Source organism: Natator depressus, chromosome 2 (assembly GCF_965152275.1).
Source record: "Natator depressus isolate rNatDep1 chromosome 2, rNatDep2.hap1, whole genome shotgun sequence".
Classification (NCBI taxonomy): Eukaryota; Metazoa; Chordata; order Testudines; family Cheloniidae; genus Natator; species Natator depressus.
Genome location: NC_134235.1, coordinates 155872387 through 155944475, shown reverse-complemented (window position 1 = coordinate 155944475; position 72089 = coordinate 155872387). Strand labels below are relative to the sequence as shown.

At 43.9% G+C, this 72089-nt stretch overlaps 1 long non-coding RNA gene across 1 annotated transcript; it reads left to right on the top strand.

The window, feature by feature from the left end:
• Positions 1-42887: 42887 nt before the first annotated feature.
• Positions 42888-67100, top strand: LOC141981588 (uncharacterized). Its single transcript, XR_012637843.1, has 3 exons — positions 42888-42903; positions 65713-65809; positions 66926-67100. It is a non-coding gene; the product is annotated as an uncharacterized LOC141981588 (long non-coding RNA).
• The last annotated feature ends 4989 nt before the right edge of the window (positions 67101-72089 follow it).

Below are 72089 nucleotides of genomic sequence, written 5' to 3'. Positions count from 1 at the left end.
CTCAGCCAGGCGTGGAGTGCTCTCAGCAAATCTTTCCAGGTGACCATGCCTCCATGCGCCAGGCGATCCCCAGTACGGAGCAATGGCGAGGTGCTGGACCTCATTAGTGTTTGGTGGGAGGAATCTGTCCAGTCCCAGCTGTGCTCCAGCCATAGGAATTACGATATCTTCGAGCACATATCAAGGGCCATGCTGGAAAGGGGTCATGACCGGGACACACTGCAATGCAGGGTTAAAGTGAAGGAGCTGCAGAATGCCTACCACAAAGCCTGCGAGGCAAACCGCCGCTCCAGTGCTGCCCCCACGACCTGCCGTTTCTACAAAGAGCTGGACGCAATACTTGGGGGTGACCCCACCTCCATGCTGAGTACCACCATGGACACTTCAGAGCTCAATTAAACAAGGCAGAAGGAGGAGGAGCAGCAAAGCGGCAGTGAGGGTGCTCCGGTGGAGCAAGACACCCTGGAATCCCTAGATGCATGCGGCCAGGAGCTGTTCTCAAGTGAGGAGGAAGGTAGCCAGTCACGGCGGCCAATGCTTGGGGAAGGACAAACACCAGAGGAGATTCTTGGTAAGCGGCTTTTATTTTGGGAAGGAAGTTATTCGGTGTGGGCTCTTGGGGCAAGGAAGGTTAGGGCTGCATGCATGCCTAGATGTGGAATAGGGTGTTGACGTGCTCTCTCACATTGCGGTAATCGGCCTCAGTGATCCCTTCAAAGGTCTCATCCAGAACTTGGGCAATGCACTTGCGCAGGTTTTTTGGGAGAGTCACTGTTGTCCTCATCCCAGTAAGGCTAACATGTCCGCGCCACTGTGCCATGAGGGGCGGGGGGACCCTTGCTGCACACAGGCAAGATGCATATGGGTCAGGGCGGAAGCCGCATTGGAGTAGAAGACCCTGATCTTGCTTCCCTGGTCACCCTCAGCAGCAAGATATCTTCTAGAACTCCTGTGGAAAATGTGGGGACAGTGTTCAGTATAGGGGCCCCTTGCAGCTGTTGGCTCTCCCCAAGGCACAGAAACCCAGAGGATAGTACAGCCGTGAAACAATCAGTCACGCTTGTCCCTGTGCTTACTCACCATTTTGGGGCTCCCGTGAGTTATGTGCGCTTGCTTTGGGACAGGCAAATTATGCTATTGTGTAAACTGTGCTTGCCCTTCAGTATGGGGGAATCACTGTTCTGTCTGGTGTGAACAATGCTGCCTCTGTTAAGTGTTGCATTTTGCCTTTACAGATGCAAACTTGAGATCTCAGCCGTCCGTGTTATGAACGGCCGAGAGGCTGCAAAGAATCAGGAAGAGGCCGCGTAGAAGCAAAGAGGACATGCTGCATGAAGTCATGCAGCATTCAAGTAATGAAAATCAAAAAGTGCAGGAGTGGCGGGAGAGTGAAAGGAGGGTCCGCCAGCAGAATGTGGATCACTGGCACCAAAGCACAGAGTAGCTGATAAGTATCATAGAGTGCCAAGCGGACTTGATCCAGGCGCTTGTAGCCATGCAGGGGAGCACTACTGCGCCTGCCCCCCACACCCCCCGCAACCCTTGTCCCAAAACTCTTTCCCTTGTGCCCCCGTGTCACCTCCAAACCACCTTCCCCAACATCCAGGTTCCTACCGCCACCCGCTGCCTCCAACACCTGTAGCTTCACCACCCAGCCCTGAAAACTACGACCCTTACCCACTGCACTCAACCCCCATCACCATGCAGTACAGCCACCCTGAAGTGCAGCACGCATTGCACAACACTCCTGACAGGACATACGCAAATCTTTGATTGTACCGTTCACCACCCCACCCCCTTGCCCTTTGTGTTTCCAAAGCTGTTGTGTTGTATTTCTTTACAATAAATTGATTTTTTTTGCTTTGAAAACATTCTTTATTATTGCATAATGTAAAAGAAACCTTAGCCCAGGAAAGCAACAGGCACCGCAAGTCAGTGTATCATATGTAGCAAACACAGATTCCTACCACACTTCACACCCATGCAGGGCACCACACCACACATTACTGGTGGCTTTCAGCCTCAAATTGCTCCCTCAAGACATCCCTAATCCTTGCAGCCCCACGCTGGGCCCCTTTAATAGCCCTGCTTTCTGGCTGTTCAAATTCAGCCTCAAGGTGTTGAACCTCCGAGTTCCATGCCTGAGTGAATCTTTCACCCTTCCCTTCACAAATGTTATGGAGGTTACAGCACACGGATATAACCGTGGGGATGCTGTTATCGGCCACATCCAGCTTCCCATACAGAGAGCGCCAGCGGCCCTTTAAACAGCCAAAAGCACACTCCACAGTCATTCTGCACCGGCTCAGCCTGTTGTTGAACCGCTCCTTACCGCTGTCAAGGCTCCCTGTATAGGGTTCCATGAGTCATGGCATCAAAGAGTAAGCGGGGCCTCCAAGGATCACAATGGGCATTTTGACTTCCCCTACAGTGATCTTCTGGTCTGGTAAAAATGTCCCGGCTTGCAGCTTTCTGAACAGGCCAGCGTTCCGAAAGATGCGTGCGTCATGCACCTTTCTGGGCCAGCTTGCGTTAATATCAATGAAATGCCCACGGTGATCCACGAGCGCCTGGAGAACCATAGAGAAATACCCATTCCGATTAACGTACTCGGAGGCTAGGTGGGCTGGTGCCAGATTTGAAATATGCGTCCCATCTATGCACCCCTCTGCAGTTAGGGAAACCCATTTGTGCAAAGCTAGCCACAATGTCATGCACGTTACCTAGAGTCACGGTTCTTCTGAGCAGGATGAGATTAATGGCACTACAAACTTGCATCAAAACGATTCCAGTGGTCAACTTTCCCACTCCAAACTGGTTAGCGACCGATCAGTAGCTGTCTGGAGTTGCCAGCTTCCAGACTGCAATAGCCACCTGCTTCTCCTCCATCAGGGCAGCTCTCAATCTCATGTCCTTGTGCCGCAGGGTGGGGGCGAGCTCCTCACACAGTCCCATGAAAGTGGCTTTTCTCATCTGAAAGTTCTGCAGCCACGGCTCGTCATCCCAGACTTGCATGTCGAGGTGATCCCACCACTCAGTGCTTGTTTCCCGAGCCCAAAAGTGGCGTTCCATGGTGGTGAGCATGTCCGTGAATGCCACAAGCAATCTCGTGTCGTATGCGTTACTCGAGTTGATATCATCATCGGAGTCCTCATTGTCACTTTGGATCTTAAGGAATAACTCGACTGCCAAACTTGATGTGCTGGCGAGACCCATCAGCATATTCCTCAGCAGTTCGGGCTCCATTCCTGCAGACCGAAAGGGAAGACAGCGTGCACAGTGCAAAAACTATTGAAAGGTGGCGCCAAATGTGGATGGAAGCACAAGGAATGCTGGGATGTGAACCAATACATCACGGGCATTGGGACAGGACCCAGAATGCTCCGCACTCCCCGCCCCCTTCCCACAAGTCACAGCGCCAGAATGGGAAGAGGGGCTCTGTGGGATAGCTGCCCATAATGCACTGCTCCCAATGCCACTGCAAGTGCCGCAAATGTGGTCACGCCAGTGCGCTGTCAGCTGTCAGTGTGGACAGACTGCAGCGCTTTCCCTACTGCGCTGTACGAAGGCGGGTTTAACTCACAGCACTCTACATCTGCAAGTGTATTCATGCCCTAAGAGAGCCACTTCCCCTAAGGGTATGTGTACATTGCAAAAAACCCTGAGGCAGCAAGTCTCAGAACCATGATCAACAGACTCGGGCTTGCTAAACAGAGCTTAAAATAGCAGTGTAGACATTCCTGCTTGTGCTGGAGCTCTGGTTCTGAAACCACTCCTCCTGTTGGGTTTCAGAGCCTGAGCTCTAGCCCAAAGAGGAATGTCTACACTGCATTTTTAGCCCTGTAGTGCAAGCCTGAGTCTGTAGATCCAGGCTCTAAGACCTGCTGCTTTGGGGTTTTTGTATTGTTGTTTTTTGCAATGTACACATACCCTAAGAGACCATGCTGTCAAAGTCAATCCCTTGAGCGGTTGCTTAGTACAGTTTTCACTGTACTATAAAGTATGGAAGAATGCAGCTCACTCAAAGTTTATTTTCTGTTACTGTCTTTCTTGCTTTACCAATTTGGTGCTTCTTAATATCCTCCCAATGCCTATCATTTGTGTCCTTTTGGATTTACCAGGGCAAAAGTGGTGTTTGAATGGCTGGTGTTATTGAACTTGGGAATACTCCAAGCTGCAGATGACTTGCAGCAGGTTATCAAAAGATACTTCTCCAACTGCACTGCTTTTTTTCAGCCACAGAAAATAAAGAAATCTTGCTAGTGACGGTAAATCTTTGCTTACTGTTTTTCAGGCAGAATTCCTATTGGTACTGAGCTGAAATGAAATACTCTGCATCAGGCAGCTCTGAAGTCCATACATCAAATGTACAATCCCTCAAAAAACAAAACAATAAAATAGCCACTATAACACTGACATTTTCAAAATCACCCACTATATTAAAATAATACTCATCATTCACTCATTGATTCTCTCAAGATATCCACCAAAGCTTTCTATGGTAATGCCAGACAGATTGTACCCAGTCTGCAAAAACTTCCTACAGGGTGTGATGCTTTCTACTGTAAGTAATCCTATTAGCTGTAATGGGACAGGTCGTGGTAGTAAATGTTTGCAGAATTGGGCCCTATATTTTGATAAACTATGCAGATCATACATAGCAGAGTAAAATAGAAAGATTTGTTCAGCACTATCAAACATGGAAAGTTTTGCATATTTTACAGGGAACATATTTCTGTTTCATTTTAATTATACCGTCAGTAGCTTATTAATGCTGTGTCAGCTCCAGTTTACAATATTTATAGAAAAAATAGAAGTTTCATGAATGTATGACATTAGTGTAGATTTCATTTTATACTACTTGGTACTTGCCAAACCAATTTCTCTCAGCAGGCATTTAACAAACAAACAAAAACCACCACCACAAATATAGCACGGTTCAGCTAGAAAAAAATATTAACCCCCCAACTGAAACCCTCCAAAATCCAGACTTTTTCTCCCTTAAGCAGTGACATGCTGATAAGTGCATCATATGTTTTATATGGAACAAAAACGGTGCCAGGGACCTCTCATGCAAGCAACTGTGTAAGAAAATTAAGTTACCCCCAAATAAGGCAGAAGTACAGGGAAATATCAATCAAGTGAAACCAGTGTCCCATCACTTAGCTCCACATTTGTTTTGTATTCCCTCCTCACTCCCCAATATAAACTAGAGATGGGCTTAGGTAGCCGTGTTTGTTTTGGTGGTAGTTTCACCAATTAATACTTTTCCCCTGCTCACTTGTGAGAGACAAATTGAAATAATTCCCTTTTGCCCTTCCTGTGATGTTGATCACGTTCAAGTACCCACAACAGCATAAGATGGAAAATTCACAAACTCTGTCCCTCAAGTGGTTCAAATACACACATTAGGTAAAATCCAAACCCACAGTATAGTTATGCATGTACGGACGGAGCAAGCAAGAAACTAGACCCTGTTTAGCTCATATATCTATAAGTAATAACCCTTCTGCCAGGTGGAGTCGGCAGCAACAAGGGCCAGGTTCAATATCTAGGCATTCCTTTTTAACAATAAAACACAAAACCAGTTTGAGCCCCCACCCAGTAACATGGGAAAATTGAACATGACCCACTGGGCGCCTCTAAGAGGCAATACTTCCCCTCTCACAGCACTGAGTGAGTCTAGAAAAGAACTTTTAATAAAAAGGAGAAAGTAACCCGGCATTAACTTGGGAAAACAATGCAAGCAGGATTCATAAGCATAAGACCATGAGCAAAACACCCACCTTGGAGTAAGTTGGGCAGCGTCCTTCACCTCAGGTCCAACAAACCAAAGTTCCTTTTAACATGCCCCTCCCCTCTCCCTCTACTGCACCCCACTCACAGTTGTTGTCCTTAGTCAGTGAAGACCCAGAGTGCAGAGGTGTAGTCACATGAGTTCACCTCATGCCCTGAGAGGGGAGAGGGGGAAGGCACATTGCTCGCTCCACTGCTCGCCCCTCTGGTCAGCCGCTTGCTCCACCGCAGCCTCTGGGATGTTTTGAGATCCCATCACTTAACACAGCTCTCAGTGATTTCAGCTGTTCGGGGGGGAGCCTCACTGCTAGTGCAGGCTGGACAGTCTTGTTCACCAGAGACATTGTCTCACAGTAGGTCTAATACTTAGACCTGGTTATCAGTGATTTCAGCTCTACTGATCTGCAAAAAGACTCTGAATTGAGCCTTAATCAGCTTTGTCATTACATAGTGGAGAGGGGGAGAATCAAATGGTGTCTAAGGCCCTTAGGCAGAGTCCACACTACCGGGTACAAACACCTGTCCCCACCCTCTCTCATCTCCACTGGGCTTTGGCACCCCTGCCTAGTGAGTGCAGTTCCGCTGAGAGTGAGTACCTCAATAAGGGTATGCCAAGCACAGTTCTGCTGCCCTTGATTCACACAACAAGGATAACAACCCTCTATTACCCCTGGGCCCCCCATAACAAATGTGACTTGCGATCCAACGCCAGCCAAAAGTGATCACATGAGTACCTAGGCAGGGCGGGTGTGTCTGTGCAAACCAAGGTCAGTTCCTGAAGTCTTCTCCTCTAGCTCATTGCTAGACGTCAGGGGAGAACTCATTCAGACTCTGCTTACATCTAGACGCACAGAGGAGAAAGCTTTTTTCCCCCCAAATAATGTGATAGGTAATTACTTTGTTTCACTTAGCAGCATTAACTGCGTGGGGAGGGTTAAACACATTTTTGGGGTTTGAAATAGAAAAGATCCAGGGAAAGCGTAACCTCAGGCTTCGTCATCTCTGCCCAATGGAGGGAAGGGACTCCTCTGCCCTGGTTTGCTTATGAAGATAGGCTGCCTGCCTGCTCTGTGGTGGCCCCTCTAACAGGGATTTCTCAGAGGGTTGTGGAAGATGTCTGGTTGTGAGGGAATATTGGGCCATTAGCTACTCCCTACTCCTCTACCTCTTGCTTCTCTTCTGTTGGTTAACCTCTACTTATACCCTCTTATCTTTTACTTTCTTCCTCATGAGTTATCCCCACCCCACACACGTCCTAATATCCTGCTCCAATACTGATGGGGGCCCCAAGTTAGGGCTTCACCAAGAAAAGAAGTCATGGCAGGGGCTTTCACTTCCTAAATTAAGTCCATTAGAACCAGATCTAGAAATGGTGAAATCTCCAGTTTTGGAAACAAACCCACAAGGAATTGTCCCAGTCATCATCGCACACAATTTGGATGGGTTTGGATTAGGTGCTTTGTTTCAGGCCCATATCTTAAAAATAAAACAACAACAATAATGAAATCGCACTGACCATTCTGGAAGTGCTGCTCAATTTAGTGAATGGAAACATACCTCAGATGGGAAGAGCTGTCTGAATCCAAATCCCAATTTGTTACCAACTACAATTCCCCTGGCACCTGTTAGCATTTAGTTTATGTTAGCAATTGCAGGAGCCTCGACTGAGTCAGCCAGCAAGATCCAGCAGTAGACAGAGAAAGATGTTCCTCCAAAGCAGAAGTGCTACATAGTTTTTATTTAGGTTACAACAGTCCCTGATGGCCTGCTTTGATGATCAGCCATCTACTCACACAGTATTGCTTAATCTTTTTTCTTCTTCCTGTCTAGCAGTAAATCATATTTATAGCGCTTCCTGGGTAGAAGCACTTAGTTCCTGATTGCCCTCAGTCCAAAATTCTACCTCATTACCCTCAAGTCCAGTGTTTCTCAAACTGGAGGGTACCAACCCAAAAGTGGGCTGCAAGGCTAGTGTGTGTGTGTGTGTGTGTGTGTGTGTGTGTGTGCGCGCGCGCATGCACGCGCAGGATGTCATGAGTAAGTTTACCATATGTCTGGGTTTTCCCAGACATGACCTCTTTTTTGGTCCTCCAATCTCTGTTGAGGTGGATTTTTGAAATAGGAAAAAATGTCCGTGATTTTTCCTTGCCTTCTGAGCTGGGCAGCCATAAAGTAGAGGCTGCTGGCCAGGTGCTCAGCTCTGAAGTCAGCGCCACCACCAGCAGCAGCGCAGAAGGAAGGGTGGCCAGGTATGGTATTGCAATCCTTCCTTTTGCGCTGCTGCTGGTGGCAAAGCTGCTTTCTGAGCTGTGTGTCCAGCCAGCGGCTGCCTCTTTCCAGCTGCTCAGCTCTGAAGGCAGTGCCACCGTCAGAAGCAGCTCAGAAGGAAGGCTGTCCTGGTACAGTATTGCCGTCCTTCTTTCTGTGCTGCTGCTGGCAGTTGCACTGCCTTCCAAGCTGGGTAGCTAGAGAGAAGTGGCTACTGGCCAGGCGCACAGCTGTGAAGGCAGGACCTCTGCCAGCAGCAGTGCAAAAGGAAGGGTGGCATGGTATGGTATTGCCACCCTTCCTTCTGTGCTGCTTCTGGCAGTGGCACTGCCTTCTGAGCTAGGCAGCCAGAGAGCAGCCACCACTTTGCAGCTGCCCAGCTCTGAAGGCAAACAAAAACCATGAACATTTTTTCATATTTCAAAAATCTATACAGATGGTGATTGGAGGTCCAAAAAAGAGGTCATGTCTGGGAAAACCCAGACATATGGTCACCTTACTCATGACCCCCTATGCTAGCGTTGAAGCCCCTTTTCATGTTGGCACCCCAGTTTGGGAAACACTGCACTAGGGGCAGTGGTTCTCAACCGGGGGTACCTATACCCGCAGAGGTGCACAGAGGTCTTCTAGGGGGCACATCAACTCATCTAGAGACATTTGTCTAGTTTTGCAACAGGCTATATAAAAAGCACTAGAGAAGTCAGTACAAATTAAAATTCCAGAAAATGACTTGTTTATACTGCTTTATATAGTATACACTGAAATGCAAGCATAATATTTATATTCCAATTGATTTATTTTATAGTTACATGGTAAAAATGAGAAAGTAATCAATTTTTCAGTAACGGTGTGCTGTGACAATTTTATATTTTTATGTCTGATTTTGTAAACAAGTAGTTTTTAAGTGAGGTGAAACTTGGGGGAAGCAAGGCAAATCAGACTCCTGAAAAAAAGGGGTACAGTAGTCTGGAAAGTTTGAGAGCCACTTCATTAGGGGATTCCCCAACAACCCCTAGGTCCTACATGGCTAATAGTTCTTGGCAGACCATTTCCCACAACTTCCACGGAAGTGGTCATAAATTCTCATGACATTTTTTCATATTTCAAAAATCCGCCCGGGGTCCCTACACAATGAGATAGGTGCCTAAGTCAGCACCCTAGGCAGCTCCTAAGGCTGGATGTAGATGTTTCCCTCTGCTTAGGAGCCACAGCCCTAAGTGGTTTTGGTTTCGGGGTTTGTTTGTTTTTAAAGAAATACTGGAGGTGGTGGTGATGGCACCACCTCCCTTATAACCTTTAGCCCAGAGGTTAGAACAATCACCCAGGATCTGGGGGACTTGGATTCAATTTCTCCCCTCTACCTGATGTAGAGAAAGGATTTTACCAGGGTCTTCCACCTCTCAGGAGAGGGTTCTAACCACTGGGCTGGAGGGTACTGCGGTGTGGGTCTCTCTCGGTCTGTCCTGCTGAAGCTGTTCCACTTTGGATAATTAGTCACTGAAGCAAAGGTCTTTCATCTTCCAGATGGGTGTCCTAACCACCAAGTGATAGAGTCATTCTGACTCACTCTCTCTGGCCCAGTGACTATTTCCATAAACAACCTTTTGAAATATAAACAAACAGTTGTGTAAAAGAAGAAAGGCAGCTGCTCCTCCACTGCCCAGCCACCTTTCTCGTATGGTTCCTCACAGGCAGCAGACTGGCTTTCAAGATTACCAGTCTATCTATGTTGCTGGGACTTTATTGTATAAATGGAGAGTTATGGAGCCTAGAACCTTGGATAGGTGTCTTCTTATTTGAAATTGAAACACAGATAAATAAAATGTTAATGTAAGAATAATAATGAATGATACCACTTCTATAGCACTTCTCAGCCATAGATTCCCAATGCAAAGGAATGGTAAAAGGCAAACACTGGAAAGCCAGGACAGTTTCAATTTAGGTAGAAAACTTCTTTAAAAAAAAAACAAACAAAAAACCCCCATCTGCTGTAAAGTAAAAGAACCCCAGAGTTAAGGCCCCTCCAATGTAACTGTGTCATCAATGATAATTACAGCCTGAGTAGATAAATGTACAAGATGGAGCACAAAATGATACTCTCAAAGCCCAGCTAGCCACAGAACAATGAGAACATCAGGCCAGATGCAGCCTAGCAGCAATCACTCCCACTAGCTAAGAGGTGTTCCTGTAGTGTAATATGAAATAAGAGGCTTTTTGATGCCTACCACTTAAGAAAATGCTTTGCAGGTGTCAGGATGATTGGAAAACTCTCCCAGAGGGAGAAAGGGAAATGCTCTGGGGAGGATGGAGAAAATAAAATTAGGCAAGTCACATGTAAATGACTCGTGTGGTGGGCTATTTCTAGACCCAGCCCAGCCCACCTGTAGCCAGCTGTGATTGTACATGTCAGTCAGCATTAGGAGAACTTGTACAACAGGTTTCACAAGAATCCAGTGACAAATTGAGAACCACTGCACTACAACACCCTCAAAAGTCATTTTACCAGTTGCTGGGAGTGGTGCTTTCTCCCCCCTTTAACTCAACCCAAGGCGATGCCCTTTAAAAGCTGAAGTGGGCTAAGCCATTTTCTTGACAACAACTATTTATTTGAAATAAATACATAAAAATTAAATTCAAACACCAGGACATATGGCTTTGAATGAGTCACGTATGTAAACATAACTCTGTGATCTGACGTGGTAAGACACTTAAGACAAATTTAAACAGAACTTTATGTTCTCCCCCAGAATAGTGACAGTTCTGGGAAAAAGAAAGGACAGTGCACTGTTCTGTTCAGACCTACTGGCACATTTGGAGGGGTGAAAAGGTGGGCACCATGCCACCTATTTCTAGGTAGCATATACTAAAATGCTAGAGCTAACCTACCTATATTGTATTACATACATCCTGCAAACAAAAAAACCTACATAAAAAAACGTAAAGGTTGCAAAGTCAAGCACTGAATGTTTAGGAAATGCAGAATTAAGGTTGCCTGTACAACCCTAATTTGGGCCCCTTGTGCATATGCATTATGATACAGTCTTTAAGTACACAATCACATTCTATTTTTTCAACTGCATCCCTATCTCATTCAGTGCACAAGTTGGGCCTGCTCTGGGGATGCATAAGGACTGTGTACTGAAGGAGGCTAGTATCAGAGGGGTAGCCGTCTTAGTCTGTATCCACAAAAACAACAAGGAGTCCGGTGGCACCTTAAAGACTAACAGATTTATTTGGGGATAAGCTTTTGTGGGTAAAAAAACTCCATGGTGCATCTGAAGAAGTGGGTTTTTGTTGTTTTTGAAGGAGGCTGTCGTCTGTAGGATCTTTCCCTCATTTGTTGCAGAAGTTGAAAGGTGTGTAGCAACCGAGGCAGGAGAGTGCAGGAACGAAAAGGATGGTTTCATGGTTAACTCTGTGGCATGCTGCTGTGAGAATTAGATTCTATCCCAGCCGCTGCTATGGAGTTCCTATGTGGCAAGCCACTTGAATCAATCTTTTCACAGATGTCCGCCAAGTGAGTGTGTTCCTCATTTTCTTGGTGCCCAGCTTGAGAAGCTGGGGTCTGATCTTTAGAAGTGCAGAGCCTCACAGCTGGAACTGAATAAGAGCTGGCTTTGAACATACAAAGTGTTATATGATGCTAATTACTCTGAAAAATCAGGTGTCTCAAATCAGGCACCCAAAATGAGTGCTCGTTATGTACTATAATCTCTCTGTGCCACAGTTCCCCAAATGTAAGATGGTGATGATAATATCCCCTCATTTCATAGGGGTATTGTGAACATCATTTAATTTGTGACGCATTCAGATACTATAGAGGTGAGTGCCATGGAAGATCCCAAGAATAAATTCATAATTCTGTATTTAGATCAGGGTTTGAATAGTGGGCAGTAAAGAAGACAGGGGGCTACACACTGAATCATGGAACCAAGCAATAAGAGAAAAGTCCATGGAGAACTAACATATGTCTGATAGGGATACCTAAAGGTGCTGAAGAGCTTGACATCAATTCTTACTGTCTACAATTATCAAGCATTTACAGGAGGAGACAGAAGCCTTTCCCACTTGCTATGGAAACAGGAAAAAAACTATAGAGACCCCCTACTGAAACCAGCAACCTATGTACGACTCAGTCTCATCATATTCAAGTCTTTCAGAAAGAAGGACAGGGGAATGACTCTCAAATTTGGCAGAAAACACAATCAAGTTAGCTGGAAGAGGTGGAGCATTTTTATTTTTCCATTTCTCAGCTCAAACTCATCGAGGAAGCCCGAAGATTTCCAAAATATTTTGTTTGACCTTAGAAAGTTAGAAGCCACCATATTTCTGCAATATCCAGCTAAGGTGCACGCACCCTGGAATTGGAGCACTGATGTCGTTTTCTTATTTGATGACATATACCTAAAGTGCTGTTAGCCACATTAGGATCACAGTTTGAAACTTACAATTTTAAAAACCTCTAGGTTGAAAAAAATGGGGGTTGGGGTGGGAAATGAAACAACAAGCAGAAAGCAAGGATGGATTGAGCAGCAGAGCTGGGTTCCCGATCCACACTTCCCCTGTAGTCCAGGGAAGTTTGGATTTGAAATTTTGGCTTAGCCCTTTATAAACATGCAAAATTCAGTTCCAACTCCAAACTTCCCCAAGAAGAAAGTGAAACTACAGGTAACACCCCTGGTGGAAGGCGTGTGATCAACCCTGCCCCTAGTGGCCAGTCCAGTAATTACAACAGTCTGCCACTTGCAGCTGAAGGATTTCCCTCGGCTCAAGGGCTGGAAGCCCATGGTTTTGGTGCCAAAGGCACTCTACGTTGATCCTGAGGGTGACATTGGTGAAATGCAGATAGGCATCAAAGTTAGTTACTTAAAATGATCAGGAAATCAGCCAGACAATGCAGCCTGGTCCATTTCTCTTTTTGATTAGCATTCTTGAGAGAAAAGCATGGAGAGGGCAGCTGCAGATTGCAGGAAAATTCCCTTAATAAAGCCCCTGGGAGAGGAAAAGCCACCATTAATTCCCATCCACTCAGAGATGACATATAAATAGAAACAATGGGTGTTGTTATTTTGATTTTATTTGCGGGAGTTGAAACCACACCTGACTGGAGTAACATTGACACTTAAATGCTTTCCCTTACTTGAGGGAAAATCTTCAAAGCACAAATATACACAGGCCTGCTCTTTGCAGTAGTTCATTTAATCAACAGGGCTCTCCTTGCTTTAGCATGACTGTCTCTTTGACCTTTTTTGCAAATGCCAGTCTTCCTGGAGAGCAGATATTTCTCTAAGTTTTCTATTTGGTGTTCCCTTTGAGTCATTTAATCAATAGGGGCTGAGTATACATGGCAAGCGCTAGAAACAATATTTTCAACTGTGGGAGAATTAGCCTGCATAATGCAAACCCTGCATAATTTCAGAGCATCTTCCTAGTGCTTATTAACCTACTTTGCATGATCAATTCTTTTTCTACTCATGCCCATTACTCCAGGGACTGTGTGTAAATTCACTTGGAATAATGCAATATAGCTTGGCCTCAGGAAAGAGAAACCACAGAGAGAATAACCTGAAAACAGGGAATTCCCACTGCTGTTTTTTCATACACATGTAAAAAGAAAATCTGGGGTCACATTGACTTTCTGCAAGTGAAAAGAGCCTGTAACTTCCGTTCTGACTGCTCCTGGGAAGCAAGAACAGCCCCCAGATTGAGCAGTATCTGAAGGAGGGGGATGCCTAAGGCAGCTGGGGACTGCAGAACTTGCAGCCCTGGGGAAGGGGTCTTTAAGTCACGTTTGTGCCCTTCCACTTTTGGTCTGTTCCAGGGACCAGGGAGTCTACTGGCATAATTTACACAGCCTGAGGGTGTTGTCTATATTTGGCAGCCTCCCCTAAGGGCTGCAATATTGCCCAACACGTGTGCTAGTGTTCCATCCCCAACATGCCTCCTATACCAAAGCTTATCTTTACCCACCTAATGACTGATTGCCAGTTGGTTTACTCAGTGCATTTCACAAAGGACAACAATTTATATCACAAAAGAGACCAATATAATTTAGCACCAATTGATGCCTTTGCTCACAGTTTCAGCAGAGAGGAAAAGACTCAACAGCTATGCAGGCTCTTACACTTAGTCTGGGTTTACATACAAGATGCACCAGTTTTGGTGTGATTTCAAACCGGTTTAGTTAAATTGGTGCAACTTTGGGTGTGGACGCTCTAAATATCAATGTACACCTGGTTACATTGGTTTACCTTGCCCCTATAAACTGATGTGAGTGTCCACATGGGGGTTTGCACCGGTTTAACTGGTGCAGGTTTGTGTACAGACAATCCCTTTGAGGGTCCCTCTCGACACTGCATTTGAGGCACAGTGGTGGGTAATCGGAGGAAGTTTGCACTGCCTTTGCCATTGCTAATAATGCACCTGTTCTGTGGATGAAGAAAGCAGTTCAGTTTTTAGGGCTGTCAATGTGAGCCTGTTCTTGAATACTGGAGTCACTTTTAAAACATCTCATTTCCTGGTGTTATTCCACTTAAATGTGCCACTCATTAAAATATGCAGGGCAGGTTCCAGGGGCCAATAAGCAGGGCAGTCACCCTTGGCAGCAACTTCCAGGGGGCACCCACTGTGCTATCAAGCTGCTTGGCTTTTTTTTTTTTTTTGCCTTTTTGCTTTGCTGATTTTCTTGTTGTTCATTTTTGGCTCAGCTGCTTGGGTGGGTGGGGTTGCCAAAAATACTTTGATAAAATGGCTAGATCTGCTCCTGAAAATAGGTGTTATTCCCCTGTCCATCACTATTTCGTTAATATTTTCCTGGAGTTGTTCTAGTTTTACACTATTCCACAATTTGTACATTCCCTTACCGTTTTCTGTATAACATTACCAATATTTCTTAATCTCTTATATGTGTTTGCATCAGTTTTTTGGGAGTCCAATAAAATCATGAATAAAAAATATTGTACTTCACATTTTGTATTTATCACCCTCTTTTGTGTTAATTCATAAGAAATCTCCCATTCGTCTAATGTAATGTAGCTCTCCAGATATTTTCCCCATGTTTCTTTAATCTGTTACATGAAGAATTGTAACATGTAACAAATTTTGATATACCAGGAGCATTTAGTGTAAAATATTCTCTCCCATTAGTTAAGGGTGATGCATTGAGACCTCTGTGAATAGAAATAACACAATGCCATCTCTGTAGGTATCGATAAAATCTTGAATTTGGAAGAGAATACTGGGTCTTAGATTTCTTGAATTATATAAATAACTTAATTTAAAAAATATCCATGTCATAAGCACCATCTACCTTCTATTTCTTGAAATCAAACTTACCTCATACAAGATGGTCACGCTGACCTGCTTCTTGTCATTGTGAAGGTTTTCCAAATTATTAGAAAGTGCTTCAGCATGTATGGGCTGCTAGGACATCTTTTAAACCTATAACATGCAGGGTAATTTTTTCAAAAGTATCTAACAGTATGTCTATATCGCAGCTGGGAGTGTGCCACCCCGCCCAGGTAGACAGAGATTCACTCTCTCTGCACGAGCTCGCTCATTAATAATAGCAGCATGGTGGTTGTGGCACAGCCTAGATACCCAAGTCCAAGCCTGCACATCCCCTTGGTTCATATTCAGGTAGCTAGGCCATGATGCAACATCCATACTTATATTTTTAGCATGCTAGCCTGAGCAGAGCTAGCATGAGTCTGCCTGCCTGGACGGGAAGGCTTGCTCCCACCTGCAGTGTAGACATGCCTTAACTGAATTAGGAGAATAAGTCCCATTTTCAAAAGTGATTTAGGCACATAGGAACCTAAATCTCATTGAATATCAAATGGACTTACACTCCTGAATCAGTTTTGAAAATGGGTCTTAAGCGGTTTTGAAATTTTTGCCTTCAGTTCTTTTTGTAGGTTTTGAAATAGATCTAGCATACAAAGAAGCCTTTTGCCCCAATATTATTAGTCTGTCCTGGTTATTTCTGGTTGGTTGACTCCAGAGAAAGTGAATAACTATGGATTTAATTTAAAAAAAGAGCTAGTCAATTTATATGGGATGACTTAAAATAGGAAATGGAAATCTGGCAATATATTTATTTGTAACATATTATTTCTACCAAGAAAAGGTAAGTTGTTGCATTCTTTAATTTTATCTTCTGTTTTATCCATCAAAAATAATTAATATATAATAATATATATAAAATGAGAAATAGTCATACCTGAGTTTTAGGCTCATTGACTTCAATGGACTTTGACTCAAGCCCAAAAAGAGATGATGATTTTAAACTGTGCTTTCCCTTCAGTGGTCCCAGTTAAAGGTTAGCATTTCACTTTTCCCCATACTAACTTCTACCCATAAAGATCCATTTTTAAAAAATGTCTTGGGCTCACTCAAAACACAACTAAAAGTAGAGGATTCCCCGTGTATGTGATAGTCTCCCCTGTGCAAAGGGCCAGCACAAGTCTTATGCAACACAAATTCCACTTAAAGACTCCGACCCCAATCCTCCAATACATTGGGTATAGACGATCTCCTGCTCTGACTTCAACAGGGCTGCAAGGATCCACCAGTTCACAAAGGTCTTATCGGGACTTTAGGTTTTAAGAAGGACTTAAGTGTTGCATAGGGTCTTGGTTAGGGTGACCAGATAGTAAGTGTGAAAAATCGGGACAGGGGGTGGCTGGTAATAGGAGCCTATATAAGAAAAAGCCCCAAATATCAGGACTGTCCTTATAAAATCAGGACATCTGGTCACCCCAGGCCTTGTGCTGATGCCATCCACACAGGTATGAATTTCACCTATCCATTGTGAAATGTTGTGTTCCATCCCCCTATATAGCCAGGCAGACTTTCTGACTCAGAACCAGGGAATACTGAGAAATGCCAGAAGACTCAAAAGAGGCTACATTTTGTGCAATATTTGCCACCCAATTTGTAGACAAAGAAATTTACTTTGCATCTCTTGTAAGATCTCAATGGTTCAGATACGCTTAACAAATTAACTTTTGAGAGCCTGTCTGGCTTGAATTTCTGAACATTTTTGTGGTACATCTTTCACTAATTTTTATGATAAACTATTCATAACAAGAAGCTAAGTAGAAAATAAGGAAACAATATCCATTTTATTCCATTTGCAACTCAAACACTGACAGAATACCTCATTTTTTCCTCATTTTGGTCAATATTAGTCTTAACAGTCCCTTGAGGTAAATATTGATTGCAGCTTTGTCTCAGTCATTATTTACTCCCTGGATCAATAAATCTTGGTATTGCTCTCAACCTGCCAAAAATATATCTGATGTGATCTTTCAGTGTGCAAACCTATTACTTGATGAAAAGATCCTTTAACAGTACCCAAGTAAATATTGATGTACAATACCCATTCCCGCCAAACAATTTCCCCTCAAACAACAAATATACCTTTCAGCACTACAGAATTTCATAATAAACTAACAGGATATAGTACCCCATTACCAAGCTACTCTCCAATAGTACATCTGGAGGGGAAAAGTGTTTGACATACAAGGCAAATTGAATCAGCTGAAAAATTGCTGACTGGGAACGTGCTAAGACTATTGCTAAAAACTGCTCTGATTCTAAGGAAGACAGTGTTGCAATGTATTCCTAGGAAAGTCACTGTTTATAATAATCATCTCTGATAAAGTCTTGACTTTCTTAAAATCTTTATTCCAAAATGCTCTTGATAAACTGACTTATAAGGACCAAAGGGCCTTAGAAAACTAGGGAGCCATTAAAAAAAATGACATCTTCCTTTTAGGAAACTATAACAGTAACCATAGCATGTAGAAATCTGTATTCGTAGTTAGTAAACTAACTTATGCCAAACTACTGATGTAATTCCAAGCTACACAAATAACAGCTTATGTTAACCATAAGAAAAGAACACCTGAAACAAACAAACAAATCATGTTATTGAGTGTGGCTGGAACCAACCATCTTGTGATATTAATATCAGGCAGATAGGAATGTGAAGTAGAGAGAAAATACTCTATTTTAAATACAATTATTTCTGTAAATATAGCTATAGGCCACTGGTGTTACAGGTCCCCCTCTTTGCAGATGCACAGAGGATCTAAGTTGTTACAGCACCAGCTACAAAGCCTTGACTCTTTAGCACAAGCTGTAGCAGCTGATGCTGGAGGTCTCTAAGTCAGTCCTTGATGTGTCAGCCAAGAGTGTGGCTGATACCCCCCCATCCCAATTATGTATTTATGCACAAAAACACTACTTTGTGCATCAATTACGGTTGAGCTACCTGCAACATACCTAGCCCAAAAACAAGCACATGAAAAATTAAGCTTTCTAACAGTACACATTCTGGTTGTCTCCATCCAGACACTCACCTGTCCACTCGCACAGCATACCCCACAAACTGTGCACCACAATCTTAGCTCCGCCTCCAGGTGTATGGAATGGTAGCTTTCGAGGATCCCCTTCTTCAAAGACTGCCACTATCCCAAGCAGACCAGCTGCTTTCCCTCAAATGTCCCTTCTGCACAGTTCTGGGAAAACACACTCCCTCAAGTTTGGAGGAAGAGGTGTTGGAAGGCTAGCATCTTTATATATGGGCAAAGTGAAGGTTGTGGGGAGGCAAGGCATGTCAGAGCCAGGATTAGAATGCAGGATGCGCAAATAAATTAACTTAATATTAAAGATTTATTGAAAACTTTTTTCTTGTAATGCTTCCCATGTTCCGCATTGTAGGAATATTTTGGTGTAAATCTAAGTTTAACGTTATTTCGTATATGTCACCTTTTTAATTGCTCCAGTGTATCAGCAAGCTTTCAGGGCATGTGTGGTAGTGAATATCTGGATTTCATGGGTGGGTCTGCTTATTCTTCACTGCAGACCTCCATCATTCTTAATATCCATATTACAAAATAGCCACTCAGCTGTATACCATTGTTTACACAACTACAAAAAAGAAAAAAAAAAGAAAAGAGTCTAAAACTTGTCATCTCCTTTTTGGTTAACCTTGCCGTGTCTCTGCAATAAGACACACCATTACCTTTATTTTTCCCTGGCACAGAACCAAAGGTACCATTTACAAAGATAGCTCCACAGCACAGTATAAAGAGGCGCCCATCCAGAAAACAGCATTATTCCACATAGTGCTGATTCTGAGATTATCATGTGCAACATATGCGCAGTCCCCTTGGGTTGTGCAAGATGGAGTCTCTTAACTCCCTTCTGATTTAGTGTTTCCACCTCCTCAAGCAAAACCAAATATCTATTACCTCTTAAATGAAGCAGATGGGGATTTCTTGGCTTCAGAGATCTCAGAACATATACTCTATCCCTCCCATCAGGATGTTTGCTTTTTTTAAAATGAGCGTTCCTGTACTGGTTTATAGTTACAGCATATGGCCATGTAAATTTCAAACATAAACCTGTGTCAAGTGGGAAGCAGAAACATATAATTAAAAATATTGACTAATAAAGTGTTTGCATGTGCCCAGAGCCCTTCAGCAAAGGATTTCAAACATGCCTGACTTTCAGAGTCCCCCGCTCTCACCACTAGACTCCTTTACTGTTTGGAAACCTCAAAAGGTTCAGAGATTTGTTCTGAATTAGCATTCAAATCTTTGGATGCATATGCATATGTTTTCATAACTACGCCTGTCTGAACCTCTTTGGTTTACAAAATTGGGATGGGGATTTGCATCTGTCTCTGAGGTGAAACGGAGCAAGTGCTTAACAACAGATGGTCACTGTTTTCCTTTAAGCACACCTCTGCACAGGATGCAATTACGCTTGATATTGTTAGATGGGTGCTTGGGTACATTATGATGGCCAAGACCTTGTATTTTCCTATGAAATGTACAACACTCAAACATTGGGTTAACTTTTGGGGTGACATTATTAATCATAGTGTAAATATATCCTCGGCTCTTTTTTTCTTCAGATGTCATAATTTATCCAAGTAACATCAATTTCTCTTTTTCTTCAGACCGCGTTAGCAGGTAACTGCATTTTCCTCCTCATTTGTAGATTTTAGAGAACCACTGAAATTAAATTCTGCATAGTGCTTGAATTCTTCCATTCCTCAGGAAGATTCATGCTTTCCAGTTCACCTGGACTTCAGCAAACCCCATGGATCCATTAGTTGGCTTTTCTTAGGTTGTGTCTGCATATATCGGGCTTTTGACACCAGGGAATCTTTTGACACCATGGAAAGTTTTTGTTGGATCACATGGGTATTTCCTTGTAAGACTTGTAATTTAATAACACCACTAATGTGTCTCAATAATATTACGGGTGTTTTTACCAATAGTGTTTTGGAACTATAAATGGGAAAAATCCACTGTATGTTTATATATCCGCATACAAACACATACACACACACTTTAGAATTGTGTCATTAATATATACCAAAAATGTGACACGTATGCCTTTAGGGCACATTCCTGCAGTACATGGGCTAGTTGTCTTAGAGGCCCAAGTAGAAATTCTGACTGTCTCAGACAAAATTCCTCTCAGAACACCTGGACAGTACACACTGAAGCATCAGCTTCACCATCCCTTGCCAGGGTATAGTACGCACTCCCGTCTATGACCGTCAGTTGTGTTGACTGGAGTAGAAGTGGGGCTTTGTGCCATCAAGCAACACACAGACTCTTTCTAATGGCTGCACTAGTAGAACACAGTGTCTGTGCTTACAAGCCATACTGCATCTCCTCCTCTTGCACACCCTGTCCAAGGAAGATTGATATAAATATAAAACATACCTGCCCTTTATTACAATTTTACAGATTCAGGGCCTTGCACGTTTTATTACTGGCCCTCATAAGCAGCTGCAGTTCGGTAAGGTGCCAAAATAAGATGCATTTTCCTGAAGAGAAGCTGCTGCTTATTTGAAGCTTTTGAATGGTTTTTGCTAAGTTGCCACACTGAACTTCTTATAAAGCCTTTGTGTAGATTATTACCAACAAAAAGCACTTTGAATTAGCATATTAATTATTCCTCAATGAATTCTTAAATGTTAATCCTCTGCATGTTGCTAATTAAAGAGGAGCTATGAAACTAGGAAAAGATAACACTCTGAAGTGCTATGGAGATCACCGTTTACCTGAAAAATGAATCAGCTTTTATTGCCTTTATTTTTAGGATAAGTCTTCTTTTAGTGAGTTGCAGGGCTAGCTGCCTTACCTTGCATTCACACTATGGTTTAGTGTGGCAGCTACAGAATTATTTCCAATTCTTCCAAATTATCATGAATTGTTTGATGCCACCAGAGCCTGAAATCCACTTTTCCCCAGTAAGGGCATGATCCAAAGCCTAATGAAGCCAATGGAAAGGCTCCCAGTTGCCTTAATTAATTTTTGGATGCAACCATAAATGAATACCTGCACAGCTGACCCTTCATTTGGGCTAATTAAGCACTTTGCATCCAAAGAGAATGCTATCCTCTTCAAATGTGATTTTGCACTTTTGTGATGGGCTCTTGTCTCTCCAGAGATTAAGAATCTGATTTACTTACAGATATTTAATCTACGTCTTTGGATATGAACTGTTACAATTATGACCATGCCACTGACAGACAGGGACACATTGCTGGACCTGTCTGTGCTATGCTAGTAGACAATGAGCTAAATTCTACTCTCAGAGAAATCTCCTGGGTGGAGTTCCCAATAGTCTGCCAAACTCTGCCCACAATCAGGGAAATGCCTGAAACTGAGAATGTTCCAAGGTAAGAGTTGCAGATCTGTGTTGTTCAAACATAGTTAATGTTCAACCAATAGTTAGGCCTGCTGGGGCTTAATTCAGGTGTGTGGAATTGGTTCAAGGTGCCTTTTATACCATTGCCAAGCACAGAGCAGGTTTAGTTATACTGTATTCGGAATTTACAGAGCTGCTTTGTAGAAATCATGCCTGCTTCTTCTCTGATTTCCCATTTTTGCTAACTGTTATGGTATGTTTGGTTGAACGTGTCTTCCTAAGTATTTGGTGAGATACCATCTTCTATATCTGGCGGCTAATTTTATAATGCAAAACCAAAGCCATTGTGTTCAAAAGACTTTCTGCAACACACTGTGCAGTGGAAGAGAAGGCCATAGAGCCAAATCCATTGTAAAAAAATTCTGTCCAGCTTCTCAACTGAAGAAACTCTCAGAGGCTCATTAACAGGAAGGCAGAGAGAGAGAGAGAGAGAGACAGTGAGATGAACCATAGATCAGATGTTCTCCAGGAGATGACTTTCCTCAATGCACAAAAAATGGATCTTATTGGGACACAGCATTTTCCTCCCAAGCCTGCCTCTTATGGAAGCCAATATGAAACAGTACAAATGGCCCATGGGAGAGAGTGACTAGAGCAGGGGTTTGCAAGTCAGGACTCTTGCATTCTAGTCCCCATTTTGCTGTGTGACCTTGATCAAGTAACTAAACCTCTGTTTACTTCTGCTTTCCTACCTCTTCAACTCCTGATAATACTCGCCTACTTCCTGGGAGAGATGTAAGATTTCAATCTGTAATGTTTGCGAAGTGCATTGAGAGCATCAAATGAAAACTGCTGTAAGAACTCCAAAGCATTATTATTATAGTCACTAGGGAGTTAATGAAAGAAGATGAAGCTATTAAACAATTGTCACTGTTATGCTTGTTACTGTTTAAATGGTCTCTATGCTGCAGAAAAAAATAGCACTTTTGAGAACTTCAGAGGACGTAGAAACCGAAGGACATACAATAATACGTCTTTTGTCCTGTGAATACGAGTAGTTGGTCCAGAAAACTTTCCAGACTCAGCCCAATTTATCACTTCCTAGACTGGAGATGGCTATAACTGCTCGAACACTTCTACTTGCATGTTAACCTCTGAAAATTCTTAATAGGATTCTGAAAGAAGGGAGATTCATGGATAAAGTGGGACTGTAGTCTCCTTCTCAAATTACTGTCCAATTTTACCTAACCAGAAGTAAGCCCCTGCAGATGTTACATCACAAACATATCATTTGGTTTGGTGCTTTGCTTAGCTTTACTCTACTAACAGATGGATCACACATATGTGATTTGGTTGGAGAAATGGAAAATACAAGCGCCTAATTTTCAGAAGTACATGTGCAAAATGCATAAATTAGAGGCCAAATACTCCAGTGCACCCAGAAACTGGGATTTGCATCTACACACCCCTCTTTTGAAATTTCAGTGGTAATCCAAAAACAGTGAGTGCTATTCTCCCCTAGGTATCACAGAGCAGTATACTTCTACGCAGCTACCCAAATAAATAAATAAAAATGACACTAGGTTTCTATGGAAAATATCTTAGATCCATAGCGAGATCTCTCAGAAGATGAATAGCGTAGGACAACTTTAGCCATAGGGGAAGCAAGCACAAGTCCACTGGCTTCACTTAAATGAAGTTGGCTATATTTTTGAAAAACATATCTAGCCATAACTTTTCCCACTTAAAATTGGTCTTCGTTTAAGCCAATGTCAAATTCCAACTTAATGGTGAGCTCCTGTTTGGCCAAATTAAATATTATACAGCTGCAGAGACGCCTTCTTTCTCCCACCCGCACAAATACACAATCTTTGGTGTTTGAAATGATCTTGATAATCCTTATTAACATCTTACAGGCAAGATAACTCTAATACTTCATTTAAGCCATTTATCTGAGTTCCGTGTGCCGCATCTGATGGAAGCACTCAGTCCTAAAGCTGGCTCAATGTCTCCATTTATCAACTGCACAATACATTAGAAAAGTAATAGATCTCTTCTCGTGTATTTAACTGTTTTAAAAATCATAGCCAAAGGATATATTTCGTACAATCCTACTGAAATTCATAAGCCCTCACAACTTTTACAATACTGCCAGAGTGCCTCTATGCAACTGATAGGAAAATATGCTGTAAAGATTTTATTAAGAAGCAGTGTTTCTTATTGGTCATGTTTAAGTGAAGTAAGCCTTTGGCTCAGCACTGCAAAACTGTTATATCTGCATATCAGCCTCTTTCCTCTCATTCTCCTGCTGCAACTTACACTATTACGTGTCTTATTCTTTCGGGGGGATTTCTAAAATGGTGGAAAAATAGCAACATAAAGAAGATTGTAAATGGCTTTAATTCAGTCAGAAAAAGACACCAAGTAACCATAATCTAATTTTAAGTCTGGTGCAGAGTATGAAATGAGCGTTGAAGCCTGTTCTCCCCTCAGTATGTGGAAGTTACTCTAGAACAGTAGTTCCCATTAGCATTATAGACGTTCTGCATGTGAATTGCCTACGAGACAAGAAAGGGTTCTGATTGTGCAATAATTGAATTAACATGACTGGTATTCATTATAATCTGACCATATTTTTAATTGCCCATCTTTCACTTTGGCAATATCTCCTGAGGCCACCAGCACCACATTGGATGATGGCTTTGCCACAAATCCTGTGTATAGAGCAGTGCACCACGGCAGGAGCATGAGGGAAACAGACTGGGGGCAGGATTCCCTTCCTGTTCCCCAGAGGAAGTAATCTGCTGCTCCACCCACTCCCTGCCCATCTGCTCCAGGGAGAAAATAGCTGGCACGCAACACCTGCTTATCCCTGAGTGCCTGGGCTCCAGAATTGGGTAGTCTATATAGGGGCCTCAGGGGAGAGAGAGGGAAAATCTTACTCCCCATAAACTGCTGCCCTCCTCCCCATTCAGATCTGGGCATTTAACAGGACTCACTGCCACCTGAGCACCCCCTAATGGCCAGGGGTGCCTCTGCAGTGCTCTGCTCTACTTTCCCCCTTCTTCAGGGCTCCTTCAACAAACTCTCCAGTCTCCTTCCATCACAGCCTTTCTTGGGGCCTGGAGCTTTTTATTAAATTAACAATGTTCTCAAAACAAACATGAAACAATCTTCCCACCAGGCTTAAGCTGGGCACAGCCCTTCCTTCCTCCCTGAGGAACTGTCCTTTCCTCAGGGACTGCGGCAGAAGACCCCCTCTCCCTGCAGCTTCCTGCTGCCTTTTACCCAGCAGCACCTGATTCAACACAAGTAATCAGGGGCTTAGTCTCAGGCTCTCCGTCCCATGGTCAAACAACCCTGTTACAGGGCACATAGCCCAAGACAGAATCCTGCGATTAGGGACCACAATACACCCATCTGCACCAGAGCAAAAGGCACAGAGACGACCTTCATTTGTCTGCAAACAGGTTTGAAAAAGCTGCTGATGAAACAGAAAGTGGGCAGCTGTAAAAGCTCAGTCTGAATGAGTTTGCCCAATAACCAGTAATATATTTAGGGCCTAGTTGTGATAAGGGTGGAGGAACCTGACCTTTGGGGGAGGGGGGGTTGAGCAGTGATAAAAGAGACAAACTGGCAATTTAAAGAGACAGAGAAATATCGAGCAAATACATAAGCAGCATGAATTTCAGTTCTCTCTCCAAGGGCAAACCAAATGTGAAGCTACTACAAAACTGAACTGGATACATATGTCCTTAGAGGAAGCAAACAATGTCTCAGAGGAAACACAGTTACATTTTACTACCTTTTAGAGAGTGTGGAGCAGCACTAGCGATGTTGTGGCCTGCTCCACCCTCCTCCACTGAATGGATGCAAGTTTCGCCTCTCCCACAGCAGAAAGTACAAATGTGGAGGGATTACAAGAGACACATCCCAGGAGATATGGGGTTTTGCATGATCCCCAGCATACAAATGAGGCACTTAGCTATGTGCTACCCCCATAGGCCTCACTCCCGCTCCGAGATAGGAGTAACTTGGCAGCCAATCAAGCAGTCTCATTAATTCAGGACTGAGCTCCCCCTCTCATCACTTTTAACCTTGTGCTCACACACACACAGAAACTCCCTCCACCTGCGCTGTGCAGCATTGAGCCCACTGCCTGGGACTGGTGAAATTTAATAAAATTAAAAGCCATGTTCAATAAACCCAGTGGAGTGGAAGTGGCTGAAGTATTTTAGTAATATTGTCAATACAGAAATAATGGAAAACAACAGCTCTTGTGAACTTAGAAACAAACAATAAAAACCATCGTTACATTAAGGTGGCTACAATGGCTGCGTACTGAGCAATGGGATAATTCAAACTAAGCATTTCAAGAATGGCAATGAAGATCAGGGACAGTAGCTAGCATTCCATTGTTACTCTGTTTTCCTCTGTGTGCTTGCACAGGTGTAGCTGAGGGCAGCGTTTGACCCTGACGTTAGCACTTAGGATCACCCTCTTCCCATGAAAGAACCCACAAGAGGCTCATGGGAAAGAAATCTCACTGATTTTCACCTGTGTTGGTCCATGGGAGGAAGGGAGGGTTATTTACCCCCACAGCATTGGAAGTGTGTTTGGCCCCAAAACCTTAGATATCTCAGATCCAATAGAGGCCTGTGCCTTCACATGGGCTTCAGGGACTGCACACCCACCTCTCCATGTTCCTCATGGCACAGTTCCAATGCAGCCACACTGCCAACGGCTTCCCCAAACCACTGCATCTGGGAGGGAGGGGGTGTCTCTGTGCACATGCTAGAAGGGGGTGAATGGGAAGAATGTTTTGTTGCCAGCCTATTCCTACCTAAATGTGGCTGTCCACCAGTTTGGCAGACCTTCACAGGGTCCTGGGAGGATGGTATGAGGAAGTGGTTGACTTTCTTTTTTCATGCTGAAAATGTGAGATCTGTGCATAGAGAATCCCCTTTGCAAACAAGATCTGGGGTAAATAATCTGTCCCTTAGCAATTCTGTTGATGATGTGAGGGTCAGAATCATTCAGTCTCCTGTAGCTGTGCTGGCTCTTCAGGGCTAACAAGAGGAGAGTCTGTAAAAAAAATTTTTTTTTTATTTGTCACTGAAGTCCTCAGATATGACTCTGAATATGCACATAGGGATCAGCACTGCCTAGTAAGAGGTTACCTTTTTAAATGATCACTTCTCCGAGTAGAAGGACCAAAAGATTTAACTTCAAGCAGAAATGACCCAATAAGTTTCAGAAACTATATATAGAGAGCACTAGAATACCATGTTACAATATGAAGAACATCCAATTGGCACAGATGGAAGAGGAAATTAAGGGTATATATGGAGGATAAAGACCAGGAGAAAAATTTTGTCAGGCAGTGGTCGTTGTTCTTGACTCCATTGAAATCTCAATCCAAACTGATTCAGAGATTATAGTCAACAAGAAAATAGTACAAATGGAGAGCTGTGACAGAAAATGCCCAGGAGATTGAACTGTTGTTTCCAGTTTGGATGTGACAAACTCACTATTTTGGACAGAGTGGGGGGCTAGTTCTGAGGTGCTGATAACCATTAGAATCCGAATCTGATTCCAGGACCTGAAGGAACTGGGTTAGAGGTATGTGCCAAACAACAGCACTAAGTAGGGAGAGGGTTTTCTAGGGACAAGAAAAGGATGGCAGGAGGAAGCCATTTGAATGTGGAAGTGGGGGAATGAGGAGACAGGCCAAGTAGTGGGATAGAGCTGAGTCATACTTAAAATTACTACTGTCATATGGCCTGATCTTCTTATTGAGAATGATGATTATTTATAATATGGTAGCATGCAGGACCCCAATCAATGATTAGGGCCCCACTGTGCTAGGTTCTGTAAAGACAAATAACAAAAGAGACAGCTCCTGCCTCAGAGAGCTCACAGACTGTCAGGAAGGACAGGACAGGTAGACAAAACAGACAAATGGGGGAGGGGGTGAATGGAAAGATCATTTGTATCACTGAAGCTTGATTCACATACAGTCTTTTTCTTTTGATTTAATAAATGTACACTTCCAGTGTTCTGGGCACTCCTGCGTAAAGAAAATACATAGCAACAAATATAACAAAACACCCAAAGTAAACACTCACAGACCTGCCCCTGAAAAATAAACCTTCTTGCTTACTTCACCACTAACCTCTGCCCTTGTCAGAGAAGGCCTAGGAGAACTGGTAAACCTAGTAGCATGACCTGAAGGTCAACAAATTACTGCTTTGGCAAAGCAGCTGGGGACGTGAATTCCACCACTGAGGAATCCTTATTGAAAACAACCTCCTCTTTTATCCCCCTCCTGATTAAATAAGAGACTGGTAGCATCAGTGCTTCAGCTGTGCTCAAGTGGCATGGTCTCGTAAGAGCAGAAAGGCCATCTCTAAGGTAACCTGAACTCAACCCATTGAAGGCTTTATACATTAAATGGTACCCCAACATGAATTGGAAACAAGTGAAGATCACAGAGTATCAGGGTAACATGCTACCCATAACAAATATCCCTTTATAAAGTTGGTAGCCACAATCCATACTTCAAGTTTCTAACTGACTCATGTAGCGCGCATTGTAACCATCCTATTTTGGGGTGGCAAGATGGAAATTACCAGCCAGGCAATATACAGATATATATCAGTAAACCTGATACTCAACAGGCTTGCACCTTGTGCCATCATTTACCTGTGTAAAATGAGTGCACAATAGTACCATTCTGGTTAGGTAGCATTTTAAACCCACTTTACACATATAAATGACTACATAGGGACCAAAACAGAGGAGAACCTGGCCCAGTGTTCTCTGTGATGGGCTATCTTGTTTCCCTCGAGTCTTGCTGGATCTCATGTAATAGTCTTTGGGAATCTACAACACTTTAAAGAACCAAAATAAATACTTCATATCTCATGCTGCTCTGTGGCTGGTTTTCCAACCATTCGCTGTAACAGAATTAAAGCCCATTTTTCTGTAATTGTAGAGGGCTGACATTTCTGAATAATAGATAGACCAAGACATAGAACTTAAAATAATAACTGCCATAAAAATTAACACGTTGCTAAAAATAGCTGGATTAAGATGGATTTGAGCAGAATACAGTAAGCCTGTTCCAACAGATTTCCACTTCTTTGTTTCTCAGGATTGTTTCAACAGAAACTTTTCACCAACAAAAAAATGTTAGGGTTTCCTGTCGGTACCCTAGTATCTTTAAAAAACAAACTAGTAGGCCCGTAATGCCTGCAGGCAAACAACTGGATGTTTCCATTCATTCCTTGCTTCCTTTGTTACCAGCTCCATCAATGACCATTACATGGTTGTGCAGTATTGCGATAAATATGTCAGGGCAATTTGTGTTCTCAGCTACAGTGGTGTAAATCTGAGGTAACTCCAGTGACTTCAGTACTATAAAATTAAACCACTTGGAACAATCGTTCTGTCACAATCCTGATATTAGTTCACTGATTCGGAGGGCATTGTAATCTTCACATCAGCTGTAGCCTACAGGCATGAGTTGCACCTTCCTGTTTCCTACCCCATTATTCTGGGTTGTCCCATGAACAATCCTGGTGCCCCCAATGAGGTTCCCATCCCCAGATTGGAAGAAACTTTCTTCTAGTTAGATTGTGCGACATTAAATTGTGTCATCAATGAACATGACTTCAGAACCCTGTCTGAGAGAAAAAATTAATAATACTTTTTATTTTAAAATAGCCTGTTCTCCCTCCCCACCACCAGCAGCTACCGTAAACATATTGCCAGATATAGCAAGACGGTGATGCATTTTTAACTTCGTAATATCCTGATATTGCATTTTTTCCTGAAGTAAATCCCCAGGATAATGCAATTGCAAATGAAAATGAGTACAGATGCAGTCAAAATTGCCTCATTAGGTGAAAAAATATCCAGAAGAGCTCTTCTATTTCTCTGTCTTCCAAGTGACCTTTTTCTGAAGAGAAATGCAGCCAGCGTATTAGATATCACTATTCCACTCTTTCACTGCCTATATGGATGGCTCCCAGAAATTCAGCTTGGGCTTGTGGCCTGAGAACAAAACAGGCAAGGAGGAACTCATGCGATCTGATCCTTCATTCTAGTACCAGCTCCATTTGTAACCTTGGGCCAGACACTTTGGGCTTGGTTCTCTGCTGCTCTGTGCCTTGTGTAGTCACCTGTGCAGAGTGTAGTGAAATGCTTCCATTCTGACTTAGTAGCATTTCATACTAGGCTGACCAGATGTCCTGATTTTGTAGGGACAGTCCCGATTTTTGGGTCTTTTTCTTATATAGGCTCCTATTACCCCCCACCCCCCTGTCCTGATTTTTCACACTTGCTGTCTGGTCACCCTATTTCATACCCATTTTGCATACAGGTGCATCTGTGAGCGTTCATTTTGCCTAGTCCAAAGTCCACTGAATTCATTGGGAGCCTTCAGTAGGTTTTGGATCATGCCTCATGTGACTACATAAAGCATAAGACAGTGGAGTGTCTCTATCACATCTGCATCTCTCTTCTCAGTTTCTCTCTTCGTAAAATGAAGACAAGACTTACTCTGCCTCCTATTGTGAGGATTCACTAGTATATGAACAGAGCACTATGTAATTTCAATACTTAATGTTAATACATATGTATAATACAAATAATTAGCATGTACATTCCGCTTTATACTATGTATATCATGTTAGTTAGCTCTTATGTAGTGTATAGATCTATACTAATGCTCTAGTTCAAACAGGAATTATTTTGCCCAAGTTCTATGGCCTGTGTTATGCAAGAGGTCAGACTAGGTGATCACAGTGGTCCCTTCTGGCCTTAGGAGCTATTAATCTAAGTACTAGACTATACATATAATAAATAAATATAATGTACAATTCAAATCATTAGCATGTACATCCCACTTTATAGAGTATGCGTATGGTATAAATTATAGTATAATTTATAATAATATAATGGTGTGCGTTGTATAATAAATTATACCATACTCACACACAGAGTATAAAATTATCTGTATTATCCCAAACACAGAGCAAAAATAATTGTGGTTTCATCTGAGGACAATATTTTGACAGCAGAGTATACTATACAATATGACAGCAGATAGAGGCTTTATCCTCTTTACCATTAATATTCACTAAATGCTGTTTTTTCCATAGGTGCTGGAACTAGGTGTGCTGCCCCATCCCTTGGCTTGAAGTGATTTCCATCATATCCAGAGTTTATAGTTTAGTTCAATGATTCTCAGCACTCCCACTATACAAATTGTATCAGCACCCCTGGTTCCTTCTTGCTTAGTTAGTGAACCTTCCATCCGTCAAATGACACAACTTCATTTCATCACAGTGCTTTGAAATTTGCTGTGTAAATGTTCCCCATGCTGTCTTTTCCTGATTTCGACAAATCATCTTGTCCTTCATCGGGTACGTTTGTGTGTGTGTGTCTGTTTTGACAGTGTCCTTCATAGAAGTCCCACAGTGCTTAACAATTCAGCACAATTAAAAGCAACAACAAATAAAAATCCTTTCAGATGGGATTTAAAAGTTAAAACTGATTTAAGAGCTGTCTGAATACAAAAAGGAAGGAAGGTGAGAAATAAACACTGATACTTCGGTTCCAAACATCTGTTGTGTTTAAGGCAAGCTAATAAACTGGCACCCATTTGCACAGGCAGCCTATTTATGTAATATGATCTTCCCTGTGTACCAAGATGTAATATCTGCCATGTTCAGAAGCTGATCACCTGCATAATGTACTAGCTGAAGCATTTGCATGGGTTTTACAGTGAGTCCCAGTCAGAATGCAGCACTGTGGTAGAACAGTCTAGAGGTAACAGAGACATGGAGGGTTGTGGTGAGGTGTGCCTCTGAAATAGAGAAGGGGCATAGTCATTGTTCCAGCCAAAGCTATAAAAAAGAGTTGGAGTTTGTGTGGCCATCTGAAGGAACAGGGGTAGCTAATGATGGAAGGATTGCCGTACTTCGGGGAATATGGGAGAGTTGCAGACTCCACTGCATGGAGTTCTGCCTGGCAGCCATTTTCCTTCGCTGCACAACTCCTGAGGTGCACAGAAGCAGCACTCTCCTTGGGCAGATCTTAGCACTACCACAGGAGGAGGGAGTGTGTGGCTAGTTTTGGAGGATGGGAGCAGCAACGGCAGATGGGTCCACAAGAGCCAGGGTGAGGCAGTGCTTAATTTGTAATGAATGAAGTGCTGGGGCTCAAGTAATTTTTTTACATTCATAACTGATGCAGGAAGGCCAGGGGTTCCAGGACTATGAACCGCTAAGCCTAGAGGTGCCAGGCATCAGCGCTGGCAAGCTCTAGCACAAATTAAGCACTGGGTTGAGGCTTGAAAGAGGGAGGCAGCTGTGATGTTGTGCTCCTATTCCCCATTCCCGTTAATTGCGTCATAATTCCACCTGTCAAGGTTCCTTCCCCACTCTGAACTCTAGGGTACAGGTGTGGGGACCCGCATGAAAGACGCCCTAAGATTATCTCTACCAACTTAGGTTAAAACTGCCCTTGGATTAGGTAAAACGCTGCCACCACTAAGTGTTTTAGACAAAGAACAGGGAAAGGACCACTTGTAGTTCCTATTTCCCCAAAATATCCCCCTAAGCCCTTACACCCCATTTCCTGGGGAGGCTTGAGAACAAACAAGATGAGCCCAAACCCCTTGGATTTTTAAGACCCAAAAAACCCAATCAGATTCTTAAAAATCAGAACTTTATCAGAAGAACAAAAAAAGATAAGAGAACAACTCTGTAAGATCAGAATGGAAGATAATCTTACAGGCAGTCAGATTCAAAATATAGAGAATCCCTCTAGGCAAAACCTTAAGTTACAAAAAGACACAAAAACAGGAATACACATTTCCTCCAGCACAGCGAATTTACAAGCCAAAAAACAAAGAAAATTTAACGCATTTTCTAGCTAGATTACTTACTAACTTTACAGGAGTTGGAGAGCTTGCATCCTTGATCTGCTCCCGGCAAAGGTATCACACAGACAGACCAAAACCTTTTTCCCCCCGCTCCAGATTTGAAAGTATCTTGTCCCCTCATTGGTCATTTTGGGTCAGGTGCCAGCGAGGTTACTTTGGCTTCTTAACCCTTTACAGGTGAAAGGATTTTTCCTCTGGCCAGGAGGGATTTTATAGCACTGTATACAGAAAGGTGGTTACCCTTCCCTTTATATTTATGACACCCCCTTTGTAGAATAATGTGTTTTGCTGCAAAATTTGGGTGTGGTGGCTGCCACTTAATTTAGGTGTAACTGTGCTACTGATAGTAGGCGGGACTGCAAATAAAGAGAAGAGGAAGGTAAAAGATGGCAAAGATCAATCCATACACTAGGCCTCTCAACAACTTTGGCAATGTTTCAGGGGCAGAGTCCCCAGTAAAGGGAGAAAAGGAGGAATTGCTAGATGTGCATACATGAATATGTAAACTCTCAACAACTTTGGCAATGTTTCAAGGGCAGAGTCCCCAATAAAGGGAGAAAAGGAAGAATTGCTAGATGTGCATACATGAATATGTAAATTAGACCATTCTTCTCCATTTCTGAGGAAATCAGTGAATGCCGTTTTCTGCGCCTTTCCACGGAGAACTCTAGTTAGGTTTGGTGGTGACAGAACAACATGTTCTCACCTAGAAACATCAAATTACATTTACAGAAATAAAACAATCAAGGCTGAGGCCTCATCTTTGTCTCAAATGCAGAATGCCACAGTTCCTGGTGATCAGAATTACAATGGCCCACTAAAATCATGATAGCTGAGAGGTGCATCCACTGTAGCAACCTATCCATGTTTGATAACTCAACAAGAAGCCAAATCCTGAGGTCACTGCTTAGTCCCCTTAGAGGTAAAATTCTCATTAACTTCAATGTGCCTCACTACAGTCTTCATGATCTGGCCCAATAATATTGTACTTTTACTTAGGGCATGTCAATACTGCCCCATAGCTCGGCCTATGTGGCTGTGAATAGCAGTGTGCACCAAAGTGCTGCTCTGTAACTCCCCTGTGTGGGCACTGCAGGCACAAACTAAAAGGTTCCTGGTTCGCATTAACATAGGACTACACTCAGGGCAGGATTTCCCATTAGGCACAGCAGCCATGTGCCTAGGGGCGCCAGTATTCTAGGGGTGCCAAACTCGAGATGCCCAAGTTTGAAACCTTGGCCTGTAGTGTTGTTCCTGGGACGGATGGTGGCTTTTGCTGGGAAGACTCATCAGCTAGAACATCCCTTCATCCCGGCTTACAGTGAGGCACAGCTCTGCTGCAGGTGGCCGGGCTCCTGGCATGGGTTGGTGGCCACCCAGCATGTGGAGCTGGAACAGGGTAAATGTCTGAATCAGCCCTCCAGGGGCCGCCGTGAGCTGCGGCCAGGTGGGGCAGCTGTGAAGGTGCTGAGAGCATCCCAGCCCCTTCCCAATCTCGGCCACCCCACTGCCTCTGCCCCGGGCCAGGGAGGGAAAGGCAGGGGCGTGGCCAGCACCCCATTTACTTGCACAGGCATAGCTGAAGCGTGGCTGCGACACCGGGCTGCAGAAGGGACAGAAGACACCCAGGGACCGCTCACCATGGGGAGAGGTACAATACTCCCCTTGTGCCTGGCTTGGGGCGGGTGGGCTGTGCCCTGGCTCAGGCTTGGAGCACCGTGCATGGCAGAGGGTCTCATGCCTTCCTGGGCAGGCTATGCCCTGTCCCGCCTCCCCCACTGCCCTGGGGCTGCTCCGCCTGCAGAGAGGTGGGTTAGGGGCGGGCAGGGCTGCTTTGAGGGGCTGCTGCAGGGAGGAACAGGGCCAGTTCTGGGCATGGGACGCAGAGACAGGAGAGAGTTCAATTTTTATGGAAAACATGAAGGTCAGCTGCAGGCGGGGGGGCACTGAAGATGCTGTGCCTTGGGGCGCATAAGGTGTAAATCCAGCCCTGACTACATTAATGAAAACAAGGAACTTTTTAGTTCATACCACTGTGTTCTCACTGGGGAGTTACAGAGCAGAACTTTAGTGCACTCTGCTATTCACACCTCCATAGTCCAGACTGTGGGGCAGTGGAGACATAGCCTGTAGTGGGGTGGTCACCTGCTCCAGCCCTGATGGGGTTAAAACAGCCTGGGGAAAGAGCTGCCTTGGGGAGCCAAGGCTAGGCTGATGGGGAAGGCAGCCACAGCTGACCCTATAAAAGGCTATGAGCCAGGAGCTCAGGGAGTCTCTCTCTAGCTGTGGAGAGGGACAGGCCTGGCTGCCTGGTAGCTGAGCAGGATACCTGGAGTGGAACAGGGCTGGGGAAAGGCCAGAGGAGCTGGGGAGCTCCAGGCTGGAAAACCCCCAGGCTGCAGGCCTTACTAAAGGCCGGGGAAGATACTAGGGTTGCAGAGGGGCATCCCAGGGGCAGGCAAAGGCAGCAGGTCCAAACCCCGCTTGCTGATCATGAGTGGCCATTACACTGCAGTCTTCCCCAGGGAGCGGGGGCTAGATGATGACTGGGAGTAGCCACTGAGGCAAGGGGGGAATAGAGGATTGGGGGTTCCCCGGGGCATGGAGACCCAGAGACTGCAGGCGGACCGCAGAGGGCAGAATCCCGAGGGAAGGGGCACCGGGGTCTGGGAGGGACATGGGGCCTGAGGCAAGTGGGACACCAGTGTGCAGAGGGTGCTCCGGAGGCTGGAGAGCTAATTCCCAGGACAACCAGCAGGAGGCACTGCACAGGTGAGTCCCCACGGTGCTACATAGCATTATTGCCTTCAATTCATAGCTCGCCAAAGGTAGCTAAGCATTGATATCCCTATGTGACAGATGGAGAATCTCGGGCATGGAGGAGGAAATCCTGGCCCCATTGACCTGGCCCCCTAACGTCCAGCCACAGCTGTAGATACCTGACCAGCTTTTCTATAGCTGAAGAAATGTACCCTGCCTGTGTAAGGAAGCCTACTTATTAAAGTCACCAATGTTACTGTTGCCCCTGTTGGCTTGAGAGGACAGCCAAAAATTCAGGAACTAGTAGGTTGTTCCAGTTGGAAACAGAAATTGATGGAGTCTGGTATTTTCTTTGATGTGCTTTTGTTTATTTACAAAAAATGTACAAAGCCCTGCATCTCTGAACACAGAGGGAATCAAATAGCAGGAGATAGGGTTGTTTGTTTTTTTTTTTTTTTTTTGCTCATAGCACCAAGAGCACTCTTCAGCTAGCACCCTAACCTAAAAACGTCTTCCCAGTGTTTTTTCCAGGGTCAGTCATTATGCTTTCAACTACTCCTTCATGTTGTCTGTCTTTCTCTTAATCTGTTCTTGTCTGACCTCCGAATCTGTCTGATCTCCCTATCTTCTCCCCCACTGCAATAACCCTCCCCACCCCCACCCCTATACAAAACAATACTGAACCAAAAACTCCTGGGCAGGTTCACATACCTTTTCTCTTAGGTGGGTCTTCTGCTTATAGTTATGTTAATTGAAGAGTGAGTTCACACCTACCAATCTCTACAAGGTTTTAACTTGACCATAACAAGGTTTCGCCCAGCTCATAACATTAACATGGAATCTGAGATCTAGGAAAAACTGAAGTACTGGAATTTAAAGAAATCTAGTGTAGCAAATATACCATTCAACTGTAAATAAATACATACAATTATTTCTTGTTACAATTATAAGATAAAATGTGGCAGAAAATTCTGCAAGTACAATTTATGTCAAAGAACCAGCAATAATTTGTTACAGCCAATCTGCCACAAGTTTTTGGAAACATCATAAATCATCAGTGTGAATTACTCAGAGTTTTTCCATATGAATGCTAACGCAGCTACAGTATAACTCGCTGCTGAGAATTTATTTTGCTTTGTTCTGTTTATTGTCTGGACTTTTAAACAAATACAGTAACAGGCTACATACACCTGTCTATAGTACCCATTCATTTTGTTTCTGAGCTAAAGGGCTATTCAAATAAATGTATCTTTTCATGTTTAGAAAAAAAAGTCACTAACACTCTGTGTATAAAAAGTTTCAAACTGAGATCTAATCGCTGTTTACTCTCAGATGGTCTAGATAATACTCACTCGTGACATGAGTGCAGGGCACTGGACTAGATGACCTCTCGAGGTCCATTCCAGTCATAAGATTATCTGATTCTATGATAGGCTACATTATCAAAATATTTGCCTGTTTGGAGCCCAGACAAACGTAACGCATTTCAGTCAGCTAAAAGCCTGCAAGGGTTGGTTGGTTAATAAACTACATTAATTACAAGGCTGGAATAAATGTGGTACCCATCCTGGATTAGACGTGAGAGAAATTATTTACTTCATTATTCTAATCTTATCTAGTTATCCATGCCAGATAGGAAAGGGCTTTAACCATCAGATGAAACACTTTTCATTGCAAAAAAAGTTGAAATAAAAACATCAGTCTTCCCAGTGCATCAATCTGTGATCACTAAAGAAAGGTTGTAAGGGAGGTAAGAACCATTGTGGTCTTGATTTAGTTGGGGATTGGTCCTGCTTTGAGCAGGGGGTTGGACTAGATGATCTCCTGAGGTCCCTTCCCTGATAGTCTATGATTCTGCAGAACCTCTGGGCCTTAAGAAATGCCAACTGTGAAATGACCGGCCCAAGAGGGAGCGGGGTTAGACTCACGCTATATCTACTTTTAAAATGCTACAGCAGCATAATTGCACTGATGTAGTGCTTCAATATAGACACTCACTACAGGGACAGGAGGGGTTCTCCTCTTGCTATAGTTAATGAACCTCCACAAGAGGCAGTAGCTAGGTTGACAGGAGAATTCCATCTTGCGGTGTGGCTTTTTCACACCCTGAAGAGACGTAGCTAAGCCAATGTAAGTTTTCAGTGTTGACCAGCCCTTAGTTCCTTGTACCTTGTCTACACTTACATTTTATAGCACTCTAACTTTCTGGCTCAGGGGTGTGAAAAATCACCCCCCGAGTGCAGCAAGTCTCAGCTCTTTAAAGCGCTAGCGTAGACAGGGTCCGAGCGCTGGGAGCCATGCTCCCAGCACTCGGAGCTAATCCCCTCGTGGAAGTGAATTACCAGAAGTGCAACCACACTCTCACTTCAAAGCGCTGCCATGGGAGCGTTCCCACGGCAGCGCTTTGAAGTTTCCAGTGTAGACATACCCTTAATCTGACTGCATTTGGACACACTTGTTAAACTGCTATGTTTTACTTCAGCATGTACAAGCACTAAGAGATTCAACTTGACCCTGCTTATGGAAAAATGTATTTTACAGTGTATATTTTTGAAATTGTATTTAAAAATGCACCATTATTTTATTTTAACCCAGGACATTTTACACTTTATATAAAAATGTGACACAGATTGGTCCTCAGGAAAAAAAGTCCAAACTGATGAGGGGCTGCCTTCTAAGCGCTTGGCATTAGAAATGTCTTAAGAGCATACATTAGCCTTAGGCCTGAGGAGGAACAGTTGTAGCAAAAGGAGCATGTCAGATTTCTCCCTTATAAAACAAGTCTTGCTCTTTTAATTGAATCACATTTATTTTCTTAGATGGGTCAGCTTTTCCAGGGCGCAGAGAGAGAGAAAATATAAAACCTTCTTATTGTAACAGATTTAGTGCAAGCTAGAATGAGTGTACATCACCTTGATAAGCAGCTTTTTCTCATTGAAGAAATCTGTGTTCGCAAATTAATGTAATTTATGTGAAGGTATGAAAGAGTGAAGCCTGGGTTATTATTCATTGAACAGTGACTCCTGTTATTGCCAGTGGTGTACAGCACAGAACACTTATAGACTGCATTCACAAATTCCAGCCTAAGCCATATATATATTTGTAAGTTCCATTTCCTCATGCAAGCTGCTTTGGTCTTCTATTCATTTGGCTCACACTATTAAAAATTCATCAGGTACAATTTAAATTAATATTTTATTTCCTCTTGCTTCCCTGAGCCGTTTCTTTTTCTCAGTAATCACAGTTAGAACCAGTGTGTAACACTTGCCTATCAACCCCAATTATCCACATAATGCAGTGGAACCTGGCTGAGCAAAGTCATAGCTGCTGCATATGTTAGCCCTTACTAAAAAGAAAGGAACCTATGGGCATATTATAATTCCCCTGTAGAAGTTATGAAGCATATTGCTGAGAGACTTGAGATGATGACCTCTATTCATCTCTCAGGTGGAGGAGGGTAGGTACAAACTGAACTGCCCTTGCACTAGTGAAGGCCCGTGCAGCCCAAAAGGAATTTGCCACTGAGGATAGGAGGCAGTGTTTCCAGTGTTTGATCCCGCTGGAGGTTCCTGTGGAGAAGCGGAACTTTGAGCAGCAACTGGGATGCCATGGGAGGCTGCCCAGGAGATATAGTCAGTCAATTTAAGCACCATAGCCACCCTAAATACCTGGAGCTGTACTGGCTATCACCCCACCATGCAGCAGGGATTGCTGGTACCTCTACTGCAAACCCCCTCCAGGTGGACATTCCTACTCTGAGTTATACGAGTAGAAACCAGTTTAATCTGGACTGGGGATGAATCAAGCCCAGTGTCAACAGAATATATCACAGGATAGTGGTTACCTGCTGTTAGGTGATGTCAAGGCAAAACTGACTTGCTCATTTTTCAAGCCATGAGCTGTCAATTCTGCATAAGATTTTCTCCTTTAAGGACTTTATTTTGGTTACCAGGATGTGAGGTACTAGTTTGGTTTGATGGCTGTTAAAGCAATACACACACCCCATTGTACTAATACCAAAGTGTATTCTGATGTGCTTACAGAACAAACTTGGATTCAATGGCTGTTAGTTTCTTTTTCATGTGAGTTTAGTACTAGTGAAAAAGGTGGTGATTGACAGCCATCAAATCTGAGTCCTCTCTATCTCCAAAAGAGGTGCAACGAAGTCAGCAGTGAGGCAAACCTCAGTCCTGATCTAGAGGAACAAGTAGTTCCGTCCCCATGGTCCATCCAATCCTTGGACTTCCGTTGACCCTGCCATCAAGGGTAACACAGACTAGATGTCATTTAATGAAATTAACACAACCTTAAAAGTATTGTTCTAGGAATCAATAATTTGCATAAACAAAACCACAAATCATATGCTATATGCATATCTGCCCCCCGCACCGTGAATCCAAGAACCAATAGGATTGTAATGTGCAAATGAACTGAGGAAGTAGCTTATATTACTATCACTGCTATCAGCACCAGATCAGCTTGACAGCTGCCTTGAGATCTACCTTTCATTTTGACTTGCAGTCAAGGACAGCAACCTCAATGCTTCCTGTGATGTATATATTAAGATCTTTCTACCCTATGACTGCACTAGACTTTTGCCAGCCTAGCTTTGGTGGTCAGGGATGTGGACAAGGTGCCATCTCTGACCAACACGGCTGGGCTGGGAGAAGCCCCTCGTGTAGATGCAGTTATACTGGGAAACCTGTGCTTTGACTGGTACAAGTAGTTTGCTCGCGGGGGGTGATTTTACTGTGCTGGTATAAAGTACAGCTTTGCTGATAGAGCTGCAACCACACCAGGAGCATGTTGCCGGTATAGTACACTGCTAGTCCTCTACCATTAAAGGGTTCTTAGTGTGCACATAACCCAGCTTCACTGGTTTAGTGAATAACTTATTGTTGAAACTGGTGTCTAGGTTTGTATTGTTATGGCAAAATGTGCTAGTGGCTCGCGCTTTGGGGGCCACTGATGTCACCCCTGCAGGGTCCTAGAGTCACAACTCTTATCCAAGCCCTAATCATTTTGTGCTTTGTCTATTGTAATCTGCTTCTCTCTGGCCTTCATGCCTGCAACCTCGCCCTCCCCAAATCCATTCAAAGTGGCTTGTCATTCTGACATCACCCCCCCCCTTTAAGTCTTCCAGTGGTTCTCCCTCTGCCAATGCATCAAACACAAACTTCTTGTCCTTCATTCCAAATCCCCCCGTCATGTATTAAATCAGAACTATCCTTGAGTTTCACAAGTGCACAAAGTGTTCAAAACCATTAAATAGTTTTCTGGCCCTTTTGTATCTAGAAATTTACAAATGGCTGGAAATGTTTTTAAATTTGGCACAATATTTAATTGTGGTTGAGACATTGTTTGCTGAATACTGCTCTTCATTACCTAATTCTAAGGCCTGGCTTTAAAACAAGAATTCAGTTTAATAAAAAATGTTGAGGTTTTGACATTTGTTTTCATTCTGCATTGGTTCAAGCTGACATCAGGATTACTGTTTATTCTGGAGTCGGTCAATCTTTCTTGTTTTGACCAGAAATTCTCCAGGAAGATTTCCCAGGTCCAGGATGGAAAATTTAATCAAAACTGATACATTGCCACAAAACAGTTTTTGTTTTAATTAATCGTCATTTTCCAACAAAAAACAGTGTCCAGAAATTGCCAACCACTCTAACAGCAAAAACAACAACAAAAACAACTTCATCAGATGCATGGAGTGAGTGGGTTCTAGCCCACAAAAGCTTATACCCAAATAAATTCCTTAGTCTCTAAGGTGCCACAAGGACGCCTCATTGTTTTTGCTGATACAGACTAACACAGCTACCACTCTGAAATCTATCTATAAATATGGATTTTAAATCTATGTGCATTTGCAGAAATGCAATTAAAGTGGATTCAAATAATGACACGCGGGTGCATTTTAACCTGATAAAAAGCACAATCATATTATTCCCAACCTCGAATGGTTCCATTACCTGGCTTTTCATTTCAGGATTCAGTTCCAAATTGGCTGCATCACTTATAACCCTGTATCATAGACTTGCTGTAACCTACCTAGTAACCTGGCTTTTTCTTTACTGTCTTCACTGCTAGCACCAACCCCCTTCACTATCCTTTCACAGTCTGGCCACTGCTGACCTGAGAGACAGCTTGCATCTCCTCAGCACTCCGTTTATTTTAAAATCTAATGTGAAGGCTTCTGTCTTGCTCACCTCTTAATTCCATCCTATTATATTTTATTTTAACTTTATATGGCTCAACTGTGTAAATCATTTGCAGATACAGTCTCCACAAAAAGTTGTATTGCTGTGTTTAAGAAAAAATTCTCCTCAAGGATGTTATATTCTGTTTGTATGTAAGCTATCCAGCATTTTTGAAAACACACTTTTTTTTTAAAACTGCAAAAGTTCCCCTGTCCTGTATTCCAGCATACATCAAGAGTGATCAGTTTGGAGCATGCACAGGTGGGAAAGATTTCTAGTAGGATAACTGCTAATTCCTAGGTTTCAGAGTAGCAGCCGTGTTAGTCTGTATCCGCAAAAAGAAAAGGAGAACTTGTGGCACCTTAGAGACTAACCAATTTATTTGAGCATAAGCTTTCGTGAGCTACAGCTCACTTCATCGGATGCATTCAGTGGATTCCAACTGAATGCATCCGATGAAGTGAGCTGTAGCTCACGAAAGCTTATGCTCAAATAAATTTGTTAGTCTCTAAGGTGCCACAAGTTCTCCTTTTCTTTTTGCTAATTCCTAGTATTCTCTGATTAATCTGTTTCAAAGACTCCCCTACCTCAAAATGTGAGTTCATGATTCAAGCTCCCATTGAAACGTCCTAGTGCTACTATGGGAGTAGAATCAGGTCCTTACATAGTAAGGCAGGTGTTTATAAGGATGTAGTATAATTTAGCTCCTTGACACCAAGTGATGTATGTTTCACTATGTTTAATGTAAATGCTCAAATACACTCATGTTCAGTAGCATTATTCTGGACCAGCAAGCACCAAAGAATTAAGCTTGTCATTTAATTTTAATACTCTGAACTTCCCTATCTTTTTACCAATAAATGTAATTACAAAGACAAATCAGCTACGAATGTAAAGACAATCATTCACTTGTTCAGTGGGAGGAGAGGCTACAGATAAGATCATTTTTCTCCTATCTCCTACCTTTTTAACTGCCATGAAAACAAGACTCTGAAATTAGTTGGATGAATCTTGACACTTTATTGGGTTGGATCATAATTTCATGGTTAATTATTCTCTATCTAAATCCTCCCTAGTTACTGCTTCCATGAGTTTTATTATTTTAGTAACATTCCTAGTTATCAAATTTCAATTTGTGTTTACCAGGGCAGTGAGACACATGTTATGGACAACGTCGCTTCCAGCCTTCTTGACTTTGGACTACATAACCTTAGGGTTTCAGTTATGAAGACAAGATGATAGGTAAGATCACATATTTGTTCTAGATGTAATGTGGCAATTTAGCAGCTCTGCTATGTGAACAAATGAACTTTTGTTTGTCTTAAAGGGTTGGTTGACTTAAAATTAAAATTTGAGAAAGGAGTTCAAAGTAGCTTCTGGTACTACACTTGTCCATGAGTCACATTGTCACGTTCACATTTTCCTGTTCTTCAAAATGTGATTTTTTTTTCTGCCCTATTAAAAGTATAAGACACACACAAAAAGGGGAAATGACTGCCTGCACACAAAGTGCGGTGGAATGTACACAATAAACAAAGTGAAAAAAGTGTAGTTTTTTTCCCTGGAATGTCTTTCAGTTCAAGTAATCTTAGATGTTACAGTAGATTTTAAAAAGTCAACTCGAAGTTTGATTTTTTTTTTTAGAGGACAGTGTTCCTTTAAAGAATGTGCCCCAAAACTGTACACTTTAATAAAAATAGTAATAAATCTACTTCCAAGTGCACTTCATATGAGAGCAGATAACATTTGCTTCTGCCTGAGAATCATTTAGCTTTAGTTTAAGTTCAAACTCAGTGGGGTTTTTAAATGATCTTCAAAGTTGCATCATTCTCCCTCTGTTTGTTCTAAAGTATTTTTCTTGGCATTATTGTTTCACTGTGGCACTTTAAATACATCTCCATTCAAAGCCATTCATATTGAGTTATGGGGGCCTGATTTCAACCAGGGAGTACTTGCTCAGGGACAGCTGCTACTGATTTCAGGATTTTTGTCTCAGTGAGGACCACAGGATCAGGCTATAGGTCTACACAGCCAAGCATTCTCCTTTGTTTTCAGGTAGCCCCATCACAATGGGCATCAAGCAACTCCTCTCTATTTAAAAATACCAATAAGCTGTTTTAGAGCAAATCCGGGGAGGTGCTGAGCCCCTCTTCTGAACGGCTGAGCAGACCTCACCTCCCATTGACTTCAATAGTAGTTGAGGGCAATCAGCACCTTGCAGGATCAGGCATTTATTAAAGAAACTTTCCTCATGGCTTAAAGGAGACAATGTTTATTAACATCTGCCAGTTCCAGTCTCTGAACACTCAGGTATCTCCTTGATCGGCCGTCAGACTGGCAGTGACTACGGCATGCTGTTGTTGTGCACAAACAATCACCATAAGGAAATGTATTGATTTACTGATATGAGAGTGCTAAGCAAATACAATGGTGTTGTGTGCACCTGGGAGGAACTGTTACTCTGAGCATGATCAATGAAAGCCCGATGCTTTCAGAAGCCTGGACTGATACAGGCTGAGCTGTGTCCACTAGCTGTGCCTTATCACCAGCTCTCAAACCTCCTGAGTGCGTCTTAAACCTTACAGCCGCCTCGCCTTTTAAAACAACAATGACCACCGCTTTTGGGCTGTAGGGCTTTCATCCTACATGCCTTCAAAGTGCAGAGGGACATTATTCTATTCAAATCTCCATACTATTTTTTTTTAAATCTAGGCCTCCATTATTAACACCTTAGTTAGGAAAACATAAATGACTTTTTATAATTTATGCTGCTTCATTTAATTTTTGCATTGCTTTCATCTTAGACACGGAAAATAAACGAGAGTTTATAGCTTTGATGAACTTATATAATGTTGCATTGTTTGGATGAAAAACATTACAGAGAAAATGCTTGTTACCCAAAAACTGGAATTACAAAAATAATAGAAACCTTGCATTAATTTATTTGCCAAAGAATTATAAAAAGCTTCTTAAAAAAAAAATCGAAACCAAAACTTGCATGTTGGGCCAAATTTCTGATAGTATCTTCAGAAGGGCTGTCCAGATCTTTTGGTGCCCTGTATAAACGACCCCACTGTCATGAGACACCTTACTCCAATTGTGACCTTGTGGAGGAGCCTTGCTGAGGCAGACACTGGTGTGGACATTTGAAGGGTTTCAGTGTCCCAGCTGGAAGTGTCCCCCGAAGCTGAGAGTAACTCAAGGAGTCCCGACTCTTCAGGCCTGCAGCTGAGGTAATCAAGTAAGCTTCATAATTGAGGCTTGAGCCTTTCGGGGCTCCTGGAAATAGAAAGGGTTTCTGACTAGGAGCCAGGACAGGGAGCTCTGGAAAGCTAAGGGTCTCTTGTTTATAAGATTGTTGTGTTCCATGTTTAAAGGCTACTAAGCTGCATGAAGGCGAATGTAGCCAGAGAATATTAGTTTGTTTCTGTTGCTCCAGAAAACTTGTAAATCTAACTAAAACTGAGGCGCCTTCTTGTTGCCTATGATGGGACTCCTGCTGCGTTTCCACTCAGCTGCATGGACCCTGGCTCTGCCACAGTCCATCTACCTGAGAATTATTTTTCCACCCGTCATATTTGCACTACTTTGAGATCTGTTTCTCTCGTTTTGTATACTAACCATGGCTGCACCATTATCAACAGCCAGCCAGGTACATAAGGCGCGAAGAATAAAACTCGTGACTTTTGGGTAGAAGAACACACAGCCCTCTACCTTGTGCAGCTGAAGAAACTAAGCCAACAGAGGGAACTGAAAAACTGTTGAGTAAGCCTAATTCAGTAAAGGGCAAAGAAACACTCACAGCTCCAGTCATTCTGGTGTCTCCTCTGAACATTAATGACAGATGGGTGTACCCTTTGAAAGGATATTAGTACACTCTTTCATTCTGTTCACTGCCTCATTCACCCACCCCCGAAGTGCAGTATTCCAATAACACCGTTCTCTGAGATAACAGACTATTGATACCTGATCATTCTGAATTAAAGCAGCAGTATCATTGCATTTGTATTGTATAGGAAGTGATAAAGCTGTAGGATTAAATAGGCCAATAACTAGGTTTAGTTATCAGAGGTGAATGTAACCCAATTTAACTCTGATGAAATTAGGCCATTTGCCCTCATTTTAATGCAGTGAGCATTATCTGAAGAATATGGATAAGAAGCGAATGGGCACTTGAGAGCAGCTGGCAGGCAGCATGATGACTGTGCTAGATGAGTTACAAAGTTTGCTCTCAAATAAAAAGTAGATTTATATAGCCAAAGATAAGGTGAAGTGGTTTAGAATTCAGGTGCGTGAAAACATGAACTGCCTCCCTATAATTATTTTCTGCCACAGAGCCTTTGGGAAATAAGTCACATGGACTTAACTCGCTCTGTTGAACCTGCCTGGATTGTTTCACTGAAGTAAAGGATGCATCCATTTATTTATTTATTGGATGCCGCTATTGCTGTCCTGCAATAGTGTGACAAATAGAGACATTGCTACTGCCACCTATTGGTGGAAAATAAAATGGAACAAAAGGTGTCGTGAGGCAAATCTAGGAGTTGCTGTTGCCACCTACGAGACTTGCAAATAGCTCTTTTTACATCTGCATTAGACATAAGAAGGATGTAGTGGAGGAAACAACTAAAGTTCACGTTGTACTGCTCATGTTAACTATTTCGATTTCAGAGGTTTGGTGAAGATGATTTTATATGGGACTTTTTAAATATAGGTGGCCCTGGGGCCAATGTAATAACATAGCTAGGTTAAACTTAGCATGGTATCTGTGATGACCAACTTTAATGTTAAGTCAAATTGTAAATGCTGCCCTCTAAGATTGTGTCTTCAGCTTTGAGATTGAAATCCTTGAATGATGCAAAATCATAGAATGCAGCAATCCAATCAGTCACTCCCTCAGCTCAGTTAGCTATTTATCTAACTAGGTAGGTGCTTACTCCTCTACAAGAAAAGAGCCCCCCTCCAAAGCTCTGGGTACCCTGGATAATCTTTTTAAAATATATTAATAATAGACTCATTAATAGCTGCAAGATGAACTAGCCCAGCAGCGTAATGATTATATGTAAATATTCGATGAACACCCCCCCAGCTGAATTCCCTCCAGAATCCAGGACCAGCATTTCCAGCCCTACTCCTCACCCTTCTCCTTAGAAGGGCTGGAGAAAAGATGGGCCTTACCTCACGTCTTGAAGCTAACAGACTTGAACTGTTAAGAACTGAGGCCTCAATCCTACAGAGTGATCGACATAGGCCATGCTGTGGTTATGTGGAGCCGGACTGAAGTCAGTGGAGGTGTGAGTGGATGAAAAAGCCATAGAGTTGCCAGGTGTCCAGTTTTTGACTGGAACACTCGATTGAAAAGGGACCCTGATGACTCCCATACCCCGAACCCCTCATCCCCGGCCCCACCCCAAAGCCTGCCCCTCCAGCCGGAGCCCTCACCCCCTCCTGCACACCAACTCCCCTGCCCCAGACTGGTGAAAATGAGCTAGTGAGCGAGGGTGGTGGAGAGCAAGGGAGGGAGGGGGGATGGAGTGTGTGGGAGGTGGGGCCTTGGAGAAAAGATGGGGCAAGCGTGTTCGATTTTCTACTATTAGAACGTTGGCAACCCTAACAAGCCATCCAAGTGATCACAATGCAGGACTAGAGCACAAAGGAGGAAGCATTTTCCAAAGGCCCCATTAGACATCTATATCCTATTATCTGTACTCACAAGTGATCAGTCTCCTAACATCACTTCTGTAAATTAATCCAGGACTAAAAATTAAGAAGAGCTCTTCTGAGTAGTTTGGGTGAATGCAGCAAATCTTTTTCAGTTTTATATCTCCCTATCTCTCTCCCTAATGACTGTCTAATCCTTAGGGATTTCCTACTCCTTTCTCTTTGGCTGTGATTAACCTTGTTCAGATGTATAAGAGCTGAACCTGTGCAGCAAGGAACACATGCTGCAATCAGACATGAGTGGGCCCCAGTTCTCCACAGGTATTGCATATGATAGTAGGCACTCCCCACGTGTGCAGTGCTCTTCTGCATCCTCAACCTCATGAAAGTGGCTTTACAGAAACAGCTTCTCCTCATATCTTAGGGTTTGAGTGCTATGGCTACAGACTTTGTGTGAAAGAAGCATAGAATTGGAAACACCATGTTAACCAGGCTCTTTTTAGTCACCGAAGGCTAGTGGGCAAATGGCTGCATGGGGAATTAGAATCATAGAATATCAGGGCTGGAAGGGACCTCATCTAGTCCAACCCCCTGCTCAAAGCAGGACCTAATCCCCAACTAAATCATCCCAGCCAGGGCTTTGTCAAGCCTGGCCTTAAAAACCTCAAAGGAAGGAGATTCCACCAGCTCCCTAGGTAACACATTCCAGTGCTTCACCACCCTCCTAGTGAAAAGGGTTTTCCTAATGTCCAACCTGAACCGCCCCCACTGCAACTTGAGACCATTACTCCTTGTTCTGTCATCTGCTACCACTGAAAACAGTCTAGATCCATCCTTTTTGGAACCCCCTTTGAAAGCAGCTATCAAATCCCCCCTGATTCTTCTCTTCTGCAGACTAAATAATCCCAGTTCCCTCAGTCTCTCTTCATAAATCATGTGCTCCAGCCCCCATTTTTGTTGCCCTCCTCTGGACTCTTTCCAATTTTTCCACTTCCTTCTTGTAGTGTGGGGCCCAAAACTGGAAACAGTACTCCAGATGAGGCCTCACCAATGCCGAATAGAGGGGAATGATCACGTCCCTAGATCTGCTAGCAATGCTCCTACTTATACTGCCCCAAATGCCTTTAGCCTTCTTGGCAACAAGGGCACACTGTTGACTCATATTCAGCTTCTCGTCCACCGTAACCCCTGGGAAGGAATTGGGAGGAATTTCTACTCTCCGTCAGCACAGAGCAGATGTGTGCTAGTATTCGCGCGTGGCTGAGAAGATGTCATGCTACCGGCCTTAAACAGACATTATTGTCTCAGAGCATTGTCCTGGCAGTGCTTCACATACAGAGATACATTGGGGAAACAAGTCAGTGTGCTTGGCATTTCAGATCCTTGACAATCGACAGGATTTTTCTCAAGAAAAAATGAGAGAAGCCTGAAATGTAAATATTAAACACAGACAGTATAATCAACTCAAATACTGGGCTGTCCTCAGTGTGCTGGAGGCACTGTTGCTGTCATCACCCATGGTAGAATGGGCCTGAGTATGTGGTTCTAAAACAAACTCCTTCCTGCTTTCCCTCAAGTCAAAAATAGCTGGAAGGATGATTACATCTCTAAGCGGCTTTTGACCTTTTGCAAGTACAGCAAGAATGAATAAAGCCCAGCAGGATTCTCTAAGGCAAGCCCACCAAGGGACCTTGAGGAGTCAAGATAATCTTCAGTTCCTGCACTGCTTCATCTCCATGATTATTTAAGGCCTGGAGACGTCTGTTTAGGGTCAGAAAGATAAGGCTGGAAGGTGCAGTAAGAAGAGAGGGAACCACAGTGGAGCAGGGTGGAGAAGGAGGGAGGAAGTACAGCAGGGAAGCAAATAATCCAGCCTGTGAAGATGATATCAAGATGGAGAATTTTCAGGAAGTAGCTAAGTTAAAGAATTACTGAGCCTCCCCAGACAACCCTTATGTTAAATGTGTGTGTTAAGTAGTCTGTCATGGAGGTTTTATCCAAAATCATCCAGCAATGAATAAATTAACATTTATGTGATGTTGCAATATCAAATATTTCATATCTAATGTTAAGGCTGAAGGTGGCAGGAAAAAAAAATCTATAGAATACTCCTGGTTTGTGGCAGAAATTTGTCTTTCCGCAACCCAATTTTTGGATAAACGCGGTTAGGAAATGGATGCAGAAGACAAGCAGGGTTGATATGTGTGGATGGATGCTTATTCACAGCATTTTGCTCTACAAATTGCTGCCAGGCATGTGTGTGACATACCATGGGAGGGTATTAAAAAAGGAACGATTTTTAAAAAACTATAGTGATGCTGAAGGCTGTGGATAGCTATTAAGAAGGGTGCTTTTTATTTGTTTTTATTTACTATTGTTTTATTATCCAAGCACCCTGAAAACAGGACAGATGCATTTTAACAATTCAATAAAGAAACCAACTGGATTCATGAAATATTTTAAACAATTTTTACTGTCTTTTTTGCAGTTTGTTGTCCCCTTTCCCTCCTTTCCCATTCTGTATTTATCATCTGATTTTTAAAGTTTCCTTTTCTTTGTGTCTGTTTCCAGCATATTCTATTCTTTCTTGAGTTCTTTTTCTGCCTGTGATTCTATTTACTCTTGATTTTCATATCTTTTTCTGTTCTTTTGCTCTACCCGCTGTCTCTGTCTTTTAGCACTTGCAGTTTTAATTCTTTACCTGCTTGCTTATCTTCCTCTTTTCTCTGCTCAGCTCGGGCATACCTCTTCCTAATCGCACACTTTGTCCTCGTCCACACTAGGGAAGATGCATTGTAACTGAACTGTCTCTTCAGTCTGCTTTAACTTAACCCAGTTTTAAGAGCTCAGTGAGTACCGGGCATAGAATAGAGAAACGAATGTAGAAATTCATTCCATTTTCTTTTAACTTTAGTTTTCCCATCCTCAAAACATGCAAAAAAAGACAATGATATGGAGCCTGATCCAAAGTCCCTTGAAGTCAGCAGATGGCTCCCATTTCAAAGGCGTGCTCTGAGGCTCATTTAACTAACCCTTGTAAAATATCTGGGATCTCAGCTAAAAGATGCTTGCCCCAATTATGATACCTACTTTTTCGTATGATTTGTCACTTCTAGGAGGCCACCATCCTAAAGATGAGGGTCCACTTTGTCAATGTTCTCCTAAGTAGCTGAGAGGTGTCTTCCCCTTTGCATGGTGGTAGAGCTGTTAACGTCACACTGTTTGAAAACAAAAATATCATTAGTATGCTGTGAAGAAAACATTCACTTCAGTGCTGTTTAACAATAACTCTTCATTGTCAGACTAGAGGAGCAAAGAAGCTGTTCTCTCATTTGCCATGGTGCCTACAAAAACCCTGACACTGGCAAATGTGGCAATGCCAATAATGCTGATCACCAATATTGTTTCCTTGGTCTCTCCCATCAGTCTGTATCCATCTCTTGTCTTATGTAAGCCCCTTGGGCAGGGTCTGTCTTTTTGTGCTGTGTTTATTCAGAGCTTTGCACAGTAGGGCCCTGGCCTATATGATATGATGTGATGTGATTTCCAGGTCAAATAAAAAAGAAAACCTGTGTTTATTTAAGTGTGTTGTGTGCTTTTTGGTTTTTTTTATTCTGCCAGTGTTCAGCTTCACTCTTTCTTCCAAGCAGAGTTTAAGGCAAGATACTGTAATGATACGGGCCTTACACTAGACAACAAATATAGATAAACATGGATTATCAACGAGCCATATAATTTAACTACAGAACAAGACCCACAATCGAGAATGCTAGCAGTTGACATGCCTGACTGAATATTTCTAGCTGATAGGGAGGAATTGATTTAGAATTTGAGGAGAACAGAGAAGTTTGTGGTCACTAAGCTCTTTGAAATCTCAGTTAATTCTTCCCTGTGAGTAAGAAATATAAGAGAAGCAGCTGATCATTTTGCACGTTAGACATGAATGAGCTACTCAGCTTTTCAGGAATCTAGCTTAAGAGGCAGATAAGAATGATAAAATTGTTGCATGTTCAAAGTGCTAAGAAACAGATTGAGAGAACCCAGCAGTAATTTTAATAATATGAGAAAACAAATTTTGGGAAATTACTGTACCATCCTCGCTAGTTTTAAGAGGCAGTATTAGAACCCATAAGTGTAAAAGAAGGCAGGAACATTCTAAATGAGGCCCTGGATCATAGGAGCTATTATTCTTTGAAGGCTTTTTGACTGACTCACTGAACTCTGGTGACCTTTTCTGGGTGTTCCTCCTTTTGTTCTTGAGGTCCTTTCACATCAATGGGTTGCATTTCTGGAGTACTTCTAAATTATTTCTCTGACTACAGCAGATAGAAATAGCCTCTATTTCCCCAGACGGGAAAGTATTTGGGTTCCTCATTCACAGGCCATTGACTCATGCCTTGTAGCAGAAACCTTTTCTGGCAAATCCAGAGATGTGTTATGGAGTAATTAAGCGTTTTATACTCATTACAATTAACCAGCAAGTATATATTTCCCTTGTGCACAAATTGGCTATAAGCATCAACATTTCTCAATCCATATGTTACCAAACAGCAAACAGACAGTAATAGAAAAAGTGGAAATGGTGAAAGTACGAAATGTCCTTTTTTTTTTTTTTTTTTTTACTTTTCAGTTTTCACCAAAAAGGTTAGTAGCAATTTGTCAAGTTGAATGGGGGGGAAGGGGAGGGATGAGAGGGGCATGATGCTTCAGAGCCTGAGCAACACTGTTTACACAGCTAATTTTGACACACTACTGCAAGCCTCAACTTGGACCTGGGCTGGGGGTGTGTCTCTCCCAAACGTTGTGTTGACATACCCGAAGAGGTATGTGGGAGAGGGCCATGATAGATCTTGGAGATCTTCATCCCTCAGGGTAGGAAGCTGTGACAGACAGTCTTTCACTGGAAATTTGTGCTCCTAGTGGAGTTAATAAGCTGTGACAGGCCTTCTTCAGAAACCTCCATCCTTCTAAGTGAAGTGGGTCCATGAGATGTCACTTATCCCAGGTTCTTTGCTCTTGGAAGTGGCGGGAGGCAACTGAGTCCTGGCAAGCGAGGACCCTAGAAAACTCTTCTCCTGGAGGTTCAGAAAACAGAATGTTTGTTTCCTGTAGTGAAACAGAAATAAAATAATTCGCCCTTAGATAGTACAGGGATCAATCCTTTTCTGTGTACCTTGAAAATATTAGAAAGCAAGATATTCTTTTCTGTTCTCATCGAGAAGATCAAAGGCCCCTAAATGATGTCTTCCTCATGACATTAAAAAAATACACTGAAAAGTCACAGAACAATTCGACATCCCATTAACTAACTATTACAAACATTCCACATCCACCAAGAGCTAGGATTTGATTATCATCCTGATTTTTTCATGACATTGAGGTTAATATAGTTGAAACAATTATACCTCCCCCACACCAAGCTTCTTGAGATTCAAAATACTGTGTATGTCATACTTCTGCACGCACTTGTTCCTTTTCAAGATCTGAAAAGGATGAGCAACAGTATTGTTATGAGTCAGTTTGCTCCCAGAAGAACTTGCATCCCTTGCAGTACAGAGGTAATAGCTATACCAATTCAGTCCCATTAGCTTTTGATTTCAGCCACAAATATGAGTAGTTCAAATTATGCCAGCTGCACTGTATTAAGTTTTAGGCAATTAATTATTCTTATTGTGGGTTTCAGTTGTTGGGAGATGCTTAACCAGAATGGCATTCACCCACACAAATTTCCTTTGACAGTTTCATTTGTGTCCCTAGATTCATAACTCTGGTTCCTCTCCATTTTTGAAAGCTGTTAAACTGGCTGTCATTGTGAATCAGAAATCAGAATACAAATTGGTTTTGATAGTTTCAGATTTACAACATTGTAATTCACTTGTTTCCAAAGTGAAGAACATGTACAGAGTGAATGCACTTACGCAGTTCCATCGTGTTGAAATGGACATTTGGTGAAGGCCAAATCCTCAGATGATGCAAATTAACATAACTCCATTAAAGTCAACAAGACTGATGGAGCTATGCAACTTTACGCTAGCTAAGTATTTGTCCCTTAATTGCCAGCTGATGATCAGACATGGACATCTTCCAGCTGCAGCAGGAAAATGGTGAGTGTCCCCTCTTATCCTTCAGGAAGCAGTTCACGTCTTTTAAAAGTGCTTGCTGGATTAACACTATACACACTCCAGAAAGGTCCATGCCCATCTGTGCATCATTATATATTTTAGGCTGTCTAATATTCTATCCACTGGAGAGATCAAATTCCATTTTATTAGAATTTCAATTCTCCTGTGTAGGGGTCTGATAGACACTTATACCATATGATCAGGCCCCTGTGAACTCCATGGCAAAATCTAAAGCAACACCACCCACATTTTCATGGTAACATTAATTTATTCTCTCACGATTAAAGACCCTTCATTCCCATCTCTGGATTTAAATGAATGGGGCATTTCACACCTCTCTGAGCTACTGTGGCAGATTGTCTGCATACTGAAGTGCCTCAGTTAGTTAAGATTTTCATGATTGTCTTTGTAATCGTAAGGGCAAGAAACATATCAAATGAGAACTGAGATGATGAAGCACAGTTCTGCAGCAGAGGGGCAATTCTGTGGCCAAAGAGTCATGGAATACATTGGACTTCTGACCTCATTATCCTAGTAGCTCTGGTAGCCTAGTAGCCATTCCACTGGGGATGAATGGTGCCCTAGGGTGAAATTCTGGCTTCAGTGAAATCAATGGGAGCTTTGCCATTGACTTCATTGTGGCCAGAAGACAGTCCCCTTTTCATGCCCCCCTCAGGATGGCTTTCGCCCCAAACCTTTCCCTCCAGACCATTTTGAGTGTGGAGGGTAGGGCAGCCAGCAACAAGACTGCTCTTGCATTGCACTACATAGCATATTACAATATAAACCTATCTAGAGCACTTCACAAAAACCTCTGGCATGGGACAAAATAAATAAGAAAGTAACATAACAACCGTGTTAATAAGAAGCCAGTTGAAGGAAAGGAATTTTGGGATTAGATAAGCAAGTACACATGATTCGTTGAGTGTCCAAAGGTGAAAAAACTCCAGCACTAAGGGCAGATGTGCTAAAATCTTAGTGTTAACATTCAGGATCAACTCTGAGAGCAGCTGAGCAAAGAAGAGAGCCGGTTGCCAAGGGTTTGTTGCACTCATTTGTTTGAACTTGCTGCTTGCGAAAGATGCCTGGTTGACAGCCCGAGAAATCCAAGTTCATCGATAAAGCAGGTGCAGCACAGGCCATGGACGGTCAAGATTCCTCTACAATAGGCAAAGTTCTGCCCCCTGGCACCCTCAAGCCAGCCGGAGTGTGTGTGGATGGGCCGTGTCCTCTATGGAAGGCCCAGAAGGAAGATGGTCTGAGTCAGCCCTTCCAGGAAGCGTATGCCGCAGTGGTACTTCTGCTCCGCACATCATGCCTGACCAATTCCATGGACCAGACTGTATGTCTGCCTCATCCTGCCTCTTCTTGTCCCTTTGACGATGGCTAATGCCACTGGGAGCATTAGAGGGGAGCAGACACTATGCTCTCCAAGGAGATTATGGCCAGCCAAATAGACTACGTTTGGGCTGAGGAATAGAGCTCCTTGCCTCCTCCCACACAGGAAATCTGCACAATGTGGCCGATTATGCTCTTAATATGGCAAAACTCTGCTGCAAAGAGACCACCTTTAAGAGTAAAAGGATAATTTAGTCCATTGAAGCCTTAGATTCTCTGCTGAACCACCAACTAGGATGCCAATTGGACTAATTGTAGTAGCGAGGAGGGCTTTGTGTGCATGCACATGTAATAACCACCCTCTTGGCTGACACACTGGGGATTGAACCAGGGACCTTTACAACTACAAGCATGAGATACTGCTGCTTGAGCTAAAGAACCACAACTCAGGTGCGGGGGTTATAACATCTCATATCCTATGTGGATTGGCACAGAGGAGGGCCTGGAACACACCCTCATCAGTGGGCTACACATGTTCATGTATCTTTCAACTGAGAATCTCATTGAATTTAGACCACCAAACAGCCTCGTGATGATGAGACACAACGTGGGGTAGGTAATATCTTTTACTGGACTGACTTCTGTTGGTGAGAGAGACACACTTTCAACAAGCTATCTCAACAGAAGTTGGTCCAATAAAAGATATTACCTCACCCACCTTGTCTCTCTAATACCCTGGGACCAACATGGCTACAACACCACTGCAGACAACAGTTGTGATGATGACTCAGTCAGGACTGACCTGGGCTGGATTTGAACCAGAAGCAGTCTACAGGTATAGGCATGAGTAATCTCTGAGTCATAAATGGTCCTCTAGCCCTAACGACTGAGAGACCTCATGCCCAAAGATTCTACATTTTTTCCCCCAGATTCATCAACCAAATTTTAGGGACAGGGACATGCAATTGTTACCCGGGGTTTTCAGAACCCCCAAGAGTGGTAACTTAACTATTTCACTCCAGGTGATGTCAGGAATAAATCAATGGGAACACAGCATTTCTGTCGGATCAAGGATTAAATGCAAGTAAGCGGGCTCCTGTGCTCTAACACTGCAGTTTATTAGATTTAAGCACACACAGGCATAAGCAATAGGTTTAGAACATCTCAATATTTACCTATCATCTGGAGAGGTATTGAGTAATTAACAGCAGGCTCACAATAGCCAGTTGTTCACCCACTAGGGAGAAAGAATGTCAGGAAAAACGTCTCCCAAGATGGCTTCAGAGGACTGCTCCAAGGTACACTGTATCAGCTAATATTTTATAACTACTGCAAAACACAAAGGTCATAGTGACCCCGCTACTAAATCATCACTTTTCCTAACTTTCAATAAACTTCTAATATCAGAGGAATCCAGACTCAAGGTCTTCCCTCTGCCAAGGTTTTCAGCCTCAGTTTCCCCTCCTCCCATTCTGATTAGCAGAAACTGTAGCCAGTTTTGACCCTGCTTCTGAAAGACTGTCTTCAAATTAACTGTAACTATGTGGTGTTCTATTTCATTAATTTAGGGTGGCTGAATGCACATAATATGGTTGCAATTAGCTTGATTACATTCTGGGGTATACACACCCCTCAAATCCAGGGCACCACAATGACATCTGTTGCCATGGTTCTGTCCAGTGCCAGTGGGATGCTGAGCTACCCAAAGAACTTAAAACAACATTTTTAAACTTAGCTGCCTAAGATTAGACCTATAAATCCATATTTAAACATCTAAATAAAAGTGACCTGATAGTCAGAGGTGCTGAGCAACTGCCACTTCCACTGGCTGCTGTGGGAGCTCATTGCACCACCATTTTTATGTAGCTGGGCAACAGGGGATGGATCCCTTGATGATTGCCTGTTCTGTTCATTCCATCTGGGTCACTTGGAATTGGCCTCTGTTGGAAGACAGGATACTGAAGGTCGAAACAGCAGACTGGACTTCTACATAGAGTGCTTCCGCCGACGTGCACGGGCTGAAATTGTGGAAAAGCAGCATCACTTGACCCACAACCTCAGCCGTGCGGAACACAATGCCATCCACATATCTATTCAGGGGACACCATCACAGGGCCTAATAACATCACAACCTGAGCCGTGCAGAACACAATGCCATCAACATATCTATTCAGGGGACACAGGGCCTAATAACATCAGCCACACTATCAGAGGCTCGTTCACCTGCACATCCACCAATGTGATATATGCCATCATGTGCCAGCAATGCCCCTCTGCCATGTACATTGGTCAAACTGGACAGTCTCTACGTAAAAGAATAAATGGACACAAATCAGATGTCAAGAATTATAACATTCATAAACCAGTCGGAGAACACTTCAATCTCTCTGGTCACGCGATTACAGACATGAAAGTTGCGATATTACAACAAAAAAACTTCAAATCCAGACTCCAGCGAGAAACTGTTGAATTGGAATTCATTTGCAAATTGGATACAATTAACTTAGGCTTGAATAGAGACTGGGAGTGGCTAAGTCATTATGCAAGGTAACCTATTCCCCTTGTTTTTTCCTACCCCCCCGCCAGACGTTCTTGTTAAACCCTGGATTTGTGCTGGAAATGGCCCACCTTGATTATCATACACATTGTAAGGAGAGTGGTCACTTTAGATAAGCTATTACCAGCAGGAGAGTGGGTTTGTGTGTGGGGGGGGGGGGATGAGAAAACCTGGATTTGTGCTGGAAATGGCCCAACTTGATTATCATACACATTGTAAGGAGAGTGATCACTTTAGATAAGCTATTACCAGCAGGAGAGTGGGGTGGGAGGAGGTATTTTTTCATGCTTTGTGTGTATATAAAAAGATCTTCTACACTTTCCACAGTATGCATCCGATGAAGTGAGCGGTAGCTCACGAAAGCTTATGCTCAGATAAATTGGTCAGTCTCTAAGGTGCCACAAGTACTCCTTTTCTTTTTGCGAATACAGAATAACACAGCTGTTACTCTGAAACCTGTCATTATGCAAGGTAGATGTAAGAGTAGCTAATGGGCTTAAAAGCATTACATTAAGATGTTTGGAAGTGGCAACCTGGTCAGGAGCCCTGGAGACTGCAAAGGCCCCGAATCTGAGATTGACGAACTGAAGATAGTAGTTCAGAAATAAAAAGGCAGATTTCCAATAAAGATGTTTTAAAAGAGGAAAACAGGTGAAAAATGCAACTGGTGATGGCATCAGCTCCAAAGCCCCAGAAAGCTCAACCTGTTAGGGTGGCCCCTGTTCAAGCTTATAACAAATACATCCTACAGTTCTTTGCAATAATTGCGCTCAAAGAGAGACTGGGAACCTCAATCCACCTACAGTGCGATTCTCAGCCACACGAAGTGAAGAAAAAGCGTCATCCTTTTTATATTGCTGTTCAGCCGCAGTGCTCCAATTTCCTATCACCTGCCTCCTCCTTGTCTCCTCCAATCACCAATGAACAAACTTAGCAAGAGCTAAAAAGAAGGAAGCCCGGTGGCTGGACAGACTTTGAGCTGTGGCTGAAGAATGTTCAGCATCACTTAGTTTGGGAGAGAGAAACCATATAAGGTGGTTTTATGCCAATGTGTGCTTACCCAATCCTGGGCTGTTCTGGGACAGCGTCCAGCACAATTGAAAGTCGCCTGGGCCAGTGACTTTAATGTCTCCGTGAGCCATTGCAGCAGTCCAGGATCAGTAAAGAGCGTAGTGCTCTGTTCCTAGTATATGCTCTGGAGGCCACTGGTCCAGCTTCAGAGACGTTTTGAACCAGCAAAGCAGCACAAAGCTGCCTCACAGCCCAGGAACTGGCTCAGTGTCCTGCAGTAGATAGTACGAATGCCAACTCAAATAATTTGCTGATCCATTTATGGAGTTAGACAGAAAACTTGGCTCAGACAATGAACCTGTTATGGAGACAGATTATTTGTTATTGTTACATAGGGTATATGTTTTAACATTATGATATTATCTATATTTATTATAGTCCTGGCTCATGGTTGGCAGAATTGTCATAGTTAATAATACTGAATTCTAGAACAGTGTTAACCAAAGCACATATGTAAATCCAGATGGAATGCACTGAGTTCTCTGAAAATTATTGAGAATAAAAGTATTCTCTGGACATCTGGGGATATCAACCATTTAAAATATTAGCTTCAGAAAAGGGCTTCTCCTGCAATACTTCTGAAATTTATGGCCATAAAGCCCTTAATGGAGAGGTTCCTAGATGTTCCAATAAGAAGCATTCAGAATGCATCTAACAATCTATATAGTAGCTTCTTGCTTCCACAAACGTCGTGGTTTACAGCCCCTTTAGGAAAATGCCATCCTCCTGTTTCAGCACATCTTGATAACACAACAATCAATATCAGAAGTCAGTATCTGCTTCATTAAAAGAACTTTTTTTTTTTTTTTTTTTTTTTTTTTAAGATGCCCCATTTTAGCCCAGAGACCCCTGGGTTTTTAAAACAGCAACCCTTTGATGTTTGCCATCTAAGCCAAAGTCCTAGGCAACTGGTTTAGCAGTTAGGAAAAAAGTCCTTTTATTGACACTAGACAGCACCGTTTTGAACAACTGGCAGCAACCCATGGCTAAATATTCTGTCCAGCCTCACCTCAGTCTCAACCACACTGTGAAGAGAGGCTGGGGAAGAGAAAGTACAGGAGTAATGCACCAGCACCATATCGCTTCTCCTCCATCCAGCACAACAGGACCATTAGCCTCTTATGATGCTGTGGGACCTGCTGTCTGCCCTGAAGCACACTGGAGAAGGCCTCTCCCACACAAAGTGCCAAACCTGTTGGTTGGGAGGAGGGGCTTGTGGACGTGAACAAAAATGGGACCGTGTGGGGCAGGCCTCTGTAGGTTTGGACTAGCATCCAAAGGTTGGGTTGCTTATCTCAAAACCAGGCCTTTGGGGAGCCTGAATTAGAATATGCATATTTAAAATAACCTAATTCACCTAAATGCAGAAACAACTCTGTGGTGACTGCAAGTCAGGTGGCCTCCAAACTCTCACCCTGTTTGGGGAACTGTGAATGGAATTTTTTAACAACATTGGCAGCTGAAGGGACATTATCATCCCTGGAGCACTTTGCAAATGAGAAAAAAGATGAAGACTAACCGGCAAGCTCACAAATAACTGAAATTAGCACGGCCACTGGTTTTGTATCTTGGCTGATGCCAGGTTTTGATATTTGTTCATTACCGTGGGAAGATGTTACAGGCAAAGGCCTGAGATTCACCACACTGTCACACCTATTTTACGCTGGCCAGCTTCAGGGAGTGATGAGGAAGGACCCAAAGCACCCCATACAGTCAAGAAATATTGGCTCAGACAAGGCTGCCTCTGTGTGTGTTTGTGGAAGGAGCAGGCAGCAGAAGTAGCAAATTATTTCAACAAACATATAATTGATTTTCTCCATGAAACCTGAAATACTGAATTCATCGTCAGAACCAGAATCTAAAGTTCTAACTTCTGCCCATCTCTGGCATCTGTATGTCAGGTTAGCATTGGTGCTGAAGGCTGTGGAGCCAATATTCATTCCACTTCCACTCAGGCATTTCCTTAACTATGGAGTATGTGCCAGGCTCCTTCTCAAGAAGCACAGGTGAGAGCCAGGTTACCTGATTGTAAATGGATATTTGGATGGTACCCACAGGAATCCACGCAAGTTGACTCTTGGGGGTCTCATTTCACCTCCTTTTAAATTCTGTGTTCAGGGATACCATCAGATAGGAAGGTCCATCTTCAGTATTGCCGAGGTTCAGAATTCACAGATATACTTTGGCTCGGAGGCTTCAGGTTGTTTAATGCTTCAAGCTCAGCACACTCCTTTTGCTTCAGGCGTTGGTGACTCACCATTTAAGCAAACATGCTCTCTCTTCCCTGGCATCAGCGGATAACCGCCTGGAGAGGACATAATTCATGGGTAGTTTCACTTCAATTCAGCAGAACTGAGTCCTGCTGTGTCAGCTCAGTGTACCTCGGTGGCTCAGAGACACTCCCATTCATATGGGGGATAATTAGAATTAATTCTGTAGTACAATAAATACAGAGGATTGTTCAGTTCACAAAAGACTCAGGCCTCTTAGAGACCACCCTGCCAGACTTGCTAGAGCCTCGTTTCTTATGGCAGGATTTTCAAAGGGCCTAAAGGCAGTAGGTGCCCAACTCCCATTGGCTTTCAGTTGGACTTGGCTGCGTAACTGAATCAGCCCACCCATTTTGAAAATCCCAGCATTTAAGGGGTAGGAGTGCTCAGCCAGGCCTTCCCCAAAACACTGTCACTCTGCAGTCATTGTGTGAGTGACAGAGCATAGACTCAGTAATACAATGAAGGAAGAAAGAGCAGAAAAAAATCGGGAGCCCAATTAAAAATCAGGCATTTTACTATATTTTTAAAGAAGGTCCTTTAGGAAGTAAGTTTATTAAAAATAGAAAAATTCCAGCAGCAGCTTCAGCAGAAAAGACCACCTTTATGAATTCCCCTGTGAAGGATAGAAAAATGTCTAAATTAGAGCCCTGACTAAAGTCGCTCATCTCTCTGGATCTGAATAACCTCCTTAAGCTGGAGCAGACTCCCAAACTAAATGAAAACTCCCAGCTGGACTAAGTCCGTTGGGGCTGGAGCATGTTTGCTGAGCTCCCAGACTGGAGTGAACTCCTCAGAGATGGAGCAGGATTTATAGTTCCTTGATTTAACCCCCTAAAAGATTCAAAATGAGACTCTGCCTAGTAAGATGTTAACTATTAATAGTGTGTGTGTGTGTGGGGGGGGGAAATAATGCAAAACATGAACATCCAGTTGCAGGGAGCCCCCTAAAGAGCTGTAAGGCTGCAAGAGAACTGGGAGTGACAGAGGATAGCCATTAGATGTCAATGATTCTGGCAGCAAGGATTCTACATCAGTGTCATTCAGTTATAGCCTTTAAGGCCTGAAATGACCACCAGATCATCTCATCTCACCCCCGTATATCACAGACCACGAACACCACTCCCAGCCCCCACACACTAAACCCAACAAAGGAAATGAGACCAAAGTATTGCAGCCCACCGGAGACTAAACTGTGATGGGCCACAGATGGAGAGTAGGAAGGACTGAGGTGCATAAGGCCCCTGCAATGGTAGACAGCCAACTGAGGTATACCCAGATAATCCTGGTGAGTGACCTGCACCCACAGGCTGCAGAGGAAGGCAAACAAAAAAACATGAACAACCAACCCAAGGTCTCTGCCAATCTGCCTTGGGGGAAAATTCCTTCCCAACCCCATATATGGTGATCAGTTAGACCCCGAGCATATGAGCAAGAACTAGCAAGCCAAGCAACTGAGAGAAAAAATTCTCAGTGCCACCTCAGACCACTGGCCCTCCCCATCCAGTGTCCTCTCTCCAGCTGTGGCCATCCAGAGTACTTCAGAGGAAGGAGGCAATAAAAAAAAAGCATAATATATTCGGGGGGGGGAGAGAATCTTCCTTCCTGACCCCTGCAGGTGACTGGCTGAGTACTGAAGTATGAGCTTTCAGGAACATAAACCAGAAGGAACTCCTAGGGCAGCTGCCCCTTACAATCACAAGCAACCCCATCATACCAGGATCCCTTTTGCCATTTAGTAATATGGGATGGCGGGATCATTGCAATCCCGTGGTACTTGTTTGAACTCATGGTCTAGATGTCCCTTCTCCATCTTTATTAGCAATTATTCTGGGAACTGTAAACATAAAACCTTGACTTTTCATTTGCTGAACATTTGAAAGCAAGTCACAGGCAGCAGAAGGCAAATATTTAGGTGCATAATGAACCACTCAGATCCCTCTATCTCATTTTCACTAGGCAATTACATTTCACTTTGGAAAATAATACTGTTTCTTTGCACACTTGATTTTGCACCTCATTGCCCCAACTCTCCCCTTAAAGCACAGTCTGAAAACCTACCCTGGATGCTCATTTAATTGAATGCTTAATCTTAACTTCTTAGTTCTCAGAAATTCCCTTCAGTGTTTGACAGGCAGCTGCAGACATGCTTCAGCACAGTCACAAAGGATGACAGTAATTATGTGTAGTCTCTTGCACAGCTGAAAGAATCACAAGGGGCATTGATCAATACTGTACACATATGCGTGCCCAAATTCTACCCTTCCCTACAGCAGTGCAACCCCACTGAGATCACAAGGGTGCCCAGGTGTAAGTGGGAACCAATTTTACCTCCTGAAAAATGAAACCTGTGTTGTGTTACCTATTTTTATCTGGCACTTTTTTGCATATGGATCTATGTGTGTGAGGCACTTTAATAGAAGTAGATCTTTACATGCAGATAAACTCTACACTGATTGGACATGCAGCTGCGACGGTTTCATTATTTCAACCCATCTGTGAATTCTAGACTTTAGCAATGTCATGTGAGAAGCCAGCACATAATTTTCACAGTCTGCGCCAACTATTTGGGGACCCACTACAGCAACTTAGTCAAAACCTCCCAGTCTACTTCTACTAGGCTTGTCACCTTTCTAATTGCTGGTAACTGGACCCCCGAGACCCCGCCCTTTGCCCTGCCTCTTCCTCCAAGACCCTGACCCCTTCTTTGCCTCTTCTCCCTAGGGCCTGGCCCCCATCACTTGCTTCTCTCCCTCCCTCCCTCCCTCCCATATCACTTGCTGGATCATCTCAAGGAGCCTGCCTGCAGGTAGGAGGCGGCCCTGGCTGAGCAGGGGCTGGTGCAGGTTAATGACCCAGCATCTCCCCTCACCCTGTGGTAACCAGACTTTTGGTTTACGTGTCATTTAGGGTTGCCAGGTCCCTGAAAACCAGGCACCTGGCAACCCTAAATGGCACCCGGACATAGAAGCCCAAAACTGGACTGTCTGGGTAAAAACCAGACAGGTGGCAACCTTAATGTCTACACAGCAATGTGAGCCTAGGGTTTGTGGGACTTGAGTCAGCTGACCTGTGTCAGGGAACCCTGGGCTACAGAGTCTACTCTGCATTTTAACCCTAGGTTAAGAATTTTCTGACCCATGCTTGAACCTAGTTGCTCTGGAATCCACACTGCAGTGCATAGATCCAAGTCAAAGTAAACATATTCCAAAGTATCCAGCTCCCCCCATTCCCCAATGTCGACACTCTAGCCCTAGGAATGGGATGCACTGTGGGAAAACTCTACTGCCCACCCTGTTTCCTAACCGTGGTGGTGCTGTTGATGGGACTCATTTGCCCATGAGGAGCACAAATACATAAACTGCACAATTAGCTCCTTTGGTGGCTGTCTCAGTAGAATGACGGCAGTTTGAGAAGGCCTTATACTGAACTACCATCTAATCTGAGAATTGGGCTCTCCAGCACTGGGCTGAGTCACATTGGCAGCAAAAAGCCCATGTGCACCTGTTCTGAGGATAATTAGCACATTGGTCTCCAGGGCTGTTAGACTATTACAAGGAAACTTTGCAATTCTTAATTTTTAAAATGGGATGTTCAGTGATGGTGTTTGGTTGGTTGTTTATTTTTGTCTGTTTGTTTTGAAGTTTGATATAAAATGAAGATAGTGAAAACACACACACACACACTCCTCAGCCTGGCTGCTGCCAGCTGCAGAGCGGTGAAGTGCATCCCTGGGGCTCAGGGTGCAGTGTGTTCCAGCATCCCCGCTCCCTGGCTCCCCCCCCCCCGGGATCCCTTATCCCTGCCCCCACCGCACCTCAGGGGGTAGGGATAAGGGATGCCTGGGAGGCTATGGGGAAGTTTTGGGGCTGGCTTCCACTTGCCCCCCGACAGTGCATGCAGCTCGGATGCCTGTGCTCAAGCAGCACCAGGGAGGGCAGGAGCAAGGGACAGAGTGCAGTGGGACCAAGCAGCTGCCCTGCAGAGAGGAGGAGTGGCAGGGCTCCCAGCTCAACACAGTCGGGGGAGGGATGACTCCCAACACCTCAGCCATTCCTCCTTCCTGCAGGGCAGCCACTTGGTCCTCACTCCACTCTCTGGCCCCTGTTCCCAGGCCCCCGTCCCCTCCCTCATCAGCAAGGATGAGCCAGAGCCAGAGCCAGAGCCAGAGCCATCACCTCAGGAAGCTGTGGGGAAGTTTTGGGACTGCCTCCCACTTGCTGCCCTCATAGCGTATGCAGCCCAGGCACCCCTGCCCACACAGCCCAAGGGAGGGTGGCCGGGGGGAGAGGGGACACCCGGGAACAAGGGCCAAAAAGCAGAACCCTGCAGGGAGGGTGAGCGGCAGAGCTCCCAACTCAGCCCAGCTGGGGGAGGGATGACCGCCAACATCATGGCAACCGGAAGCCACTTCCCAACTGGCTTGCTCCCTGGTCCAGGCAAGCTCTGCAGAGCAGCGAGAAGGAGCTGCTGTCGCCATGGGAGAAGCAGGATGGGGAGCATGCTCAGACAGATAACAGTGGTATTAGCTGCCTGCACTACTGCTCCTCTGCTGCTGGGAACTGTGGGATACATCTAGAGGACTTCCTGGACCTGAGTCAAGCTGGGGACACATGCACGATACCCATAGGGCTCGGACCCCAGGTCCTGATTAACACAGCTCAGACACTCCAGTTCTGTAGGGTCCTAGGACCCTGGGTCTGAGCTCTAGGTTAATACATTTGTACTGTGGACACAAGGGGGGTGGGGTTTGGTTTGATCCCAGGCTTAGACTCAAGCTTAAATTCTGTGTAGACATTCCCCCAATAAGAAGTTACTTACCTTGTATAGTAACGATGGTTCTTCGAGATGTGTGTCCCTGTGGGTGCTCCACTGTAGGTGTCGGTGCATCCCTGCACCAAAGAGCGGAGATTTTTTGCAGCAGTACTCGGTCGGGGGAAGGGCGTGGCACAGGAGTCGTCTTGTGCAGCCTTTGGCGCCTCCTGTAGCGCGTGCACCCCCAACGGTCCTCTCTATTCCTTCTCCATTGCAGAGCTCAGCTGTGTGAACTCCAAAGTAGAGGGGAGGAGGGTGAGTACTGGAGCACCCACAGGGACACACATCTCAAAGAACCGTCATTACTGCACAAGGTGAGTAACTTCTTCTTTGAGTGGTGTCCCTGTGGGTGCTCCACTCTAGGTGCTTGTAGAGCAGTACCCCACCAGAGGTGGTAGGGGTTCGGAGTTATGTATAAGTGTGTGATGAGAGCACAGTGAGGCCAACGATAGAGTCTGAGACAAGGCCTTGGGTGATAGCGTAATGCTTTGCAAAAGTGTGAGCCGATGTCCAGGATGCAGCTCTACAAATGTCTATTAAGGGGAGATTGTTCAAGAATGCGATCGATGTCGCCATGGCTCATATTGAGTGGGATCTGATGCCCACCGGGGGTTCTTTGTTATGCAGGTGGTAACAAGCTTGAATACAGGAAGAGACCCATTTGTAGAGTCTTGGGGTTGATATTGTAGAGCCCCTTGGAGCGCTCTGCTGTAGAGACGAATAGTCTTGGTGACTTGCGAAACGGCTTAGTTCTGTCCAAGTAGAAGGCTACAGCTCATCTGACATCCACCATGTGCAATGTTGATTCTCAAGAGTCATTATGTGCCTTGGGATAGAAGGTAGGTAAGTGTATGGTTTGGTTAATATGAAAATTAGTAGCCATTTTTGGCAAGAATTTTTCGAGAGGACGTAACATGATTTTGTCTTTGGTAAATACAGTGTACGGTGGTTCAGCCATAAATGCTCCTATTTCGCTGACATGTCTTGCAGACGTGATAGCCACTTGGAATGCAGCCTTCATTGACATGTGTAAGAGCAAGCAGGTTGCTAGAGGTTCATAGGGTGGTCTTGTGAGACATTTTAGCACAAGATTGAGATCCCATAGTGGTGCAGGTTGGCGTACTTCTGGGTACATGTTCTGTATACCTGTTAGAAAGCGCCATGTAATCGGGTGAGCAAATATTGAAGCCACTTCTATCTGTTCACGGAGGGCCGTGATGGCAGCTAGGTGTACTTTAATAGAACTTATGGCTAAGCCCATTTCCTTCAGTTCTAGTTGGTAGTCTGAGATCATAGATAGAGGCGCTTTGGTTGCATCCAGCTCTTTCTGTTGACACCAAAGGGAGAATCTTCTCCAATTGTGGTGGTAAGTCTTTCTAGTGGTGAGGTGACGGCAATTTAATAATACCTGTTTCACTTTCTCCAAACAGTTCAATTCCCCATGTTGGAACCACACAGGAGCCATGAGAAGAGGAGAAGTAAGCAGAGCAGGGCTGCAGAGATTACAGTGAGAATGAATGAGATGGCGAAGGCCAACATGGGGGAAACAAAGTCTCTGGAGGTGGTGTGTTTTGGGAAAGCCAAGGAGGCCACAGCGAGCTGGTTTGGACAGGTACAAAGAGCATGAGGAACAGAAGCCACCGAACAAAAACACCCCCAAAAGAACCCAGGACTTAAAAACCCTCCCGAGAGCCACAACAAGTTAGAAATCAACAGCAGACCCTGGACAACCTGTGCGCACAGGACAAGAACTCCCGTCCACCGCTCCCCTTCTTCTTCTTACGTTACGCCCAGGCTTGGCCAGCCTCGGGTAGTGCGGGTGTGAGTATGAAAGTGGGTTAGGGCTTGGGGCACTAACACTTCCCTTCCTTCCTCTGGGGGGGACCTCCCTCCCAGTACTCTCCACTGTTATTTTATTACTTTATCAATAAAGCTTTAAAACTCAGTTACATGGTGTGTTCTGTCATCTCCTCCCTAAAGATCCTGCAGCCTCAGCCTGATCACCTGATGCCCCAGGCAGATTGGTAACATAAATCTGTCACAATGGCTTCTATGCATAGTGAGTGAGACCTAGCTCCCCCTTGGCAATTGATGTAAAACATGCATGCCACATTGTCAGTGAGACTAGAGATTGAGGTTTCTCATATGAGGGGGAGGAAGTGTCGGCAGGCATCGTGTACCACGCGTAGTTTCAGAAGTTTGATATGCAGTTGGGTTTCCGTTGCGGACCACTTTCCTTGTACATTGCAGTGACCCAAGTGGGCTCCCCAACCTATCAGGGAGGCCTCTGTTGTAATAGTCACTGATGGGGGGGTCTTGCTGAAAGGGAATCCCAGAGCATACATTCCCTGGTTGTGTCCATCATTGTAGGGAGAGGATAACCCTTGGTGGTAGTGTCACATGTCTGTTGAGAGAGTGTTTTCTGGGTGCATAGACCATGCTCAACCAGTGCTGTAGACAGCGCATATGGAGTCTGGCATACTTTACTACGAAAGTTGTAGCTGCCATATGTCCCAGAATCTGAAGGCATGTTTTCACTGAAGTTTGTGGGCTGATGGTGACCGTGGAAATAAGATTGGTCAATGTAGTGAATCTGTGGTTTGGTAATATTGCCTTGGCTTGTATGGAATCTAGGTCGGCTCCGATAAACTCCAATTGCTGGGTTGGTTCCAGGGTGGATTTCTTTTCGTTTATCTGTAGACCTAGCTGGTGAAACAGGTCTATTGTGGTCTTCAGCATGCCTGCCGTTTCTTGTTGATTGGCACCCTTGAGAAGGCAGTCATCTAAATAGGTCATAAATGTGCTGCTACTACCACGAGCATTTTTGAGAATATGCAGGGAGCAGTGGACAGTCTGAGGGGAAGGACCCTTTATTGGTAGTGGTAGGGTTCTACTGTGAACTACAGGAACTGTCTGTGGGCAGGATGTACTGTAATATGGAAGTATGCATCTTGAAGGTCGAGGGCTGCAAACCAGTCCCCCACTGTCTAATGCTGGGATTATTGTGGCCAGAGTGACATTTTGAACCTGTGGTTGCGTACACACATGTTGAGTTTTCAGAGATCTAAGATTGGTCTCCATCCCCCTCCTTTCTTCTCTGTCAGGAAATATTTGGAATAAAATCCCCTCCCTCGATATTGATGTGGTACTGGTTCTACAGCACCCAGCAATAGGAGGTGGTCTACTTCCTGTTGCAGAAGGTGCCCATGAGAGGGGTCCCTGAAGAGGGATGGGGAAGGGGGAAGGGTGAGGGGGATGGTTGTGAAAGGAATGGTGTAGCCAGATTGTATGATCTCCAAAACCCATTTATCTGTGATTATCGCAGCCCAGGCATGGTATAATGGGCATAGGCGGTGACCAAAATTGTGGGATGGGGTATCTATTGGTGCTAGAGATGTGGCAAGGTCATGCATATCCTAGACCAAGACTTCAAAATTGTGGTTTAGATGTAGATGAATGGGTGGACGAGGCCTGGTTCTGTGGAGCTCGTCAACTCTGAGCCCATTGTTTGGGTCTGTTCTGAGTGAAGTATTGTGGTTGTTGATAGTTAAATCAGCTGTCTCGTGACCTCTGGTATGGTGTAAATTGAGGGCGTTTGTCAGGCGGTGGGTGCATGCCTAGTGTATGCAGCGTCTCTCAGGAGGCCTTCATGGTATGGAGGACGTTGTGTGTTTGAGACGAGAATAGTTTATCCCTGTTGAAGGGGAGGTCCTCCACTTTTAGCTGCAGTTCTTTTGGAATTCTTGAAGCCTGCAACCATGATGTTCCTCTCATAACCACAGCTGTTGCACTTGTTCGGGCAGCTGTGTCCGCTACATCCATTGAGGCTTGCAGCACTGTGCGGGCTATTAACTGACTCTCGTTGATAATGGCATTGAGTTGAGGACGTTTATGCTCAGGAAGTTCCTCCACGAGCTCTTGTATTTTACTATAGTTATAGTAGTCGTAATTTGCTAGTAGAGCAGAATAGTTGGCAACTCTAAGCAGAAGGGTGGCTGATAAGTAAACTTTCCACCCAAAGATGTCCAGTCTCTTGTGTTCTTTATCTTGCGGTGTGGAGTGGAAATAAGGCTGTTTACTGCGCTGGTTGGCAGCCTCTACTACCAGAGAACAGGCTTGAAGGTGTGAAAACAAAAATTCCATGCCTTTGGCTGGAACAAAGTATTTCCTATCAGCCTGTTTGTTGGTGGGTGGTGCCAATGCTGGTGTTTGCCATATTACCTCCGCAGGCTCCATTATAGCCTCATCCATGGGGAGGGCAATCTTGGTCAATGATGGCAGTTGTAGGATTTTTAATAACTTATGTTGTTTCTCCTGCATCTCATGTAAGGCAATTTCTTGGCTGTTTGCTACTCTTTTGAAGAGTTCTTGGAACTGTTTCAGGTCATCTGGTGTCGTAGGGGTAGATGGCATCACTGCTTTGTCTGGTGCGGAAGATGAGTGTGGGGCAGGTGGTGAATCATCCAGGCCTACCGGTGATAGTATCTCTTCCTCTTCTATCTCTTTCTCGGGGGGGAGGGGGAGGAGGGGTCAGAGGTTTCTCTGTGTGGTAATGATGGGTGTACTCTGGAACCTCTTGTGGCTGGGGAAGGGGGACCAGAATAGGTGTTCTGGTATGTGGTCCAAGGACCCCATTGTAGCCATTGCATGGGGTAAGGTGGTAATGGGTAAGGCCAGTGCTATGAATGCTCAGAAGGATGATGCTTAGGCTTCATAGCTTCCTATGTAGGTCTCATCTGAGATGGGGATGAACGTTGAGAGGAGAAGCCGTTGTCCTGCACATCTCCTTCCTTCCACTATGCATGGAAATTGGTGCAGGAGACGAAGGATGGTACCGTGCCATGTAGCTTGGGGAGTGTTCGGTGCCAAGCAGTGATGACTGCAGTGCCGAAGAAAGTGCTAAGTTATCAGGATGCAGGAGTTGCACTGGTCCCGCCTTGGGGTTGCGGTCGACTGTTGGAGCACGGACTGGTGCCGGATTTGGCTTGTTAGTCAGCATCAAGTCTGGGGTTGGTGCCGTGGTGGCAGCATTGATCGCGGTGTGGCTACCTGTGCTGTGCTCGGCACCGGGGTAGTCGGTGCCATGGAGGAGACTTGACATCTCAACTCCGGTGCCCCAAGTTGGGGCTCGGCAGAGGTCTGCTGAGGGACAGTGCCAGAGGAGCGGGGTGCCTCATAAGTGCTCACTCTGGGTGAGTGGAGCACTGAGGGTAAAGACCTTGCTGGGGAAGCTCTCTTTTTGTGAGAGACCCTTGCTGGAGAAGTCGAGGCTCGCTTCCTGACAGTTTTGGAAGTCGGAGACTTATCAGAGCTCAGGGATCTCGGTTTATGAGACTCCCTGGAAGATGTCTTTTGCAGAGGTTGGAGGGATTTCTCCAGCAGAATCATTTTCAAGCGGAGATCCCTGTCACGTCTTGCCCTTGTTGTCAAGTTGGTGCAATGTATGCATTTCTGGGAGATATGAGTTTCTCCCAAACAGCGGATGCAGGATGTGTGGCCGTCAGAGACCAGCATTGGTTCACGGCAGGAGTCACCCTTTTTAAATCCTGTTGAGCTCAGCATGACTGCAGTTAAGCCTCTCCCCACTCTGGAGAGGGTGGGAGATAATTGTAGTGGTAAACTGTAGAAACTATTCCTATTTGGAGAATTAAGTAAAGAGAAAAAAAAGTCTTTTTTTTTTTTTTTAAAGAAAAACCTCTAAGAGGAACTAACAAAACTATGTAACTATTTATAGACTAATACTATCTAAACTCTGTAACTAAGTATGATTAATAAGAAGTTCCTATGTGACTTGTCACTTTGGTTTTGTTCTTTGTTTTTTTCCCAGAAAGTATCAAGGAGAGCACTGCTGCGGAGCGCCGTCTGCAGCCGAGGATGGTTGAGAAGGAACTGAGGGACAGTCAGGGGAACGCGCGCTACAGGAGGTGCCAACAGCTGCACGAGACAACTCCTGTGCCGCGCCCTTCCCCCGACCAAGTACTGCTGCGAAAAGTCTCTGATCTTCAGCACAGGGACGCACCGACACCTAGAGTGGGGCACCCACAGGGACACCACTTCAAGAAGCAGCATGTTTCTTTGGTACCATCTCACCACTTCCCTCTTCAACTCTAAGTCCATCCTCCAGCTGTTCAGTTGACCTAGCTGCTCTGCATCTCCTGTGAGTGTTATGAGACGCACCAGGAGAAAGAGCAGGTCAACAATTAGCAGTGTGTTATAGCTGGCTCGCGCAGCAGATCAGAGAGGCTAGGAGAAAAATCATGCAAATTTTGCCATGCCCCTGTGTGTTCTACATGCAGACTCAGGCTCATACAACACACTGGAGGGCTCATAGCACATCCTTTCCCTCCTTTCATTTCATTTTAGTTCCAGAGTTGTGATAAGAAAAAAACAGTCCTCATAGTTCCCCTGGGAGAGACAAAATGGAGGAGGTAATATCTTTTACTGGCCCAGCTTCTGTTGGCAGAAGGTACAAGTTTTTGAGTTTACACAGAGCTCTTCTCCAGGTCCTACACGGCTACAACAACACTGCAAACAATTCCCCTGAGGTCATTTCTGTGCAATGCCTGGTCCTAATGAAACTTGTAATAGGCAATT